Source organism: Haliotis cracherodii, unplaced genomic scaffold (assembly GCF_022045235.1).
Source record: "Haliotis cracherodii isolate W230 unplaced genomic scaffold, xgHalCrac1.p SCAF_5, whole genome shotgun sequence".
Lineage (NCBI taxonomy): Eukaryota > Metazoa > Mollusca > Gastropoda > Lepetellida > Haliotidae > Haliotis > Haliotis cracherodii.
In genome coordinates this window covers 24,292,046-24,359,601 of record NW_027266308.1, presented here as the reverse complement: position 1 = coordinate 24,359,601, position 67,556 = coordinate 24,292,046, and the positions used below count along the sequence as shown (strand labels likewise).

At 41.0% G+C, this 67,556-nt stretch overlaps 2 protein-coding genes and 1 pseudogene across 2 annotated transcripts in view; all 3 read left to right on the top strand.

The window, feature by feature from the left end:
- LOC139442914 (uncharacterized) overlaps positions 1-24,822 on the top strand; it is a 25,764-nt gene extending 942 nt beyond the window's left edge. The window contains exons 2-13 of the mRNA XM_071223836.1: positions 7,023-7,166; positions 8,254-8,559; positions 9,326-9,510; positions 11,059-11,232; positions 11,781-11,870; positions 13,829-14,014; positions 14,923-15,017; positions 15,437-15,524; positions 16,751-17,075; positions 17,480-17,697; positions 19,486-19,751; positions 22,360-24,822. Of these exons, the coding sequence (XP_071079937.1) occupies positions 7,023-7,166; positions 8,254-8,559; positions 9,326-9,510; positions 11,059-11,232; positions 11,781-11,870; positions 13,829-14,014; positions 14,923-15,017; positions 15,437-15,524; positions 16,751-17,075; positions 17,480-17,697; positions 19,486-19,751; positions 22,360-22,684 (2,402 nt within the window). The 3' untranslated portion in view covers positions 22,685-24,822. The remainder of the gene's footprint in view (positions 1-7,022; positions 7,167-8,253; positions 8,560-9,325; positions 9,511-11,058; positions 11,233-11,780; positions 11,871-13,828; positions 14,015-14,922; positions 15,018-15,436; positions 15,525-16,750; positions 17,076-17,479; positions 17,698-19,485; positions 19,752-22,359) is intronic.
- Positions 24,823-37,400: 12,578 nt separating this feature from the next.
- Positions 37,401-55,112, top strand: LOC139443617 (glutamate receptor 2-like). Its single transcript, XM_071224574.1, has 13 exons — positions 37,401-37,494; positions 43,328-43,468; positions 45,903-46,193; positions 46,986-47,176; positions 48,269-48,442; positions 49,274-49,354; positions 49,520-49,621; positions 50,727-50,827; positions 51,069-51,156; positions 53,025-53,346; positions 53,559-53,782; positions 54,370-54,635; positions 54,863-55,112. The coding sequence occupies exons 1-13, from the start codon at positions 37,401-37,403 to the stop codon at positions 55,110-55,112; spliced, it is 2,325 nt and encodes a 774-aa protein (XP_071080675.1).
- A 6,264-nt stretch (positions 55,113-61,376) lies between these two features.
- On the top strand, positions 61,377-63,370 carry LOC139443616 (uncharacterized; annotated as a pseudogene).
- The last annotated feature ends 4,186 nt before the right edge of the window (positions 63,371-67,556 follow it).

Below are 67,556 nucleotides of genomic sequence, written 5' to 3'. Positions count from 1 at the left end.
AGTATGAGTCATAAATATATTTCATAAATTCGAAATCCTCGACACTGTATAATCAGTTTTGTTATATTGTAACGTGCTTAGTATTGAAACGTGTCAGGAAAGTTACCGTAGTATACTGCAGTGTCACCATCGTTACGTGTCAGGTCAACAATGGCTTCTGTATTACGTCAACAATGGTTTATGTATAACGTTAACAGTGATATTGGACGTTACAACAGAATACTCGCGTGCATCGAATGAAGTTATTGACACACTAACTGAAACCGTGGAGATAATGAAAACTATAATTATGTCGAACAGAAAGTAAATATTTCGTTGTATTGATCAAACGGAAAGAACCTTAACGAATCGTATTTGATATTTGCATATATAAGACATAAATAAATTCAAAGTAATGTGCTGTTTGGTCGGTAATAGTATGATTTGTATAGCCGATCATACAATAAGCGACAAGGTCTAATGGTGGAGCGTCCGGTCGGAGAGCAGGAGGTCTGGAGTTCGATTTCCGTCGACGTCATACCATAAGACGTTAAAAAATGGTACTTGTTGCTATCCTGTCCGGCGCTCGGCATTAAGGGGCTTTAACAAGGACTGATCGGTTCGGAGTAAGTGTAATGTGTCTGAGTGGGGTATTCATGTTAAACTGCGGTATTGTATCTCAGAGGACTAGTACTATAAATTCGCCATTAGTCCCTACAAGTTAAAGCACACGGACACACACAGACGCGCGCAAACACACACACACACGCACACACACGCGCGCGCACACACACACACACACACACACACACACACACACACACACACACACACACACACACACACACACACACACACACACACACACACACACACACACACACACACACACACACACACACACACACACACACACACACACACACACTGCACGTCGTTATATGAGTGCAATAATCAGAACGCGACGTTAAACCCCATTTCACCTCACCATCCTTTACTTTTACAACAGAATCTCTGCTTGTGCAGCGTGGAAGGTGTTCAAAATTAACATCTCGGTTTTAGCTTCAACAAAATCAGTAAAAGCGCTAGTGTCGCTGGAGATTTTCTGGTCCATCACTTGATTGTCTGGTTTGTTTGTAGGCTGCTGTCGCATGCTTATCCTTTTCGCAAACACATAACCTCATCACTGACTTTCATTGATCCATTCATATAATTTTCATTGCTGTTTTGCCTTTAACGCCTTATGGAATCTGTTTCGTGTGATAATCTAGACTGGTAATTCTCTGGCGTTGACGTTTCATATCTATAAGTATCTGATATCAATAAACCAGTATTGCCGGATCTAATTGTTAATGTAAACATGCATCATAGTTCCATTGTCGATATAATTAAATACAATTATCTGCATACAAGAACGGTATGCCACGTGCGTGAGCATGCGCTGAAGGAAATAACAGTACAATGCTTCAAAGACCAGAACCTGAGTCTACTACGATTACTGAGTGAATATTATGACTGATCTTAAGTATTTCCTTCTCCAGTGGGATACTAAAGTGGAATTCAAACCATGATTAATATTGTCTTTTGCACAGATGATTTTGGAAAGGTATTGATTGATTATTTTACATGTTGGCAATAGTGTTCGCCGGGGTGCCCCAACAATCACAATGTCCATCCCTGGAGGAATTACCCATACAGAACCATTGATTATATCCGCCAGGTCTCTATAAGTGCAAACAAAAAGGATTCCCTTACTTCTCCAGAAGGGTTTGCGGTCGTGGATATGATGCGTATCTACACGTTCTCTGGTCATGGTATATTGGAAGACCGGTCATGGATCTGACGATAGACGGAGAAATTATATTGAAACAATAGTATTGGAGTCGACAATACCGCAATGGGTACGGCTGATTACCTGTAAGCTATCACTAGGCACTCCCTAATGACTAGAATAAAAGTTTAGTTCAATGCACACACTTTTCTATTCTGTGCACGCATAGAAATACTGTGAGGTGAAGTGTGAGATGAGTTTATCCTACAATACATAAAGCTGGATATGTCATTTTCAACTCCAGCAAAACACATACATGAAATAATAGCATTCCAATGCCAAGTCATTATCAATAATTAAAAACAAATATAACATCTATCAAAGAAGCGTAGTATAACACTAACATAATACAACATATCAGGGGAAACAATGAATATGAGAAATTGCCGGCAAAAATGTCACTTAAAGTTTAATTAACCGCAGTGATCAGGGTGGAGATTAGCCTCGGTGTCTTCAGTCCGACACTGCCTGTACTTTAGTGCTTGTCTTCAGTCCGACACTGCCTGTACTTTAGTTCTTGTCTACAGTCCGACTCTGCAAGTACTTTAGTGCTTGTCTTCAGTCCGACACTGCATGTACTTTAGTGTTTGTCTTCAGTCCGACACTGCCTGTACTTTAGTGCTTGTCTTCAGTCCGACACTGCCTGTACTTTAGTTCTTGTCTACAGTCCGACTCTGCAAGTACTTTAGTGCTTGTCTTCAGTCCGACACTGCATGTACTTTAGTGTTTGTCTTCAGTCCGACACTGCCTGTACTTTAGTGCTTGTCTACAGTCCGACTCTGCATGTACTTTAGTGCTTGTCTTCAGTCCGACACTGCGTGTACTTCAGTGCTTGTCTACAGTCCGACACTGCGTGTACCTTTACTGTTTGTCTACAGTCCGACACTGCGTGTACTTTAGTGCTTGTCTACGGTCCGACACTGCGTGTACCTTTACTGTTTGTCTACAGTCCGACACTGCCTGTACTTTAGTGCTTGTCTACAGTCCGACACTGCGTGTACTTTTACTGCTTGTCTACAGTCCGAACCTGTTTGCACCTCAGTGCTTGTCTACAGTCCGACACTGCATGTACTTTAGTGCTTGTCTACAGTCCGACACTGCATGTACTTCAATGCTTGTCTACAGTCCGACACTGCATAGTACTTTAGTGTTTGTCTTCAGACTGACACTGCATGCATGTACTTCAGTGCTTGTCTACAGTCCGACACTGCATGTACGTTTAGTGCTTGTATACAGTCCGACACTGCATGCACTTAAGTGCTTGTCTACAGTCCAAAACTGCGTGTACTTTAGCGCTTGTCTACAGTCCGACACTGTATGAACGTACTTCAGAGCCTGTCTACAGTCCGGCAGTGCATGTAATTGGTGCATGTCTACAGTCGGGCAGTGCATGTAATTGGTGAATGTCTACAGTCCGACTCTGCAGTTAATTTGGTGCATGTCTATACACATGTTGCATGATGAGTGGGCTTATTAGCAGGTTATGACAAAGGTATGAAAGCTTGAATGGGCGTATTACCACGTTATAACAGTCATGCCGCAGCATGCGTGGGTTTATTACAGGGTCATAACGGGTATATGGCACAATGACTTGGTCTTTTACCCGGGTAATTAACAGATGTTTAAGAGTATGTCCATACATAAATTCACCTTATGTTCCCACCAAGTGGAGGTTAATGTCCATCACACAATGAGGGGATTTAAAACAGGTTCATACTTTAAGTCCAATACTGACAGGTGTATTTTTCACAACGTCATCGCCCATGGGGGGTTTACGACTTTTCTCTGAGCATTCATACATACTAAGTTTCAACTTCGGTGAAGGGAATGTTCCTGCAACATGGTGTGATTCACCCAGTTATGCCTAACCCTCCGAAACTGGTTCAAAACTGGCTTACACAACGCAGTGAAGAAACGCATATTTTAACTCCACGACGCAGTCAGCCTCCCCCTGGTATACAAACCAACCTAACTGGAGATGCCAGAGATGCCAGGCGCCTTTGTGTGAATCCTTAGTTACAACAATAGCAGACCCGAAATTGCAAAAGGAAGTTCGCATTGTTTTCCCTAAAATACCCGATACCCACTCATGGGCTCACAAAATGAAAGCACTGATGTCGACATCGAAGATTTTGCGTTTCCCCCTATTCCGAGCCCTCTTGTGTCGATAATCTTTCCGATGACACCGTGGATATTTTGTCATTTTATAAACTAATCTGTGATGTACCGATTGAAAAACTTGCTAAATTAAATGACATTATTTCTGTTACTCTCAATGCGGACCGTTCTTTGCATGACATTAACTGTTGTGTGTATGTTGCTGCTCGAACCCTGGAGGAACTCCATACAGTTTCCATGACAATGAACCACGAAAGGGTAATAAACAAAATCATCAAAAGGCAACCCTGTTCCAAATAAAACTAAATGAAACAAGGAAATATATCCTGGATAGAACTTTGCTTGACATTACATTCCTCAGGGCAATCAATGTCAAAACACCCAAAAGTAGTAGGGCGGAAGTTTAGAAAAGACCCACCATGGTAATGCAGAAGGCTGCAGAGTCACAGTCTTTGAAAAGTTCAGAGTGATTTCGACTAGGCAGGGCTTCTTGGGAGAAGTCCCATTCGCTGTCTGGGCTGCGTGTAGAGGGGGCAGGGGCCCTTAGCTGATGATGAGCCTCTTTGCTCCATTTTGCCTCCAGTACTTTCATATGTATATAATAATAATAATAATAATAATAATAATAATCCAGTAAAGCGCATAACTCCACATGCAATGTATGCTCGAAGCGCTACAGTATTAATTAATCAGTTAATTAAATTACGCATTTATATGGCGCTACTTATCCAGACAACTGCCTGCTCAAGAGCGCTCAGTCGTATGCTCTTTTGAAGAGGATGGTCTTGAGTTTTGATCTGAAGGTGTTGACATCTTCAGATCCCCTGACATCAATTGGCAGTGCATTCCATAGAGTTGCGCCTGCTTTTCGGAAGGTTCTGTCGCCATATGTTGTTCTGCTGGTATTATTACCTCGGTTAATGGATCAGTGTGCACTCGATTTTCATTCTCACCTTCCTCTGGAGTATAAAAACCAAGCTGCCTGTGAGGCACTGGAAGGTTAACAGTCACATTACCATCTGATCCTAACGGGTACCCATTCACTGCTGGGTGCTATTCGTACAAAGTCACTTGTTCAAGGAGACACCACATGCTACACGTGCTTCGGTGTGGGGCAGGACCGAAGACCCAGGGACTCTCGGGCCCAAGCTGCCGAACACGGTCACCTGTCAAAGGACTCTCCGCGATCAACGTTGCGTGATGTGTGACCTGTGCGCCGTACACAGGATCACGTGCCACCACACGTCTCTGATGCTGACGTTAGCCATAACATAGTTTTCCTCTATTCAACACTGTTCAATATTGCATGTAAGCCCCCAGTCACCAACCGCTGCTTAAGAAGTTTTATACCTTGTTATTAGATTGAATTCTCTTCTTCAAAATGCAACTATGTAATTCTCTACGCGGCGAGGTCTCAGCAAACATATGCAAAACACTTCCATTCACTTGTTTCTGAAGTTTACACTTCTTAAGACGTGCTTACGCACGACATCTGAATATTAATGTAATGTAGACGATGGCTACACTTCGGCACACGTCATTTTCAACCAACTACCATCAGAAGTTCATTCGTACCGTATGACATACTTCATAGTCTGTCGACATTGAGTGTACACGATTAATTGTCTCTTAGTTGATCTTTAAACATTTATTACGGACAACAATGATAAGCCAAATGTTTTTTCCTGCACCATCCCACTGCAACAGGGGTAGTTAAACGTACATTTCTCAATGCCGCTCAGTACAAACGCTTCCACACGATAATGGCTATTACAACACTCTGTATACCTGAGAGAACTCCTTGCATATGAACATTTAATGATACCTGAAAAGAAATACATTTTATTGTATTGTAGACATTGACTGAGGGGATGCATTATCTGTGTAAAGTGCATTAAGTCACTTGTCGATTCGAATTACTTTGTGTATGGATGTACAGACGTGGCGCTCACATGCGCAATTGTTTGATGGTGTTTGACGTAAACTCTTTATGCTTGTTTCAGTGAGTCAGTTCGAGTTTAACACCGATTAAAACATGTCTCATAATAATGTTAAAATACAGCCCAAAAGAAACGCAGATCAAAGACATTTTGTTATGATAAAAAATTATTATGACAAGAGAATAATTTTGTATCATGTTATTTTAGGAGCATTAATGAATACTAAACAATTATAAATCGCGAATATAGCAATCCTTCCCCTAAGAAAAGTGTATGTTTTTTCGGAACCGTTAGCACTTATTGTGCGTGAAGATCGAGGTCACTAAGTAAGTGCACCTGAATGAGTGGGTTTGGTTTTACAACGTTGGAAAGCACATATTTGATGTAAAAGGAGGGAATGAATCAGTTTAGTTTAACGTAATCTGAACGATATTTCAGCTGTATCACGGCATGTCAGTTTCAAGTGGAGGAAAGCTCGATATAATGCAGGCTTTGACGTTTACACCCATTGGTGAAACGACGAGCTCGGGTGTGGTGCTGACACACCTAGAAACACAATGGCGAATATATCATTCAGGCACCTGATTATAGGTTTCAGGCACGTCTCAGGCCGAAGTCAGTGCCTATTACAATTATATAATCACGTTATCAGCTTGACTAATGCCTGCTAGGTCTCCCAACAACCGTGTGGATGATGTGGGCGTCATTAGAGTAGTTCCTACTCCAGTTCTTGTTTCCAGATATAAAATTTGCAAACACTGCAAATTTCCTGATGATTTGGTTAAAACTAAACATATTCCAACAAGAAGACCTTCTTCTGAAATAAACTTTTAGTCGCCTAAAGAATTGATGAGTGCCTGGCTACATACACTATCTTGTCAAACATGACGATAAACTTTAAACAGCTATTGAAAGAAATGATGTTGTGTCCTTTATCCCCGAGGTAGTCCTGTTAATGTCATGATTTTCAGTCGATGAAGTAAAATTTGTTTAATTTGGTTTTTTAGTCCTTCAAGAAAGCCATGTCTCTTTAGTATAGGTCAAAGGGCAGGTAGCCAGATTGCAGTTTTGCATGATGCACGTTTACGGATTATGGATGTCGACATATGACACATGCTAAATCACAGCATTAAGACAAATTCTTATGCTTGTAGACATATTAATACAGAATGGAGCGCCGCACTGCCCGGAAGAGCTCCATTGCCAACAAAACATCCCTTTGGGTGATGATAAAACGTTTCTGAACATTTCTTGGACCAGGTTACCAGCAGGTAATCTTTTCGCCAGAGCTAAAGCAGGTATTTGAACTTTCATTATTCATGGTGTATATTTAATATCGTGTATGTAAACTGAGAAGCAAACGAAAGCATACCGAGTTTGTTTTTATGTAACTGAAAATTTAAGAACTGTTGTTTAAATTTGATTATGTATATTCAACCATCAACGTAGATATTATTTTCTCTTCTTCAGTTTGATGCGTCTTGTACTGTGTTGATTATAGCGCTAATGAATTCCCACTTTGTACATATGTAGAGAATGGAATCTTCCGAGCAACTGCCAAAGTTGCCTCAGTCCCCTTGTTATATCAAGGTAAAATCATGATCATGGTTGTAGTAGCGTGGCGTGAAGGCCCACTGGTCACAAGAACTGTTGTATGAAATGGCATTCAAGACAACCCATTAACCTACACTGCAACTGCATGTTTTTTATATTACCTCTCAATGTCCCAATTGGCGATTTAATCTGGCAATCTACAGGTGTAGAGGTACTTGGTGAACCTATCTAAAATAACTTACCGACATGTTAGCATCCAGCTATAGTACATGCAATGTAGAAACAAGCACATTAAAAAAACATCACTTCATCACAACTGAATGAAATTAGTTCCCCAAGCTGTTGACCCAAATGAAATATAAGCACTTGAACTGCTACTCGATTCCTTTGCTGACTATATCGATGTGACAACAATAACCATCATTTCCCATGAGAGCTTGGATGATAAAAATAGTTGAAACCTCCAATGGACAGAAATGACATCAGCAAAAATTTCAAACTCACGAAGAAGCCTGACAAGCATTTTAACACTGGACTGCCCCACCGCTCCGGGCAACCAATATAAAGATAGATGTAAAAATGAGTACGTTAATACTATGCGATAGCAAAAGTCACCAATTACCGTTTACCGTTACACAAATGGGCGGCCATATTGATTATTGATTAAAATAGTGGCCATCTTGGAATTTTGCTGGATAACCCTTTTCGTCTCAATTTTCACAAGGCGTCCCACCTTCCCGTCCCACCGTTTAAATGTGTATTTTTGAAAAATATGAGCCTGTTATCTGCTCTGCTTATAAGTAAAATCTGCATTATATACCCTGTCTTCAGTTCGATCTCTCAAGGGCGACGTTTTGATTGAGACGACTCCGGAGGCCTGTCGAGCTACCTACCTGGACCGCCATTCTTCAATAGTCCCTCAATGTGGTATCATCTTCTATAACTGCACTTACCTGTTGAAGACACGGTGTCCTGTCTATATAAGGGACATGCAGATGTACTCTGATGCTATCACTCAATATTTTCCCCAACTGAGTGTATCATTTAGTCTCGATGATGGTTTCCTAACCACCTTGCACTACATACTGAGTAGAGAAAAAGCCAAGTCTTACATCGTGATCACAACCTCAAGTGAAGGTAAGATGTTTTGGTTACATTATTCTATGATATCTTGTCATGATAATATTAGTATAAGGCCTGGCCGAGTGAGCAACATCTCTTTTGGATTCAATTAATGGGCAGTATTATGGCTCCTGAACCAATGTTGATGCTATATTACAGCAATGGGATGGAGACATGGTCACAGCAAGTGAACTAAAACGCTGGCCTAGTCGATTAAAGTGGAACAAATTCGAGTCACGATATATTTTATCAAGACATGTACTTGTAAAAATTATCACCAGTGTATCACCGATGCAACATTCAATTACATGAAACACCATATTTAAACATTTATCAAGACTGAGTCTTATTAAGAAATACCACCAGTGTAGCGTGTGAGGGACATTTCATTGCATGTAACATCATAATTGAAAAGTGATCTCAAGTTGTAGCGTAGCTACATGTATATTATGATGACACTTAGCCAAAGTGTTGTGACGCTTATTTCAAAGATAAACTTACGTAAGACATAGAAGAAAATAGAATCTCTGGAACGTTAATACATCAAGCCAATGCTTTCATTGACCAATTCGTCATTCGGAAAGCAACTCGAAAAATAATCAAATTTTATATATAGAATATAAACTTCCAAATACAGATATGCAAAAATATACCACTGTGTATTGAAAAATTAAAATATAGATTGCGTTATAAAGTTGAGAATCACCATAATTTAAAAAAAAATCTGATATTAGTGTGTGCTGTAAACAGTCATTTATGAGTAATAACTTTTTTTTCACAGATATTGCGAAAATATCCAACAGGTTTCCATCGTGTATTATAAAGACCGTTTCTTTCACTGTGGACAGACATGGGAACTTTTCTACCAAGGAGAGCCTGAAGGATATATTCAATACAATAGAGGAAGAGGATCTTAATTTCATCGTTGTTTGTTCTTCTGATTGTCTTTATAATATCATGGTTCAGGTAAGATTTGTTAATACAACTATGATTGTGTTATGATTTCCAATTTTACCATAAGATTGAATACATAGATTTACCACTCATATAATTTATCTAGCCTAGTATATATAATTTAATAGCAAACATATAATACAATCAGAATCATGAGAGTCAGTAAAATGATAGTCGCCAGGATCATGAAATCAAACTACTGACAATCATTTCAATACTTGACAATCATATCATTTCTTGTGCTTCAGAAACATATCACTTCATCAGTCACAATCATACTGTTACGGACCTCCGTGGTCTAGTGGAAGAGCGTCCTCTGCGGAAAGTCCGGGGCTCAATGCCGCGTCATACCAAAAGACGTTAAAAGATGGTACTTGTTACCCTGCCTGGCGCTCGGCATTAAGGGGACAAGGACTGGTCGACTGGGAGTCAGTATACTGTGTCTGAGTGGAGGTATTCATGTTAAACTTCGGCATGGTATCCCAGTGGGTTGGCACTATGAAATCGGCATTAATCCGAACTAGTGCAAGCAGCCACACACCCACCCACACACACAGGTACATCTACGTCGCTATATCAGTGCAATAATTTTGGATGCGACGTTTAACTCCATTTCACTTCATAATGTTACGTCTATCACAAGCATTTCATCACAAGCGTCATAGTAATTTAATTACGTTAGTTACAATCATTGCATTACATACATCAAAATCATTTCATTACATGCGTCATAGTAATTTAATTACATTAGTTATAATTATTGCATTACATGCGTCACAGTCATTTCATTACATGCGTCATAGTAATTTAATTACATTAGTTATAATCATTGCATTACATGCGTCACAGTCATTTCATTAAGTGCGTCATAATCACTTTATTACAAGCGTCATAACTAGTGCAGCACATGCATCATAATCGTTTGTTTATATGCGTTAAAGGCATTTCGTTACATGCGTCACAAGCTGTCATGACATGTGTCATAGACATTCTAAGTTCATTACATGTGTCTCATTTTTTTACTTGCACAATCATTGCATTAGATTTGCCAACTCATTTCATTAAATGCCCCATACTAATTTACTTACATGCATCTAAATAATTTCATTACATTCGTCACAATCATTTCATTACATTCGTCACAATACGTTCATTACATGCGTCACACTCATGTCTTTACGTGCGTCACAATCATTTCATTACATTCGTCACAATACGTTCATTACATGCGTCACACTCATGTCTTTACGTGCGTCACAATCATTTCATTACATGCGCCACAAGGTGTCATAACGTCAGATTACAGCGTCATTCGCGACAAATATCACTCGCTACATGTAACAGGAAAACAAAAGCATTCGTCCCAGTGATGACAACCAATTGGTTTCTGTGTGGCTTAACATTTGCATGTGTTATTGAGGGCATCCTAATTCTATCGGAGTCCCTCCATTAATTATGAAAAATATTAAATAACTATCCAACATGTCCTGACGTCTAGAATATAGTACTGTAAACTAGGGCCCCTCTCTTAACAACCATTTTTAATCATTCAAAGTACAGGTCGTGTCGCTGAAGACTGAAATCAGCAAGAGCACGGTAATGAAGCGGTCTCGTTGGCTTTTGATATCGACTGAAGGAGGCGGCACCGAGCAGACCCTGCCGCCGAGTCTAGACCATTCTGCCGATGTGTCCATCCTTCACTTTCACTCATGCCAGCAACAGTATCCCACATTTGTAAGTACAATATCACCAAGATGGAGCAGCCATAAGAAAAAGCCCAATCTCAGTCTCCTCATCCGAATTGAAATCATTTCCGGAATACTGACACAAACAAGCAGGTATGAACAATCAACCGTAGAATTAAAAAAGCCGGTTTTTTAAAAGGGTTATAGTTTGATCCAAGTTTTCTTTTTTCCCATTACTTTGTCCTCACGGTAATAACGAACTCGAGACTATATATTTTCTTTCTATGTATAATTCAAGTACAAACGTTCTTTAAAAAGTCAAGTTGAGGTCCATCTATATCTTGTGTTTTCAAGACAAAGAAATATATTTTATATGTAATTTGTTGGTCCAATCCAGTTTTCAAGTGTAAACTTTCTTTTGCCCGGCACTTTATCTCAGTGTATCTCTGCCTTATACTCCTCTTCATATAATGAATCGTTTATAGTTTAAAGCCTCATGAGAAAATAAATGATAAGACAAATCTGAATCAAGTTCATTGTTTATAGTTCCTGTAAGAACTTTCATATACATGGGACATTTCCCCTCAATCATTTCAGAATGTTTGGAAGGTTACAGAACAGTTTTCGAAGAACGGTTCTCAACTTTCAAAGCCTGAGGCTGTGGAGCTGACGAAACGGGCTGTTCGGGTAGGATGAATAATAAATCAATCTCATTAAAATCTGATCTTAGTTCTCGCTATCGCTAAACAAAGATCTGAGGACATCCCATTAAGGGTCACGCCAGAACGACCTTTCATCCAACCAATCAGAGCTTCGCTTACCAGATCATGAAAGTGACAGTCGGAATGTGTTTTCTAATCATGCAGCCACGAAATATTTAACACGGGGTATTCCGAACGATAGTTTCGGGTTTTATGATTATATCCATACAATCTAGGCCATCTATAAGCCATTCCAGAATGCTCTTCTTATCAGTTTTAATTTTCTTAATCGAGAATACGTCAAAATATGTTTCGAAGCGTAGACACCAGTTTGAAACTAGTGTCGTAAAGCTCGAGAAAGCTGCCTTCTGACTGGCTAATGTCGATTTCTTGTCAGTCATTTCATTGGTTGGTCAAAATTCGCGAAAGGTCGTTCTGACGTGATCCGTAATGGTATGTCCTCAGATCTTTGTTTAGCGGTAGCGAGAACTAAGATCTGATTTTAATGAGATTGAATAATAAATATAATTACAAATTGTTCAAAACAATGCCCATCTTCAAATATACCAGTTAAACGAAAAGTGATTTGAGAGAAGTGCAGCGTTCTGTTGTTTTTTTGACTGTACACCTTATGGTATTTGGTATCAATCGTGCACATTAAAATAGTATAACCAAGACGAAAGTGAACCTATTCAAATTTCGAATATATTATTGAAGTTGTTGTTTTCGAAGCAGTGAAATGACAACAAAACGTTTCATGATTTGTATTATATAACTTAGGTGAGGATGTGGATATTGGGAGCGGGAAAGCCAATACCATTTTCAGTGTCACCATAACGTCATAATATATGACGTCATTGAACAATCAGTTACGTTGTTCGGGAGAGTCGGGGGAGTTTTCATTTTTCAACCTTTTATTGTGTTTCACCTGGAAGACATAAAGTGATGTTTCCTGCATTTAAAATTGACATAACAATATCATAGTCACCAAAACAGATTTACATAGTTTCGGCAGAAAATCTAGGCTGAATATTCTCTTGCATTGACATTTCATATTTACTTGAACTGGGTCGATGTTTCTACAGGTGGACTAAAACAACCCGTGTTTCATCATAAGCCCAGTAGCATTTATCTATGCTGAGTGAACTACAAAATAAATGTTTAGGCCGAGACTTTAAAACTGCTCCCATTTGTGTTCCAAAAGAAGCGTATTTCTGAAACGTTTTTCTTTACTACATTATAAGGAGGAAACTCTCTGCACTTGTACACAGCAAACAATTTACATAGCATTTTTATTAGTTTCAACAAAATCAGTAATGGTACTATCGCGTCACTTGATTTTCTTGTTCATCGATAACTTGATTGTCTGGTTTGTTTACAGGCTGACTACTGCTGTGCTGCGTAAGGCAGTAAATGCTTACTTTTTTATGCAAATTGTATGATTGGTTTTGGTTTGTTTTTTAACGCTGCACTCAGCAATATTCCAGCTATATGACGGCGGTCTGTAAATAATCGAGTCTGGACCAGACAATCCAGTGATCGATATCATGAGCATCGATCAACACAATTGGGATCGATGACATGCATCAACCAAGTCAGCGAGCCTAACCACCCGATCCCGTTAGTCGTCTCTTACGACATGCATAGTCGCCTTTTACGGCAAACATGGGTTGCTGAAGACATATTCTATCCCGGCTCTTTACGGGTCACAAATTGTATGCACGGCGGATGGTACCGGTAGGGCAGGACATGCTCACCCTTTTCGCGAACACCTTGCGTCATCACTGATTTTCAGTGATCGATTAATAACATTTTCACAGCTATTTTGCCCTTTACGCCAAATGGAATCAGTTTCGGCAGTAAATCTAGGCTGGTTATTCTCTTGCATTGACAATTTATATTTATATGTCCTGTATACTGAAGGTTAAATCCTCTTTGTTACAGAGACAGATAACAAGCCCTGCGCCGGCCGTGGCTGACATCTACACCGTGCACGACAACCACAATGGGCAACGTCTGCGTCTGAATGGTCGTGTACTTCGGAATAAAAGTGTAGGACTGTCGAATGAAATATTCGAAAATGACAAAAACGGTTTCAATAACCGAACCTTCAGAGTTGGGATATTGCCGGTATGTCATTCTCCCACTATGTGACAATTAAACAAACTTTCGATGCAAACTTTGGCCCGATGTAAGTAAGAATATTATAACAGAGAGACGTTATTGATGTCAACTTCTTTATTATGAGGAACACAACGTCACCGGAGAAAGGAGCAAGCATTTACTCCTTGTATTCTTCATAACAAAGAAGTTGACATCCAAAGATTCTCTCTCTTATGTGTATCACTTATATATACTATTCAGAGACCTAAAGTATGTTGGACATGGAGACGACGACATACTGTCATATCAAAATCTGTTGACCAACATCTCCGCATATTTATATTACTCTTGCTTGACGCTTCATGCGAGTGAGTGAGTCAAATGGGTTTACGCCGCTTCTATCACATAACACACACCAACTAAATGTGGAGAGCTCGGAGTGATGCAGGTCCACGCGCATGGGTAGTGTGCTTAATCATCATTAGGACGAGTCTGTGATGCAATTCGGCAAAGAGAATTGTGACGTCTTTGAACTGCCCCTGTTTCATCAGTCGTAATATAAAAATAATTTGCAACACCTAACTGTAAATATGAAACATTCGTCTTCCATTCTGGGGTGGAAACTTAAGGTAGCCAGGAGAGTAGAGCGCCTTTGTGTCAACTGCCGTCATATGGCCGAACCATTTCTTGAGCAATAATGAGCAATAATGAGCAATAATGCTAAAAGCGGCGTAAAACCATATTCACTCACTATTTCTTGGACCGGAGGAAAACCATTGACTCACTTACTCGCTCGTGTTATCGAACTGAAGAACCAATACTAACATCTACAAGTTACGACACCTGAAATAATATATATATATTGGTCTAACATGTAGGCATATTAGAATTGTTCATAAATGCAGCATACCTCCATTTCCACTCTGTTTCTTCAGTGGCCTCCATTCATATACAAGTCCAAAGACAATCGTACATTCACCGGCCTCAACGTGGACTTGCTGAATGAACTATCTCTTAAACTTAACTTCAGGTACGTAGTGGACAGTGCTGAAGTGTACATATTAACTCATCCAGTTGATGATAATAGGTTAAGGTTCAGCTCGATAAGCAGAGTTGCGGCCCTTAACTTTTAGGATCTGGTCTGATTTGAATCCAAATTTGTCCTGATTATGTACCCTGGTCTTCGAGCACCATACTTGTATTTTTGATGTTCAACGCAGCTGTCGCTGCCTGCGATTGACTTTCAGTGTTAGTAATGCCGTGATGTCTGAACTATTGTCCACAGCGACGATAAAGTCGATCATTGAACCGCCTGCGATATCTACTGGATAGATCGGAGAACGGAAGTGGGCTAGAACCGGTACTATCCTGGACTTGTACAACCACCATCGTCGCTATAGAAAAGCAATAATCAGTTTCTTAGCTGATGACACACGTATTTTATTCCAGTTATGTTTTCGTTGAGCCCCTCGACCAGGAGTGGGGCAGGATAATCGATGGCAACTGGACAGGACTAATCGCCGATATTGCCAACGGGGTAGGAGACCTTCACATCTTTGTAAACTTAGATAGTCAGTATTTTAGAATAATCAAACGCAAATGTGTTACATTTCGATTCTATCCCATCATGTGGAAATGTCCATTGTACGATTCCGACTATATCTGGTACCAGGTGTTCGCAAAATGGGCACGTGAGCTTATCTTCTCCACTAGTGAGTGAGCGAATGAGTTCGGTTTAACGCCGCTTCTAACAGTATTCCAGTTACATCACGGCGTGTCAGCCTAATGTGGGAGGAAAGTCCGGAGTGATGCAGGTCTCAGACGTTTACCACTTCGGTGAAACCCACGAGCACCCACATCATAGGTTTCTGGCGTGCCCAAGGGACGCAACCCAGCACAGCGAATCACGGCGCCTAAGACGACTTGGCCACACGTGTCCTCCTTCCCCACTAGTGACATTCGTTACAAGTTGCGAATCATGGGAATTCTTAATTACCGTGGCGACTCCGGATTTTTACAAATCACAGACACTGTAACGGCTGATGAGGGAGAGGATTGTAAAAGCTACAGCCGACGATGTTACAGCATATTAAAGCTGTAACACAGGTACGCGACTGAGGGAGGAAGTTAAAGCACTGATAATATAGTTTGTCAGAGTGAGTAAGTGAGTTGGGTTTAACGCTACTTTTAACAGTATTCCAGTCACATCATGGGGTGTCAGCTTAATGTGGGAGGAAAGCCCGTAGTGATGCAGGTCTCAGACGTTTACCACTTCGGTGAAACCCACGAGCACCCACAACCACAGGTTTCTGGCATATTAAAGCTGTAACACAGGTACTCAAGTGTGGGAGGAAGTTGCAGCACTAATAATATAGTTTGTCGGAGTGAGTGAGTGAGTTGGGTTTAACGCCGATTTCAACAGTATCCAGTTATATTTCAGCGTGTATGCTTAAAGTTGGAGGAAAGCACCAAAGTGGTTCAGGTCTCAGACGTTTACCACTCCTGTGAAATTATCTGCCGAAACTGATTCCATTTGGCATAAAAGGCAAATTAGCGGTTACGATTTTATGAGTTGATCATCGACCTTTCGTTATATCGACAGGTAGACATGTTTCTAGTTTATGAAAACCCACGTGCACACAACTAAGCAACTAGTGGCGTCTTCGACGACAAAACATCAGTGATTTGAACTCTGTGTAACTGTTGGCACGTCGTTCTTCGAGAAGAAATGACCTACATTTACCTTGACACGTTTACTTCCAGAGAACCGACATGGTTATTGCACCCATAACAATAAGCGATGTCCGCGAGACAGTGATGGACTTCACGCAAGCCTATTTCTATGTCCACTCCATGATCATCCTGGCCAAACAGGACCCGGAGGGAAACCAGTGGTTGACCCTCGTGGCGCCCTTCCGGTACGAGGTCCACATCTGTATCCTCTTCTCCCTCATCTTTTCCTCGGTGTTTCTGTTCGTGGTGGAGGAAGTGCACCCGGTCAATGTATGGCTGGACAGGCGTCTGTCCGAACTCCGCATACGTTTTGGGGACATTCTATGGTATCATTTCGGTGCTCTTATGGCAAATGGTAAGTTGTGTTGTTGTTCAATGGAACCAAGCCTTTCGGTTTGGATACGATTTGACATTTAACATCATACTATCAAGCCATTCTCTTTGTCTTCTTTATTGCTTGAAGGTTATTTAGCGCATCGACATTCATGAACACAGATGTAAATTCTTCTTCGTGTCTCTTAATATTCGAAAGTCCAATTTAGATTTGTAAAAAAATTACCAATATTTCGTGTGATTTAGTTCTCTTTCTCTTTCTTTCTTCATTAGGGTATTGGTTTTAAGTAGGGAGGATAAGTTTTTTCTGCTGCTTCTGATGTTTTGTTTGTTTTTATGGGTTTGGGAATGGATTTCAACGTACAGTTATGTCAGTACAGCACGTATCACCTTTCAACAACTAAGACTATTCCTGTCGTTCCCTAGGTGGCGCATACCTCCCAAGAACCCAGTCTGGGCGGTCGGTGTTGGCGTGTTGGTGGTTGCTGACGGTCATCCTGGCGGCAACCTACAGTGGAAACCTCATAGCGTTCCTTACCGTAACTACGGAGAAACCCCCCTTCGACACTCTCGGAGAGATGGTGGCCCAGAATGAGTACAAATGGGGACTGCTAGGGGGATCGGCGGCTATAACACTGTTTCAGGTAAGTTGTCATATATTCTGTGTGTACCCACGTCGTGTATGTGTGTTTGTTGTTTAACGCTACACTTAGCAATATTCCAGCTATACGACGGCGATGTGTAACTTACCGATTCTTGGACCGGACAATCCAGTGATTAATATCGTGAGCATAGATTTACCCAACTGGGATACTAGCTAGAATTCCAGTAAGGCTGGGACGGGTAACTCGGGTACTCTCGGCGGGTGGGTTCTGAGTAGGACCCGGGTACCCAGAGGATTTATGTATAATGACAAAACTTATCTTAAAATTCTATGGGATACACTATAAGTCACTAATGTCCCCATTTCTTTCTGACAATGCACCAATCCCTTCTGACATTTATATGTTTGAATAAGATAAAACTTCATGCAGTAAACTTCAGTGTATGCATGACCAGATCGTTTTACACGTGTATCTAAATACATTTTGCCAGGGCAAAGGTCAAACTTTTCCAAATCGGACAGTTTGTACCTATCTCTAAATATCTACAGCGGGTACCAGGGTCGGGTGATAAAGTGGTGGGTACCCGGGTAGTAAATTTGGACTCGTCCAAGCCCTAATATAAAGTTACCTTGACGCGTTGGGATCCAAGGCAGGAATAGTTAACCATGCAGCCTTTGCTTGTTGTAAGAGGTGATTAAATGGATGTCGTTTAGATCCGCACAGCTTCAAATATCGTCATACTCTCAGTTCACACCTGGTTGTGTGGCTATGCTGACACCATCCAAGCCATGTTACTCTGGTAAAGAATAGATAACTTTGTAGGCAGCTCTCGAGAGAGCGCAAGGTCAGTGATTCGATCCCCGCCCGCGTCATGCGAAAGACGTTACAAGATGGTGCCTCTTGCTACCCGGGGGCTCGGCATTACCGTCGTTAGTATTTGCATACACGCGCTCATGCACTCACTCACGCACGCCCTTGAGCACACGCTCACGTTGATTTATAAGTGCAATAACGTAAAAAGGCGACAAACCCTTCCATAGTCATAGGAAATCTGTACCAAAACAGAGTCGATTGTACGATTCCGACTATATCATGAGCATGTTTTTCAGATGTTTCTCACTATCAAATAGTAACCGCCTCTGTGACCTTGTGGTAGAGCGTCCGCCGGAAGAGCGGAAGGTTCGGGGTTCGATCCCCGGTCGTGTCATACCAAAAGACGTTAAACGATGGTACTTGTTGTTACCCTGCCGGGCACTCAACATTACCGGGCTAAAACAAAGTCAGGTCAGCTCGGAGTCAGTATATCTGGTGGATAGAGCGTCCACCCGGAGAACGGAAGGTCGGTGGTTCGATTCCCGACTGCGCTTATAGATGGGACTTGTTTTCCTGCTTGGCGCTAGGCATTAAAGGGATAAAATAAGTGCTGGCCCGCTCGGAGTCTGTAGGGTATCCATGTTAAACTTCGTTAATACTTAATCTCAGTGGGCGAGCACTATAAAATCGGCATTAGTCCGGACTGGCGCACACGCACACACCAACACACACCAACACCCACACCCAGGTGTTCGCGAAACGTTGATCGTATCCTGCCCAACCTGTGGTACCCGTCACAAACACATGTCAAAATAGGGAATTGGATCGGATATATGTTTGTCACTGTAGCGTCAAAATATGGAAATGTCCCCCACATGTCAACCATAAAACTTGTAAATTGTAAGTTGTAAGTTGTAGATTGTAAGTTGTAAATTGTAAGTTGTAGATTGTAAGTTGTAAATTGTAAGTTGAACCTCACCTCACCCTTTATGACCGTACGGTTTCTATGTACAGACGTCAAACAGAAGTGATTTCAGAAGGATATGGCAAGGTGTCGAGGGAGACACGAAAAGTGATCCGGACGTTCAGAGCCTTAATTTAGATGTGCACTTTCGCAAGGTGTTGACGGAGAAATACGCCTACATCGGAGACACTACGACGTGGGACTTGTGGCTGTCCAAATCATGTGACATAGATGGACTAAATGATCGATTCTACCCCATGTCGTATGGTATTGGTTTTCCTAACAACAGTGTCGATACCAAAGTCTTCACTGAACAGTAAGTGTCCCTAACAACAGCGTCGATACCAAAGTCTTCACTGAACAGTAAGTCTCCCTAACAACAGAGTCGATACCAAAGTCTTCACTGAACAGTAAGTCTCCCTAACAACAGTGTCGATACCAAAGTCTTCACTGAACAGTAAGTCTCCCTAACAACAGTGCCGATACCAAAGTCTTCACTAAACAGTAAGTCTCCCTTACAACAGTGTCGCTACCAAAGTCTTCACTGAACAGTAAGTCTCCCTGACAACAGTATCGATACCAAAGTCTTCACTGAACAGTAAGTCTCCTTAACAACAGTATCGATACCAAAGTCTTCACTGAACAGTAAGTCTCCCTAACAACAGTGTCGATACCAAAGTCTTCACTGAACAGTAAGTCTCCCTAACAACAGTTTCGATACCAAAGTCTTCAATGAACAGTAAGTCTCCCTAACAACAGTGTCGATACCAAAGTCTTCACTAAACAGTAAGTCTCCCTAACAACAGTGCCGATACCAAAGTCTTCACTAAACAGTAAGTCTCCCTAACAACAGTATCGATACCAAAGTCTTCACTGAACAGTAAGTCTCCCTAACAACATTGTCGATACCAAAGTCTTCACTGAACAGTAAGTCTCCCTAACAACAGTATCGATACCAAAGTCTTCACTGAACAGTAAGTCTCCCTAACAACAGTATCGATACCAAAGTCTTCACTAAACAGTAAGTCTCCCTAACAACAGTGCCGATACCAAAGTCTTCACTGAACAGTAAGTCTCCCTGACAACAGTGTCGATACTAAACTCTTCACTGAGAGGAAGTCTCCCTGACAACAGTGTCGATACCAAAGTCTTCACTGAACAGTAAGTCTCCCTAACAACAGTATCGATACCAAAGTCTTCACTGAACAGTAAGTCTCCCTAACAACAGTATCGATACCAAAGTCTTCACTAAACAGTAAGTCTCCCTAACAACAGTGCCGATACCAAAGTCTTCACTGAACAGTAAGTCTCCCTGACAACAGTGTCGATACTAAACTCTTCACTGAGAGGAAGTCTCCCTGACAACAGTGTCGATACCAAAGTCTTCACTGAACAGTAAGTCTCCCTAACAACAGTATCGATACCAAAGTCTTCACTGAACAGTAAGTGTCCCTAACAACAGTGTCGATACTAAACTCTTCACTGAACAGTAAGTCTCCCTAACAACAGTATCGATACAAAAGTCTTCACTGAACAGTAAGTCTCCCTAACAACAGTGTCGATACCAAAGTCTTCACTGAACAGTAAGTCTCCCTAACAACAGTGTCGATACTAAATTCTTCACTGAGAGGAAGTCTCCATAACAACAGTGTCGCTACCAAAGTCTTCACTGAACAGTAGGTCTCCCTAACAACAGTGTCAAAACTAAACTCTTCACTGAGAGGAAGTCTCCATAACAACAGTGTCGCTACCAAAGTCTTCACTGAACAGTATGTCTCCCTAACAACAGTGTCGATACTAAACTCTTCACTGAGAGGAAGTCTCCATAACAACAGTGTCGCTACCAAAGTCTTCACTGAACAGTAGGTCTCCCTAACAACAGTGTCGATACTAAACTCTTCACTGAGAGGAAGTCTCCCTAACAACAGTGTCGATACCAAAGTCTTCACTGAACAGTAGGTCTCCATAACAACAGTGTCGCTACCAAAGTGTTCACTGAACAGTAGGTCTCCCTAACAACAGTGTCGATACTAAACTCTTCACTGAGAGGAAGTCTCCATAACAACAGTGTCGATACCAAAGTCTTCACTGAACAGTAAGTCTCCCTGACAATAGTGTCGATACTAAACTCTTCGCTGCACAGTAAGTCTCCCTCACAACAGTTTCAATACTAAACTCTTCACTGAGAGGAAGTCTCCATAACAACAGTGTCGCTACCAAAGTCTTCACTGAACAGTAAATCGTTCTCCCCAACAACATTATTAATACCGAACTCTTCCCTGAACAGTATTTCGTTCTCCTAAACAGCATCCTGAACAGAGAGTCTCCCCGACAACAGTATCAATACCAAACTAGTTAGTCTCCCTAACAAGATTAGGGAGGTCCAAGGTCAAGACTATTTCCCTCAAGTTATTTCCACTTATTTTTAGGGCCGTTTTAGTTATACATTTTTGCTGGTATATGTTAGAGAAGTAAATGAGTCAAATTACTCTGAGTCAAATAAATAAGTGCTATATTAAATATGCAGGACACTCTTTTACTCTTTTTTGAGTGAGTGTTTTTTTGGAAACACCGTTGTGAATAGAATCTATGTTATAACACGGAGTGTCGCCATCGTTTGAGGGAAGAACAACGTTTGTGACGAGAATGGGATTCATCGGATTTTGGAAGTGAAGCTTTAGATCTATTGGTGGCACAGTGGTCTAAGGTACCACAGTTCTCTGTGTAGACTTGTGTCATTATGCGAGGTGGGTTCTAATCTCAACCTGATGATGCATCAAGGTTTGCCGGCACCATACTAGTACCATCGTAGTGACCCGAATCACTTCGGGTTTTTCCCATTTCAAGCCGACATGGCGCGATAAATTGAAATAATGCTTCAAAATGGCGTTAGACCAAACTCACACTCTAACCCCCTGTTTCAGACTCCTGCGGATTCAAGAGAGTGGTCTTATTCAGGTATGGCATCGGAAATGGAAGCCCACTCATAGTTGTGCAAAAACCTCGACTGAGGCCAAGAGGGTCGGCCTGCTTGCGTTACAGAGTGCTTTCTATGCTGCAGGGGTGGGCTTATTTCTTGCCATGGGAATTCTCTGCAGTGAAGTTATCATCAAGAAGGCGTGTAAGGGAGGCTCCTGCTCCTGTCCAAACTGTCGAGTGCCTCGTCCCAGTTGCTTGTGCAAGGATTCGTGTTCCAACTGTTGCTCACGGGATGTGTTACGGTACTGTTGTCAAAAAACAGCAGAATAAGATCACAGGTGGGTAGGGTGTTTGCTGATTGAAAAGCGAGGGACGTTACTGTCAGTGATCCAGTAAACTACATTCACGGTGGTGTGCTATCTTTGGTGACAACAGACATATTTGAAGGCAGCCGAGAGACTAATATCGTCCAAACGCCTTTTTATGGCAGCTAAGTGGCGCATCAAGCATGTGTAGATGTGCGATGAAAATGATGTTGTATGAAGTAAAATGGATAAAAGACTCTCCGAATTCATTTTGCATTCTGTGGCAAATGTGTATCGAGGTGTGACGGATTTGCGTATGCGAAAAAGGTCACGTGAACCTGGACACAAAAAAATATTTTCTACAAATGCCACTCTGTGGTTTACAGACTCGAACTCGAATATTTTAAATGAGGATCAAATCTTCGTGGTCTGCTCTGAGTTCACTCTACACACAGGAGAGACAGCTGACACCGCAGATACATCAATCAGTTCCGAGGTAACAGACACAGAAAAGTCAGCAGACCTTTCAAGACAACAATCACTGCAGACAGAGCAGAGACGGACAGAGCAGACATTGTAATCAATGCTGATACAACAATAACAGAGACACTGCACACATAGCAGACACAAAGTATGTATAGCATATCCAGCAAAGGAAGGGGCACTGCAGACAGCAGACAAAGGAAGCACAACAGAGACGACAGACACAAAAGACCGCCGTTTCCTCTGTGTCGTATTAACATCGTGACACGGAACAAGATGCAACTCATTTCCGACAGTCCTGGGACAACTGTGTTGGCAGTGAATGATTCATTCATCACACATCATGAGGTTTTTGTGATGATAAGGTAATATCGATCCTCGCTGGCAGGTGAACGCTTGTGTATAGTACTGTTTGCCGGTATTGTTCGTCAACATTCACAATACATGATATAAATACAGCCCTCGCATGACAACCGAAGGACATCAATTAATTATGCATGATTGGTGAATGTTTTTTACTGTTATTGTTGTACTGTTGTCTTTTTTCAGTTAAGGTTTCAGATGGGATTATACGCATGGTTGGTTAAATCAATCATTGTCACATTCAGTCCTGTTCGGTTCTGATAAAACGATGCCTACATTCCACCTGGGCCTGTTTGTTTACGCGTGACTGTAGTTAATCTGTCATGTCTGATAGGTATTGCAACACACAGATTCCAATTGTGGGTGTTTTTATTTGTTTGTTTGTTTATTTGTTGTTAAACGCCGCACTCAACAATATTCCAGCTATATGACGGTGGTCTGTAAGTAATCGAGTCTGGACCAGACAATCCAGTGATTGACATGAACATCGATCCACGTGTGTTGTATATGAATAATTACCAGGAATGAACGAGCAATTACAGTCGACTGACATACAGTCTATAATGTATTTTATTACACAAGACAGTTCTCTCATCTCAATATTTTTCCTGATGCTGATTTGAAAAAAAGCTGGTTGGACTTGCTCTTTTATTATGAAGATTTTTGGTTTGGGTTTTATAAAATATCTATATTCCACAGCCATGGTGCAGGACTCTACGAGTGAGTGTAGCCACTGATGTTTTGTTAATTCAACGGAAACACCTCTGACAAGGATTATTTTTCCAACCTACAATGACTATGCTTGTCGTAAAAGGCGACTAACGGGATCGGGTGGTCAGGCTCGCTGACTTGGTATATGCATGTCATCGATCCCAATTGCGTGGATCGAGGCTCATGATATCAATCACTGGATTGTCTGGTCCAGACTCGATTATTTACAGACCGCCGTCATATAGCTGGAATATTGCTGAGTGCGGCGTTAAACAACCAACCAACCACTCAACCAATCCTAAAGAAAACAAACTGTTTTGAAATAACTTCCAAACATTGAAATTCCAACAGAATTCCAGTGCTACCGACCATGTGAGACGTGTGACTTGCCAGCTGTTGCAGATGAGTTTCATTACGTATTCAAATGCAATACAGTCTGTCAAGGTTGGCATGTGTGTCAGAAAAGTATATCCTATGGCCGAATAACTATAGATATAGACGCCTGCTATATTCTAACAGCTTAAAGGAATTGAATCACCTGGTATATTTCATATTATACTATTTGACTTATTGAAAATAACCGGAAAGAATAATTATCTTGATATACTTTGTATGTTTTACACTTACTTTTTACTTTTCATAATGAACACACTTGTATGAAGTAGTGAACTGACATCCTCATCATGTTTGTATACATTATCTGTTATATTTGATGCTCTTTTACCAACGTTGGTGGTTTATGGAGTATAAACGAATCCGAATCTGAAACTATCTATGTTTGGTACTGCACTGCATTTCATGAATTACTTCCCATAGTTTCGGTACATTTTCTCGCCACTAATGCTACTCAACCGATAATATTCCTTTCTTACTAGGCACTATCGCGCTAGTCCAGCGCATTTTCGTGCCACATTCGAGCCACATTCCGCCAACGGAGAGCACGGGTGGCCCAGTCGTCTAAGGCGCCGCGATTCGCTGTGCAGAGTTGCGTCCCAAGGGCACGCCAGAAACCTATGAGTGTGGGTTCGAATCCCGGTTCGCCCCGATTATGTTTCTCGGTTTGTCAGCACCATAACCGTGGTCGTGGGTTTCACCTTAGTGGTAAACGTCTGAAACCTTTCGGGCTTTCCTCCCACATAAAGCTGACACGCCGTGTTATAACTGGAATACTGTTAAAAGCGGCGTTAAACCCAACTCACTCACCTTCTCGCGGCCACAATTGAAGGCGAGAAAGCGATGTCCCCACTCGGCCACCATACATTTACGACACGACATACTGTATTACTTTCATTGCCCGTTGATTTGGGATTCTTGAGTAATCTGCATTGTTTGGGCTGCAAAGTCATATTATTATGAAATGCTAGGTGATCATTAGGAAAACCTAACTTCACAGCTACTTAGCTGAGGCGATTGTGAACGCAATCACAATCTTTTATAGGCAAAGATGACATGTAAGCTCATAAGCAGCGAATGTTTGGTACATGTCCAGTATTCCTAATATTCCGTACTCAGATTCATTCTGAACACAACGTGAAATAGTCTGGACAGTCTAGTTTTGTTTTTGAGGTTTTCCTGTGATAAACTAGCATGACGTATTTGTATGATATGGTGACTGGTGCTTGATGTGTATACAGCGATCCAGAAGAGATTGTCCCTTCCGACGTCTGCGCGTGCTGTACATATAAAGTCTTTCTAAATGTTGTTTCTTCACCACCAGGATCCGTAAATCGTTCACGGTTGTCTGACTACTGAAGTGGTCATGGTCGAAACTCGGGTTTATATTATGTATGTGTTTAACTTGCATATGTACTGATGCATAGGTTCTATTTGATAATTATCTCCTTATCATAATGCTAGTATGGGCACTTTCCCGACACTCAGAGCTGCATCAAGCAAAATGTCCTATTTCAAACAGACCCGCGAAGATCGGGGGTAGAAAAGATCTTCAGCAACCCATACTTGCCGTAAAAGGCGACTATGCTTATCGTAAGAGGCGACTAACGGGATCGGGTGGTCAGGCTCTCTGGCTTGTTTGATGCATGTCATCGTATCCCAATTGCGTAAACCGATATCAATTGCTGAGCGCAGCGTTAAACAAACAAACAAACAAACAAATATTTCAAACAAATATTGTTCACAAACCGGCCGAAACGGACGTAAAATCTTCAGTTCTGCCATGTTTGAAAACTAGATATTCGTAAAAAGCGAAGTGGTAGTGTCTTCTGTTATCACTGGACTGACAACATGCTTATGCCAAGGTTGTTGTAAGTATGATTTAACATCATTCTGCACATTGCCTGAAGTTGGCGATGCATGTTAACTAGATTATGACAGCACTCCAGGTGATAGTTTTACATATGAGTACAGTACTGGTCATTATCAGAACTGGCGAGTACCAAATATATTTTGTCAAACCATAAGTAGCGCACTGATCGTTTGAAGAATTGACGGGTACTGGTATGATATTGCGCCGCTATCAGTCAAAGACCTTGTGTTGTGCATTCGGATTTTGGTGCCAAACTATCATATGAGAGAATTCGGGAGGGTCGTTATTAGCCAATGACAATGCAGGATGAAGGGAAAAATCCATTTGCTGCTGACACGAAATGACGTATTCCAGAAGTGGAAGGTAATGTCCAATACGGTAAACATAAGTTTAACGATGTTTTGAAGAATGTTTTTGACAATAAATAGTCTGGGACAATTATTCATGAGAGAATAGTATTGTTTCCCCGCGAATTTGATAGGTAGTAATTTGCAATCAGACCGTATTTGACTAGTTTTCATCCGTAGATTATTTGTTTGTTGTTTAACGCCGTATTCCATCTAAGTGATGGCAGTCTGTAAATAGGTCTTCAGCAACCCACGCTTGCCGTAAAAGGCGACTATGCTTGTCGTTACGGGCGACTAACGGGATCGGGTGGTCAGGCTCGCGGACTTGGTTGATGCATGTCATCGTATCCCAAATGCGTGGATCGACACTCATGATGTCAATCACTGGATTGCCTGGTCCAGACAGACCGCCGTGATATAGTTGGAATATTGCTGAGTGCGGCATTAAACAAACAAATACACAAACAAAACCAGCTTCACGTTTATTTCATAACATTTTGATAACATTTTCATTTAAACACGAAAAGTGAATATTTTCTAACGCACACGATTTCAACACACAAAGCATGTATTAGCAAGAAAATATGAAAATAAGATATCTGTAGTTACACAGTTAACTAACTGTATATCTAACCAACGGTGTATTAGGTTGAAGAAACGATGAGTACACAATATCGCCGCGTTAACTATCATGTGTGGGTGTGGTAACCAGTCGCCTGTCTGCAACGACCTTCATCCTAGACACATTGATCCTGGTTGTATATCGCATGTCGGTATGTTCTCGGGATATTTTCAAGGTGTACACATTGTAAAAGCACTCTTACGCAATGCCATATGTGTTTCACGGGCAGTTTACTTTGTCTGAAAATGAATACCGTGATAGATTTGAGTAAATGTCACAGGGATTAAATAACTAAACTATTACATAACAACCCATGTACATGAAAGCATAAAGTATGCATGGTTATTTTGCATAACATTTTAATTTTTAAAACTGTTTGTTTATGTAAGGTTTGTTTGATTTCCAAAACTAAATTTATTTGTATAAAAAAGTTCTATTAATGAATACATTTCTGCAGTTTCTAGCAGCAATAGGCTACGCATTTGGACAGAAAGGAAATCTGTTTGGTTAGCTCAATATCATTAAAAAAAACCTAAGGATGACATGTTCGTGTTATTTTCTTAACAGAACAGTCAATTGGGAGATAAACCCACTGTTTTGAAATTTGATGAAGTCCTAATGTGGATTCCAGCCGAACCCTTTAGCGCGAGGTTTCAAATAAATAAATAAATAAATAAGGGGTCTAGTAGTCTACTCTGCAGTGGGACTACATCAAATTTAAAAAAGTAGGTTGATCTCCATTCCGCCATGTCGACAAGACCGCCATGAAAATGGTACTTTTTGAACGCGTACTTACACATGAGGTACCAAGATCCGCTATCTTAGAACAATCCGAAATGTGGTCACAGGTAGTAACAAATACTACTAAAGTTCAAAATTCAATTATTCATTGTATTTACTAGTTCAAAATGTGGTTTGAAACACATAGTATTTCGAAAAAAAATTGACAAATAATCAACCAAACTGAGTAAAAAAATATAGGTTTTAATAAAATCGCAACTTGTTGCATATTTGCACTGTTTGGTCTGGTCATTTCTTGTAATTCAGTGGGACAAGTCATTTCTTGGAAATCAACAATGAAATCTCCCATTGTCGGGTTGGCAGGTTCTAGAAATAAAACGAATTTATTTCTCCTACAAAATGTATGACTTAACATTCTGTTACTTACTTTAAATGTGTAAGTCTTATTAGTCAGCTCGCATTTACCCCCGGCAAATAATACAAATTCAACAAACATGACTCTCCAACTTGAACTGGGATGTGGTGGGACAAGTCACCACTGTCAATGGCTGCCAATGTTGTTGTTGACAGTCTCCGTGCCTCTGACAAGTTTCATGACGCAAGATGACAACCCCTATCTATGATGTCGTTAAACATTTACATGTAGATTTACTGGGAATGAGACTGCTGGTGCAACGTGATTGGCAATGGAACTGGAACATGACTGAACTGCCGCTTTGAAGGCATTTGCTGGCATTGTAGCCTATGACACGAGCTGACCACGAGCTGGCATTGTAGCCTATGACACGAGCTGACCACGAGCTGCCATTGTAGCCTATGACACGAGCTGACCAAGAGCTGGTATTGTAGCCTATGACACGAGCTGACGACGAGCTGGCATTGTAGCCTATGACACGAGCTGGCATTGTAGCTAAGACACGAGCTGACCACAAGCTAGCATTGTAGCCTATGACACGAGCTGACCACAAGCTGGCATTGTAGCCTATGACACGAGCTGGCCACGAGCTGGTATTGTAGCCTATGACACGAGCTGACCACAAGCTGGCATTGTAGCCTATGATACGAGCTGACCACGAGCTGGTATTGTAGCCTATGATATGAGCTGGCATTGTAGCCTATGACACAAGCTGACCACGAGCTGGTATTGTAGCCTATGACACGAGCTGACCACGAGCTGGCATTGTAGCCTATGACACGAGCTGACCAAGAGCTGGTATTGTAGCCTATGACACGAGCTGACCACGAGCTGTCATTGTAGCCTATGCCACGAGCTGACCACGAGCTGGCATTGTAGCCTATGACACGAGCTGACCACGAGCTGTCATTGTAGCCTATGACACGAGCTGAACCCAAGCTGTCATTGTAGCCTATGACACGAGCTGACCACGAGCTGGTATTGCAGCCTATGACACGAGCTGGCATTTTAGCCTATGACACGAGCTGACGACAAGCTAGCATTGTAGCCTATGACACGAGCTGACCACAAGCTGGCATTGTAGCCTATGACACGAGCTGACCACAAGCTGGCATTGTAGCCTATGACACGAGCTGGCCACGAGCTGGTATTGTAGCCTATGACACGACCTGACGACAAGCTGGCATTGTAGCCTATGACACGAGCTGACCACAAGCTAGCATTGTAGCCTATGACACGAGCTGACCACAAGCTAGCATTGTAGCCTATGACACGAGCTGACCACGAGCTGGCATTGTAGCCTATGACACAAGCTGTCCACGAGCTGGTACTTCCGGTGACGTAATCCGCCTCGGAGTAGAGAACGTTCCAAACACAGGAGCACTCGGTATCTATTTCAAACACTGTGATGATGGCACAGTACATCTTGTAATCTCATCATCGAAGCAGTCAGGGTTTCGACGTCAAAATCGTCTCCAAAATATCAGATATCAAACGTACCGTTTAAAGAGGTTTAAAGGAAAAAAGATACTTCTTGTTAACCAAACAGAACCAAGCATTCTTCAGTGTCATGGTAGAGTCTCTCTTACAGACACCGGAGCATATACACTCTTCAAAAAAAAGAAATGCACAAGTAGTATGTAGTTCATTGAACCTGACTACACAAAAAATCCGGAATATAAATAGGATATATGTTATTGGAAAATGTAGGTGGCCTGATATTCGACAAAAGGTGCGTCAAAACGCAGCCATTGTCGATTTGCAATGTCTTAAACGGCATTGTTTTCACACTTGTTCAAAAATGGCATGGAGGAAAACAGTAAAGCAAAATGCACGTGCATGTAATGGCATTCGTAACTCGTGGTAGTGGCTATAACAAGGCAAGCATAAGCCAATAATTTGTCATTCAATTGTCAATATTTTATTAAAGTTCGAAAATGCCGAGACTCAGCGCTGCCGATCGGAATATCGCCATTGGACGTATCCAAAGAGGGGAATCGAAGTCTTCTGCTGCACGCCATTTCAACGTCCACAGCAGCACCATTTGCCGCCTTTGGAACCGATACACACAGTTCGATTCCACTGCAGACCGTCCGACCAAGAGTTACCACCCCTGCACAGGATCGCTACATACGACTTTTCCACCTACGTCATCGCAATGCCACAGCTACGGAGACTACAGGACTTATCTCTGGTTTGAGGAGGATATCGGACCAGACTGTTGGAACCATCTTCGCGAGGTTGGAATCCGACCCAGGAGACCAGTTATCGCCCCTTTTTTGCAACAGATCCATCGACAGGGACGCTTGCGTTGGTGCCATACCTTACAGCCTTGGAATTTGAGAAATGGAGACGAGTGTAGTTTAGCGATGAATCACAATTTCTTCTTCACCGGCGAGTTGGAAGACAACGTATTTATCGTCGTCGAAATAAACGTTTTCCCCCATATTGTGTACGTGAATTCGACAATGGCCGGGGGAGGGGCATATCCTACACCACGAGATCTGATTTGGTTGTGGTTCAGGGAAGTTTGACAGCAAATCGCTACATGAATCAAATTCTTCAACCTCACCTTCTTCCAATCATTGACCGCCAGAGGGAGCTGTTTCAATAGGACAACGCTCAACCGCACACAGCTCGTGTCACGGTAGACCACCTTCATAATGCCAACATCAACGCCTTGCCCTGGCCGTCGAGATCTCCAGATCTCAACCCAATCAAACACCTCTGAGATGAACTCGATCGACGTGTACGTCAACGTCAGAACACACCGCAGACACTCCCATACCTGGCCAACGCGTTACAAGCAGAATGGCGCAGAATTTCACAGGACACAGTGTGTGAGTTGGGTTTAACGCCGCTTTTAACATTATTCCAGTTATATCACGGCGTGTCAGCCTAATGTGGGAGGAAAGCCCGAAGTAATGCAGGCCTCAGACGTTTACCACTTTGGTGATACCCACGAGCACGGGTATGGTGCTGACAAACCTAGAAACATAATCGGGGCGAACCGGGATCAGAACCCACAATCATAGGTTTCTGTCGTGCCCAAGGGACGCAACTCTGCACAGCGAATCGCGGTGCGTTAGACGACTGGGCCACCCGTGCCCCCCGCAGGACAGAATTCGTACAGCCCCTTCTCTATCAGCTTATACTCATCCACTTTTCTATCAGCCTATACCCATCGTCTCCTCGATCAGACTTTTCTTACCCCTTCTCTATGAGCCTATACTCATCCACTTCTCTATCAACCTTTATTCATCCATTCTCAATCAGCATTATACTGAACCCATTCTCTATCAGTCAATACTCATTCCGTTCCAGCTCTGGGAAATATAGATGTGAAGGTTCCTGTGAAGAATTCTTTTTATTTTACCCTCATACATAACCGTATTTCAGGGACTAGTCAAGATAACAGCCTCCAAGGCACGGTCTAACCTCTCATGGCGATTTGTGGGAGCCCCAGTTTCGATTCGACAAGGGACAACTCTGCACCTGAACAGTAAATATCTGAAGGTAATGTAAATGACAACATAAATAAGCCTGGATAACTAAGAAGGATGTATAGTAAACTCTCGACAGCTTGCATGTATTAAGTACAACAGAACCAAATACAAAACATTGCAGCATTTTTCTGCAGGCATCAAAGTGACTAGATATTCAGTGTTGATGACAAAAGACAAAATATTCGTCAATTATCTCTAATAGCCATCTGCAGACAAAGTGATGCCCTTTCCTTTGTCACTGTTTTCAGGTGGGAGCGGAGTTCAAGAGGGAAAGAACCTCCTCGAAGACGATCCAAGGTCATGAAAACCTTCAACTGTCACAACTAAGGAACATGTTGATAACATACATGATATGATTTTTGATGATCGACGTCACTCAGTCAGTACAATAGGCATCTCTCGCGAGAGAACATTCTGATATTCTGACTGCACATGACATGTTTCAGCACATTGGGTACATTTTGAAGCAGACCCTAAGGATTAAGTCAAGTGATTTCAGCACCTTATCTATGAGAAATAAAAGAGAAATTGTTTTTATTAATAAGTCGTGATAGAAATATATAGCGATGTCATCATGTTGTGTTTGTAACACAAGATATTAGAGATTAAATTTTACTTCTATTTTCTGATATTATAATGTTTTCATACTCTGTTAATGGTCTACAGAAACAATTGAATGGATTACATTCTTGTTGTAGTAGATGTGGATTGGAAGTTAATTTGTCAAAGAAAAATGTAATTGTTTTTAGAAATGGAGGTATCATTGCCAAAAATGAAAAATGGACATTTATCATTCAACTAAAGCATTTATCCATGATATAAGCATATGAAATATAAACAAGTATGTCATTCCCCAATGAAATAAGTATGCAAATTAGATATGCAAATCAGATAACCGGAAGTCTGACTTTTTTCGCACACATACTTTAGACATTCCTAAACCTGTCAATCAGTGGTCTATCCGCTATCGTATTTGGAAAAACAAACTTTCCTCTCTCATGAAAAACATCGAAACGACTCACAAATCACTCTGCGCGCAAACACCATGTGCAAAAGTTGAATGACAATAATGTTCCGCCAAATCATATAATGCAGATAAGAGGCCACAAAAACATCCATTCTGTGAACAATTACTGCCATATTAATCGTGACGAGCACACGAAACACTCCATCCCACGCTGTGACATCCCAGCTTGTTGATGAAACTCCCGTCATGCAGAGCGGCCCCTCGCGTTAATGTGCAAATCGACAGTTAACAACACAGTCAGCGGTCTCAAATAATATATGTTTCTGGTGGTGTCAACACTATGGTTGCTGGCAACATTTCTGGTGGAAACATAACGATTAATCTCGTTAAACCTCTAAGCCCGGTCCCAGTCAAAAGACGCCGGATTGTCATTGACAGTGATAGTGACACCGACTAATGCATTATCTACCTTGACCTCTCCTCCGCGAGACATTCTTTAAGTGATATATTATCAGATTACACAGAATCGTTGTTGTTACCGTTAATAAAGTTTCAATTATCCTGCAAAAGTCTGTTCAAGTATATAATCCGAGAAACTGTTTTTTCTCAGAGAATGAATATGCCTTAAAGGAGTTAAGAGGTTGTTTATTTTGGTTCACAGTAACTTCACACGGCAGTGGAAAACATGTATCACTACGCACGATCACTACGTAAGATTTCGACAAGTTGCTGATGTTAATGTTAATGCATTTATTCCTTAAAAGGGAAGCAAAAATGTGAAAATGATGAATAGAATTCATCAAAGGTGTTTTTTAATATGGGAAATATCAACCTCGTCCGGTTAATCGGTATTTGCCTCACCAAAGGCTCGGCAAATACCGATTAACTAAGACTCGGTTGATAGGTCCGATTAAAAAAACAACTCGTGATGAACCTCTATAAATTAATATCGCCTTAAAAATTGTTACTTATTATTAATATTTAGGTTTGACGTTATAATCTAAACTATCATGGTCACTAGCATCGCAGGCATCAAAAACAATTATACCTATCTATATTTTTTTCAAGCAAAATATACATGTATCCTTTTCTACAGCTTGTACTATATTTGACGGCAAAATCGCGCCAAGCTTGCTACATGGAGCGGAATATGGGGCGTAAAATATAATGACGCTATTGAAAAAGTACATTCATCCTACTTTAAGCGCTTTTAATGGTTGGAAATTATGCTTTCAACAAAGCTATTATAGGTGAAACAGGACGTTATCCCATTCATGTATTAAGTTCACTTCGAATGACAAAATATTGGTTAAAATCACTGAGGATGGAGCCGCAAAGATATCCTCACCAATGTTATAAACTACCGAAAGCTCCCGATGACAAAGGCAAAACGATTTGGGTGTCCAATGTCAGATATTTATTATTTTCATGTGGCTATTCATGATCATTTGTGTGGATAACCCCAAATATAGGGGATACAAATTTGTTGTCATACTCTTTTAAACAAAGGTTACAGGTTATGTATTAGTCAAAACTGGCATGATAGTATATCTTCTTCTCGTTTCTTCAGCCTATACAAGGATATCAAGTCTGCTATAGAACCAGAGCAGTATATAAGTATGTAAGATGATAAATCGCTTGTTAGGGCATTATGTAAATTCAGAGTGTCATTACACAATTTCAGTGTAAATTTTAGACGTAGATGTGAAAAAGGGACGTTGAAATGGGTTTCTGTAAAAACTGCCAATTAGGAGGAACTGAGGATTGGACAAAATATGATAAAGTGACCTATCTCGTTCATACGATTTTCTAGATTTCAGATTTGGAACACCCTTTCGGTAATTGTAAGAAATCCCTGATAAAAATGGAATGTCTGAATCCGGATATATCATAAGCATTTGTTTATGAATCAAATGTGTATAGCAGGTATATAGAAATAGACACATTGCGTACAGATAACATATGGGATGTAAATTATGCCGGTTTTATAAGACTAGCGCACTGAGATACCAGGCCGCAGTTTAACATTGATTCCCCAGACACACCATACTGTTGTGTCCCTACCCGTGCAGATCCGGGTGAGAACAGGTCTCCAGCAACCCATGCCTGTCGTAAGAGGCGACTATGATTGCCATAAGAGGCGACTAACAGGATCTCAATCTCATGAAATCTTAGTGCTCTCTACCGCTACGATGGGTTAGAATGCTTGCCGTAAATGGCGACTATGCTTGTCGTAAGAGGCGGCTAAGGGGATCGAGTGGTCAGGCTCGATGACTTGGTTGATGCATGTCGTATCCCAAAGGCGTGGATCGATGCCCATGATGTCAATCACTGGATTGTCTGGTCCAGACTAGATTATTTACAGACCGCCGTCATGTAGCTGGAATATTGCTGAGTGCGGCGTTAAACAACAGACAAACAAACAAACAAACAAACAAATAAACAAACAAACAAACGTTGTTGTATCCCATACACCATTGTGACATCCCAGCTTGTTGATGAAACTCCCGTCATGCAGAGCGGCCCCTCGCGTAATGTCCAACAACGGAGAGGGTGTCTGCACATGCATGCTGGGGATGTACATATACTCATTGTATATAATTCAGAAGTTATTGGACAAGCCAAACATGGTGCCAGCATATTTGAACATCAAATTCCTTCCAGTTATAAAGTGTCTTGATGTCTCTAAGTCAAATAAAAGCGACAATACCCTTTCAGAATTCCGATATCATGAGCACTTGTTTATGAACCTCTGTCAAATAGTGATAAGCATGAAAAGGTACATCCTACCCCACCGGTGATAAATAAAATCTCACCCTCGTGTCTTTTGACATTAAATATATTAACACGAGTTGATAAAAGTGAAATAACTCCTAGGCTTGCCGAGGAGTTTTTTCCACTTTTATCAACGAGTGTTAACATCTTTCTTCCAATCTTTTTAGTTTGTGGACAGTGATATGCAATGTCTTAAGTGTAAAAAGTGCTGCTAACAGCTTCAGTAGTAGCAGTAGTGTCATTTGATTGAATCGGTGGAAGAAAAAGCAACTGTAGACACTGTATTTTAACATCTTTTAAAGAACCCACAGTAAAGTGGAAAAATAGACATAGAATGGAAACAGTAAGAAATAAATGGCAAGTTGTGCATTTACATATGAAGACGGACAAATCCAAATGTTCAAATTGTATTTGTCAGAGGTACCGTTTTCATATTATCCTAGTAACGAACGTTCACCAGCTAGAATTTCAGCAACCATTCCAATAGAGAAACCGTGGGGAGTAGAATAGAATTCGTCTTCAGGAACATCTGTATATCATAAGATATGAATATTTGGATCAGGTGTTTTTTGTTCGAATTTGAGTAATCGTACTCCATTAACTATCTTACCAGTAAAGTTGCATCTTCCCGAGGCAAGAGAGTTAACTGCCTTTAAAAGTCCAGTTTCCACCCTTGCCGAGCTAGGCTGGTATTATGGAGTAACATTTTGGCTGGGCTAACGAGTCTATGTATAGTCCAATCAAAGTCGCGCACCGAAATCGAAATCCGGTTCGTAAACTGTCGTGCAGATTTCGGTCGATTGCAGGATTTGCAAAGCATGTGCACCGCCAAATCTGTTCATGTTTTTAATCAAGGTGCTCACGTGATTTGATGCATTTCGCGATGTAAGACCCGTTTTATCACAATATAGATCTTTATTATCGATCAGATCGTCCTGACTGGGCGCCACCATTTTGTGTAAAGCAAACACAAGTGATACGAGAAGTGGAATCTGATTGGTCCATAGGAGAGGCTTAGAAGGGACATAAACTGGTAATAGCCACTGGTGGCGCAACGATCGAGCCCAGTAATTCCAGCCTAGTTCGGCAAGGGTGGAAACTGGACTTTTAAAGTAAGTTAACTCTCTTGCCTCGGGAAGATGGTAAAGTTGTGACGTAGTTGGTAAGTTAAAACTCACAATTGGATTAATCATAACACGTAGTACGTCCAACTTTGATATTTCAATTAGTTTATGTGTTCCCCCTCACCACACTTCAGCTTACTAATACCCTTCCATACAAGACACATCACGGAGGCCAAGGGGATCGATTCCTATGTCAACATACTCTCGCCTTATAAATGAGAAATGATTGTAATGATTTAATGTATTCTCGTCCATGATTTGCACTGAATGTGATGAAGGTTCAATTATGCATACATTCTCCTCATTGCATTATTAAACCAGTGTGTACATCGTCAGTGTCACCAGCTGCCCTTGTCGTGGTCGAAGTACGTCATATTGATTGATGCTGTTGCCAGTCTCCAGCCTGGGTACAGGACAAAGCATGATGGAATCACATCACCCCAACGGACTTTTATTCTTGTCTTCTATTCTTGTAGCACTCATCACACCACTGAATACATGGAATGTATCTATCGGTATGTAAATATTTGTTTTAAGATTTCTTCATTTCTGTTAACAAACAATATTTTGCTCTTCGAGGTTTGGACGGGCAAGATATGATAAAGCGACATATCTGGTTCATTGGAGCTTCTAGATTTCAGACTTGGAATACCCTTGCGACAACTGTAAGAAATCTCTGATACAAATGTACAATACCGACATAAGCGTGTGTTTATGAATCATATTTGTATAGTAGGGATATAGACATGGACAAATTGCGTATACAAATATTGTAATCAGATGGCTTGAGGGATGTAAATTATGCAGGTTTTATAATGCTAGCCCACTGAAATACCATGCCGCAGTTTAACATGGATACCCCACAGACACACCTGGCCACGGAGACGGTGTCCGATGGGTATGTGAATATATTCATTGTATATATTTAAGCAGGGATTGAGACATGCATAAAGGCGTCATGGTGTCACCATAGTTCAGGATCAAATTCCTTCCAACTATTGTTTACAAGTCCCTATTCGTGAGGAGCGGTCGGGTAGCCTAGTGGTTAAAGCGTTCGCTCGTCACGTCAAAGACCCGGGTTCGGCTCCCGACATGGGTACAATGCGTGAAGCCCATTTCTGGTGTCCCTCGCCGTGATATTGCTGGAATATTGCTAAAAGCGTCGTAGTACTATACTCACTCAATAAATCACTCGATTCATGAGATAAATAAAAGCAACCAAACCCTTTTAATATACATTAGATTCATAAGAAATCTACGCTAAAAGCACAGACGATTGGACGATATCATGAGCATGTGTTTATGAATCACAATCAAATAGTGTCCAACGTGGGGCTGAGCACGTTCATATTAAATTTGAGCAAAATAAGCCTCAGTACCCTACTATGCGGCCCGGGACGTGCCTTCTGTTGACGGAGGAGTATGTGGCAGGGCGTGGAGTCGTCCAACAGATGACATCTTACCTTGTCAGCTTGCTGACGGGGTTAACCTCTTTGGTCATGTGGACAAGGCGTCCGACCTCGGTCAGAAGGTCCGTGGTTCGAATCCCATCACGGGACTCGGAAATATTATGGTCGCAACAATGATACCAGCTGTTTACCGAAGAAGTACAAAATCCTGCCCCACCGGTGATAAATATAAGTAACAAAAACTCTTTCTACATTCCATTGTACGATTTCGACAATAGCGCATAGTAATGAATACTAGGTGTTCAAACTGCAATTCGATTCGATTCTCTTGGCCTAACTTTAACAGAAACGTGTTATGTAGCACAAATAATATAATGCCTTATGTCAAGATATGCTGAGTGAAGAATGTTATCATGTTCTTTTTTGCCTGCAAAAGACATTCCTGTATGAGAACCTTAGGGTTGAGTAAATTCAATACCATCGTGTTTCGACAGGTTAGTATTATCAATTGCCTTGGTAACAAAAAAGTATACGCTTGAAAACTGGATTTGACCATAAAAAAATATAAACGTTATGAAAACGTTACAAGGCTGAAAAAAGTCGCCAATTCACTGCAAAGGTAAGGTAGAACCACAGCTACGATACCGTATCAAATACATCACCATAGATTTTTGGCCACCATCAAACATTGGTGTATACTTTAATTTGCTGTCAGTCTATATGATGATTGACAAAACTTAGCAATCTGTTATCACTGCAATACGTCTCATTAATCGGTTCAACCTTCCATCGAGTTAAACATCACAAACGACAATATTGACTCAACTGACTTGTTGGGATGTTTCTTTGCTGGTCTGTTGGCCCCAAGTCCAAACCAATGCTATAATTGATCTGTCTGGGGGTAAATGCATATTTTGAGGCCAAGAACACACAGAGATTATTACATTAGGTTGTACGCATTTTACCAAACGAATGGAACATGCTTTTTCACGAACGAGAGCTAAGCATATACGTACAATCGGTTGCATAAAAACGCCAATGTAGTACTCGGCTCAGTGTACAGATGAGAAGTCTATACACATGACATGAATCACATCCATTGCCATGGTCTTATTACCACATTCAAACGGATTCTCTGTAAATTGTCAGATATCCTATATGCATGTGTACAGTGTATTTTGCACTTCGTGAATAGCCTCGAAATAGTCAGACCAACTAGCGAACAATGACACATGTATCGCAGTTATTCCTTCAGAGTTAATTAGTACGCATCTGTCAGCAGTCAACTGACAATGCTTTCTGGTGATGCATCACCGCTACTTCAAGCCCTGTGATTGAACCTGTGGACTAATGTTATCAATGTCAAATATTTAATACAATGCTGCTGTTTTGGGAAAAGGGTCACACACGTTAAATGACACACATGATGGAACGATACTTTTCAACCTGGCATGAGTTGTGGAAAAAACCACCATATTCAAAAACATGAAGCGTTTGTACGGAAGCGTAGTAGGGCCACGGTGAAAATTATTTTTGTCTAAGTATCTCCTACGTAGGACTTAGTATCTCCTATACAGGACTTACTATCTCATACGTAGGAGATACTAAGTCCTTCCGTAGGAGATAGTGATTCTAAGCCATACTAAGTCCTACGTAAGAGATAGTAAGTCCTACGTAGGAGATACTAAGTCCTACGTAGGAGATAGTTATTCTAGTCCATGCTAAGTCCTACGTAGGAAATAGTAAGTCCTACGTAAGAGATAGTAATTCTAGGCCATACTAAGTCCTACGGCCCCTCTACGCTTCCGTACGTATGAGACCAGCTAGCGCCACTTCGTGACAAATATCACAAACCGGTATGAATTATTCCTTTTAAACCTCTTATGGCATTAAAGCAAAGTGATAGGAATGAAGGAGTTGATATGTAACAATCGTACAATGGACATAGATTTCATATGATTGAGGAAAGGGTTTTATGGATTTTTTTTATGTCCTTGCTACCATAAAAGACAAAATTAAATATTAAAATATTGGGAAAAACGTGTCACATCTGGAACCAGTAAACAAATACACATAACATGAAAAACGTATAATGATTAGTATGAACGTAATATAGCGATAACTTGGGGAAAAACGGTCCATAACATATGATGTATCTTCTTACTAACATGAACTTCAATTTATGCATGATTTAAACGACATAAATGTATAAATCGCCAGTGTTATATATCAAAAGTTCTGGTTACATGAAGATGTGATTGCAATGACATTTCTGAATGTGTAGCTAAATAGTATCGTATATTATTTACAGATTAAAACAAATAAATGCAGCATAGAGGGTTTGGGTGATCCCGGATACACAAAATCAAAATATTTACAGGGTGTCTTACAGATCTTGTCTCATCATTCTGCGCTTTCAATCATGAATGACATTATTTAAATGGAGCAGAAAGGAGCCAGAAAGGGATCATGGGATTATTATTTCGAATGCGAGGTCTGCATATATTGCCATGTTTTTCATGAATCTTGTCAACTACATTACTGTCAAATGGGACACAAAATGCAACAATATATATGATTTCATTTGATTTATTAAAAAGGACAAGATCAGGTGTGTTGGCCTGGACAGGTCAGAGGCTGTATGCGGGCCTATTCCAAAGAATTTTGTAGTTATCATTATCCATGACAGCATATTCTAGGTCGTAACATGGACGGGCCGACCTCTGTGTTAAAACAACAAGCATTGCGAAGACGGTAATAAAATGACCGAGCCACTCCATCATGTCGCTTAAGATACTGTGTTTGTGCCAAAGCTGGGCATTCACTGACAATGTGACAGCAATCAGTAAATTCATTGCATGATATACATTTCATATTTACATTTTGATGAAAAATCATACATTGGCGGTTTGGAGTGGGAAGTGACTAGTCCTGAGCAGCAAAAATGAAAGCCTTCTGTTTTCAGGCCAACTGACCTCATCCAAACGAATGACTCCGTAAGGTTGCTGAACTTCTCAACACACTGTACATAAACTCGATGCAGTGGTCGTTCAGATAGCCTTCCCCTTGATAAACTGAGTCTGGGCCGATTTCATATGGCACTTCACTTGGTTGACACCCATTTCTGTCCAGCAGAACAGAACCATCAATAAAATCAACACTGACATTGAGATTATGCCCCACATCCTTGGCTCGTTATTATTATTATTATTATTATTATTATCATCATCATTATTATCATTATTATTATTATTATTATAAAATGAAAAAGGGTTTGAGTGAACCGGGAACAGTCTGAGGTCTGATGGTTAAAGTGTCTGACTACTGACCAAGATCAAGACACTTTGTTTTGCCAGGGGCCTTTTGGTAATAATCGCGGAGGCAGTACCCTCTCTATTTCTAACACTGTCACACAAGGCTTTGGGTTTAAGAACAATCAGGTAATATATCAATATACAGAACATTCAGAGGGTTTACGTCCAACAATTCTCATGTAACAAATGTTATATTTTGGATAACACTTCTTAGTTAAAGTCTGGCACTTGTGTACTTTTTTTTAGATGAGTACCATCACGAACCACACTCTAAGCGTGAGGTACTAATCGCCAGCACACAAAGTCAGTGATCTAACCCACTCAACCACCACAGAATTATGGTCGCACAGGTGGAAGTCAAGATCAGGTTCTATGTATCCCGCTGACAAGTGTAAATTGTGTAAAAAGCCTTTTTGTACAGGCGGAGTATGCTCCAAACTGAATGAGTTTCAATCGATCTGGAAAGATAACACACATATCTACTGTTACGGCTGCGGAAGTATGAATCAGTTGCTCACTGTCGCATGCACTCAGTTGAAAAGAACAGCCCTTTATCAAACTAACGCAACTATCTAGTGATGTTTGCAATGTCAGCAATTTTACTTTTGTTCTGTTTACAAATCCTTTATTCAATGTATCCTGTATGTCTGTGTGCCTAGTTGGTTAGGATCCCCTTCTCTACAAACAAAAACAAAACATCTAAAATCATTAACATTCCAAGCAAAATATCTGGAGTCCCTTTAGATTCTTCCTCTTATAGGCCTGCGGTAAATCGAAAACCCAGCTCTCTAAATTTCCACAGACTCTGAACACTTCCTTCGTAATAAATATAAACTAAAAAAAACTTTCAGGACGCCGCTTTCAAATCCCCTGTTTCAGAATCAACAGGACTTCAAAAACATTCATTCCATGCAGCTTTGCTATTTTAAACAAATAACTGTTAACAAAATATTATTTATACTTTCATTATTTTTTATCACGTTTCTAATATTACTTGTATGCCGTTTTTACTGTGAGTGTTTCTATTTATGTCACATCTCTCACTTATGTAAATCTTATCTTCTTTTTTCTCTCTTTGTGTTTGTTTCATGTACATATGTTATCTGTTAGCTTTTGCCATCACAGTAATTGATGTATAACGATTTCCCTTTCAGGCAAATAAAGTATTATCATTATAGATTTTAGATACAATTATAAACTCTTTCCCCAGGTAAACTGACTGATCCCATCTCTTCTTCTTAATGCTTAATTCGTGCACATATTTTCACCCCTTCATATGAGCATCATTACCAGTCCAGTCAGACACGATTTCTGTTAATTGACTTCCTTTGCTTTTGATGTAAAAGATGATGGGGATCCTAGTTTGAACAGACAGTTCGTGTGTATATGAAACGCCAAATCTCGAGAATCACCAGTCTCGTTAATCAGTCGAAACGGATTCCATTGGGCGTAATCGTCAAAATATCGGCGAAAAGGATGTGAGTGGATCACATGTGAATGGATCATTTATGACACCAGGTGTTCGCGAAAAAGGTAACCATGTCCTGCTGTAGAGGTTGCATCCTATCGGGCAAAATACTTGGTGGGGCACCTGGCATTAACCTTATTTTTGTTTCAATTTGTAGATGTGTTTCTCTACCAACCCAGCTTTGATATTGTGCAACAGAACCCATTGTGTGGCCGTGACTTTATTCATGAAGACACAGACAACGTTATCACCTGGAACATGGTTCCCGTCACTTCTCTGTTTGATATGCTGAAAACAGGTAAATTCGATACAGTAAGACTCTTGTAAGTTCCCAGTGTAATGTTAGGGGTTATCTATTTCCGGAACAATGAATAAATGTAATTAAACACTTTCATTTGAATATACACCTATTTGAAAAATCATTAAGCATCATTTATATCGTTTTATGTAATTTTTCAAAATATAATAATAATAATTCTTTATTACTTTTCGGACAAGTACATTTGGTTTGGTTTTCAAAGTAGAACGCTCATATCAAATACGTAAACAGAAATCAAGTTTCGTAACTGCTCCACGGAAATAGATATTTGATTAGCCTTTCAACAGCTTCCTCTGCGTGTGTGTAGTGTAGGATATGACTGCTGAAAATATATCAGTGGTGTCTTGGCCATTTATGAAAATGAGACCAATATAAAACATAGAGATTACTACACGAGTGTCTGTCAGACAAACTGTTTTTACAACGACAGGTACGAATGCAATAATATGTTTCTCACATACACCCAAATCGCACTACTTTAGCATCAAATCCATGCATATTTTGTCTATTCTATTGTTGTCATGATCGCAATGACGCATTAATACATTACACAACAGTCATAAGTGTCGTCATCCCATCTTACAGCTTCAATTAAGACTAGTGTGACCCTCCACAAAAACAATTTCTGCCATATTTGTAAATTGTCAATACGGTTGAGATAACACAAACTAGATAAGATCAAAGAACATGTCTTAACACACTAAAACCATCACGTTTCAACATAGACTTAGGTAAATTCAACTGAAGCACGAGAAACCTATCGTTGAATGACAATCAGAAACGTAGTCCGTCATAATCTGACCTTAGGACATCACCATGGAGTAGCCAATCACGGACACATCTCAGGCCTGTTAGACGAGGCAGTTCGGGACATATGAAAATAAAGAAGGGGTGACGCTTAACTTTTTTCCAGGTGTATACATAGACGTTAATGAGAGTGGCCTCTAAAGCGTCAAAGGTTGCTGTTCACTGATGTGTCCCTTTGTCGTGTGAGACAAGGATCGTGATTTAAAATCCTAAATTCGCTCTAATTATGGTTCTTGGCCTGACATGTTATGCTTGGTTTGTTGTTTATCGCCGCACTCAGCAATATTCCAGCTATATAGCGGCGGTCACAATGCCATTTTAGAAAGTGGTCAAATGTAACTAATGTTATATTTGGGATAACCCTTTCTTAGTAAAGTACAGATTCTAGTACTTTTTTGGAGTGAGTCCCGACCGGGTTTCGAACCCACACCTGGCAGGGACGGGACTCGACGGGACTCACTCCAAAAAGTACTAGAATCTGTACTTTACTAAGAAAGGGTTATCCCAAATATAACATTAGTTAGGTCTGTAAACAATCGAGTCTGGATCAGACAATTCAATGATTAATATCAACCAAGTCAGCGCGCCTGACCATGCGAACTCGTCAATCACCTCTTACGACTAGCATAGTCACCTTTTACGGCAAGCATGGGTTGCCCAAGATCTATTCTACCCCGGATCTTTACGTGTTTCTTGGCTTGTCAACACTCAAGGTTTTGACTAAAGCGGTAAATGTCAAAGACGTGCATCACTTCGGGCTTTCCTTCCACATCAAGCTGACACGCCCTGATATTATATAGAATAATATTCAAAGAAGCGTTCAATCACACACAATATAAGTGTCTTTATTATATATTTGACTAAATCAACGTGAAGTATTACAATGTATCTCATATCAGTGGACATCATACTTGACTCGAATGTTAATCAATGGCTGAAGGCATGTGTTGCCGCGTGGTGGTACTGTTTCACGTTATGCGATTAATACAGATTATCATACGAGCGTGAGTTTCACACTGATTTTTGGAAACGAGTGTCAGATTTCTTGAATGTCCCGAGCGAGAGCGTGGTGCCACATAAATTGTTACCGTATGACACACATGTGAGTGTAATAATTTCTTTATTGCCCGTTATTTCTTGATTCTTTTGAGCTCCACTTAAGACAAATGAACAGATCACCACAGCTTTCCTAGAAAACCAAAACTTGTCGAATGACGTAAACAATATTCAGGTATGACGTCATTTCTAGAATGACGTTTTTCCGACCTTACGTCACAATAAGATTTACATGGCGCGAACAATGCCCTCCGGATGACAGAAACAATACACTGGTGCACAAGAAGTGATATTTGCAAGTGCTCATACGATTTTTATGATCGATGCTCATGATGTCAATCACTGGATTGTCCGGTCCAGACTCGATTATTTACAGACCGCCGTCATATAGCTGGAATATTGCTGAGTGCGGCGTTACACAGCAAACAAAAGAAAAGGATTTTTATGAACTCGCTTATTTCTACCCCTATTGGTAATAAATATGGATGTCCTCTTTGTCTTCATTCACTCAACATACCGTAACACTACGTTCCGTTATCTACTTCATCAGTCAAACGACACAATGTGGACCTCACACTGGCGGTCCACCATCCCTACTCTGAAGCGGACGCTGGGATGCCTGACCCACGCCGAGTGCAGCACGTTCCAGACGACGACTGTGCGGGGAGGATTCACGTACATGGAAACTGTTTCGTACATTCAATACAGAACATGTCGGAAACATTGTCTGCACCAAGCATGCTGGACAGTTATATCCATAGCCGATTTCTACAAGCTGTGAGTCACGCGATAAAGACACAACATCGCAGAACAAGATTCATCTTGATGTCTTCAAATCATGGTAGGTTGGTCGTGGGACAAGGGCACAGGTGATCCATCAATTGGTGAGGTGAAATGGGGTTTAACGTCGCGTCCAAGATTATTGCACTTATATAGCGACGTGCATGTACGTGTTTGTGTTTGTGTGGCTGCTTGTACTAGTCCGGGCTGAGGCCGATTTATAGTGCTAGCTCACTGAGATACCATGCCGCAGTTTAACATGAATACCCCACTCAGACACAGTATACTGACTCCGAGCCGACCAGTCCTTGTTTTAGTCCCTTAATGCCGAGCGCCAGACAGGGTAACAACAAGTACATTTTTTAACGTCTTTTGGTATGACGCGGTCGGGGATCGAACCACGGACCTTCCGCTCTCCGGGCGGACGCTCTACCACTAGACCACGGAGTCTATTAACTGCCGACAACATATTGTACGGGGTTGCGTCTTTTGCAGCAAATATCCACTAAACGTGGGAGTGAGTCCGAGATATCGTTATTATAAGTAGATTTGCAGCCCGTAGGTTTGCCCACATGGTAGATGCCTGAGACCTGCATCACCGTGGGAATTCCTCCCACAAATCGGCTGACACGCCCTAATGGGTTGGGTTGTATACTCCCCAGGGAGCTGAGAATGAAAAGCGAGTGCTCACTGAATCACCCACCGGGGTAATAATAGTGTAGCGCTATGAGCATCCACTTGGTGAATGGAATCTGGCGCATTATAAATGTACTTTTACATAATGATTTGTATTTACAGCGACCCTAGAAAGAATACAAAATGTCTGTATTAAAGTATGTTTACTCTATCGTAGAACTGTTGGAACTCTCAACATTACTGATGACAGCGAGTCCTATGACAACAATAATGGCCCTTGAGATAACGGACACAGGGCTCCTAACCCAAGAACAAAATCTGAGCACAATTTACAGAACATCAACAGAACATGCCGCCACTTTCATCGTTGTCTGTTCTGGTTCCTGCATCCAGAACGTCATCAAACAGGTCAGTGAAAGTGTGCATGTGCCACAATGGATACTGCTTCTGTTATGATGTTGGTAAATATGTTATGGCTTCCGGTTACAACAAACTGTTCCCAAGAACAGTACATATTGGCGGATCGGCTACGACATTAGCCTCCTACCTATTTTATCATTGGCATTTACAACAGGAACAGGAACAGCCTGACATTGAAAGATTTTACCGAAATACCAGAAATAGATTGATCATCCTTAAATGCACAAAACGATTTTAGTCGAGTACCTGTAGGTCAAATCAGAATGAATCAACATACGATGTTCATATGAGAAGTTATACTGAGACGAAATATGATAATTGGTTACCAATCGGTTCTCTTTACTTCTTTTTATGCAAATCGTATGAATGGTGGGTGCTACAGGTAGGACAGGACATGCTTTGCTTACCGGTAACTCTACCCTTTTTGCGAACATTGTGATCAAAGTTCACCTACAAACAATAATATACCAATTCCAACAGTGAATGCTTCCGGAATGACAGCTTTACAATAGTTAGATTTCCTTTAATGTCAAAACATCGTCCAGCTGGACCTGATTTTGGTGTCGACATTCCTCAATTTTTTAGGTACAATTGAGTTCGCTCTTTCAACGAAGTATTCAAAGAGCGTCATCAGCTCTTGCTATAAATGTTAAATGAGGGTTACAACAGCCAAGGCCTTAGTGAAGCTTTCAAAATGTATTTTGTTGGACATTTTCAAATTTGACATCTCTAAAAATAATGTCCGATGCATTTCCATATTTTGACTTCCATCATTAAAGCTTTCCAAACGTTTTGTCGTAGACATGTGGAAGACATTTCCAAATTTGGCGCCTGCAATTTCATAGTTTGACGTGTACCAGATGTTCCCGTGTTTTATTTTTCATTGGCTAACCTTTGCTTGTATTTGTGATGGATGTCACCGTTGGGGGAGGGTACGCTCACTTTTTCGCCTGGTATTATTACTATTCAAAGTGATTCAATTCATAAACATATGCTCATGATATCATACAATGGACTCAGATTTTCGTAGAGATTTCTTTTAGTATGGAAAGGGCTTTGTTGCTTTCATTTTAATTACAGGTATATGATCTTCATCAAAATCAAAATCACGACCCAACAAGAAAAACACAGTGGCTACTGGCGTCCACAGATCAAACAGATGATGTAGACATCATGATCGACACAGAAAACGTCACCAACTTCGACGTAGCTGCAATCAATCTGAAACCCTGCGTCGTTCAATACACGGCCCAGGTAGAGTATTTCACTCCGTTCACCACGTTTACATTCTCACCAGACCCTGATTGTTTTTCTTCTGTTCGTTTCTGAATGAAACTCTACAGTGTATAACAACACGCAGTGGACGCTAATATGAAGAGCACACCTGTGACCTTTCGTTGAAAGAGGGTCGATTTTGTGCGATAAAATGGCATTCATTTATACATGTTGGTTTGATTCTGATCTTCGTGGTAGTAGCATACACATGTATATTCAAACGTAATTCCCGCTGGCAGGATTTACTGTGCAGAGTTGGGCCCATTAAATATACCAGTATCACTTGTTCGAATCCCAGATTCGTACAGATTAGGGTAGTTGGATTGTCAACACCCCAACCGTGCTCGTTAATAAAGTCTACGAACAGTGTAAGGAAGGGCTTTCCTGCTGAAATACTGGCACTCATGAGTTTTGGACACGTGAAGATCCGGGGTAGAATAGGTCTTCAGCAACCAATTCTTGCCATAACAGGCGACTGTGCTTGTCGTGAGTGGCGACTAACGGGATTAGGTGGTCAGGCTCGCTGACGCTCTACAGGGGTTGATGCATGTCATCGATCCCAATTGCGTGGATTGATGCTCATGATGCTCATAATATTAATCACTGGATTGTCTGGTCCAGACTCGATTATTTACAGACCGCCGTCATATAGCTGGAATATTGCTGAGTGCGATGATATATACATCAAACAAACAATGACACTCATGAGTTTTTGACGTTACCTTTCATATGCCAGTAGAAGAGAGCTGTAACGTCAGTATTCGGAGTGTAAATATATTTGCCATGTGTTTAAAAATTTATCATATTCAGGATTTGGGTGAAATTAGTCGAGGAATTGCATCTGCAACTTCAAAGGAGAATGGGATTAAAACTGCGTATGCAGCACTGAGGGTAAGTCACGAAAACTCTCGTTAGTTAAATCTCTTTGTAAATTCACTTTGGAATCTTTGAAATAGTTCAACATGATTCATTTCAACAAATAGTTTCAGTATGATGCCATCATTTCCTTCATTATTAAGTTATTGAATTAAAAACAATATTGTTCATCTCCTCCAGGACAGAAGCAGACTGAAATGCAGAATTAATTCCAAGTTCTGGGGACATATGTGTGACTCCTGTGGTCTGAACAACAGAACGCTAAGATTGGGGATAAAACAGGTATAACAAATTGTTTGAACGCCAGATCAAGATAGCACTGGCTCAGCCCCTCCGTGGTTCACAAAACGAAAAGAAAATAACAACAAGCTAGCGATGCAACGTATAAGACTTGATATCTGAAGAGAAAAAAGTCCTGTGTTATGCGACCGACATGTGTATTAAATTGTATTGTAAAATCTGATTTGTTGAAAAACGATGTTAAGTAGATTTGGATAATTGGAATCTTACGACCTCTTCACGAAGCCGTGATAAGTCTCTTTTTTTCTCAAACCAAATTTAGAAAGACTTTGTCTATTCTACATTCACTTAATTTAATAGTATGTGTCTGATGTGTGAGACCCGTGAAGATTCCGGGATAGAATAGGTCCTCAGCATCCCATGCTTTCCGTAAAAGGCGATTATGCTTGTGGTTAAAGGCGACTAACGGGATCGGGTAGTCAGGCTCGCTGACTTGGTTGATGCATGTCATCGATCCCAATTGCTCGGATCGATGCTCATGATATTAATCACTGGATTGTCTGGTCCAGACTCGATTATTTACAGACCACCGTCATATAGCTGGAATATTGCGGCGTTCAACAACCAACCAACCAACCAACTGATGTGTTATGTTTCTGATAATGTTTCAACAGATCATAGCAAGAGATAATATATTATGCTTTTTCAAAATGCATGATCTGCATACACTCACCTAATATAGCGCCCTGTCTGGCGCTCGGTATTAAGGGGTTAAAGCAAGGACTGGTCGGCTCGGAGTCAGTATACTGTGTCTGAGTGGGGTATTCATGTTAAACTGCGGCATGGTATCTCAGTGGGCTAGCACTATAAATCGGCATCAGTCCGGCCTAGTACAAGCAGCCACACACACACACACACACGTGCATCCACGTCGCTATATAAGTGCAATAATCTTGGACGCGACGTTAAACCCCATTTCACCTCACCTCACCTCACCTAATATAGCGTCAGTATTCTAGACGTGTGGTATTTATTTATTCAATCGGCTTTAGTGGCGTCGGACCTATAATTACTGGATATCAGTAATGACGTGTGATCAACCAAATCAATAACCCTTCTATGTTCCTTTGTTCTACTTCCCATCTAGTCCCCCGGCTTCATAGTGAAGACGATAATCAACGGAACAGTTCACTACTCCGGGGTGACCATTAACCTCATCAAACAGATGGCTAAAACACTGAATTTCAGGTAGAGAGTTTCTTAAACATATATTGTGAATAAATCACTGGGTAAGAAGTGAAAAGCTAGATGGGATATGGTAGACAGTTAAGTTTTAACCCAAATAACATAGTTTACGACTAAAGGTTAAGATTCTGAATCTATTTTTTTCTCCATTACCGGATCTTGGTGTCGATTAATAGAAGACAAACTTAATTTTGAAATACATTTTTTAAATTTACTTTGACATCAAACATATTCTTTGTTTAAGCTACGTGTTGCTGGAACCTGTTGACAACGAGTGGGGCCGGGACGTCAACGGGTCATGGACAGGGGTTATAGGAGATCTACTGTCAGGGGTAAGAACCCTCTGCTTCCCTCACGATCGCCTAATCGCTCTACAGGGGTAACGCGTGGCACACAGAAAGGTATAGTGTCGGGCCGTCCTGATCCGTCACTGTTTCAGTTTTGTGTTTGATGTGAGATGCCAGTAATTTTTATGGGTGCTCGTTGATATGGTTGATTGCTTGTTATCGTACCGCGGGAACCCCTCCGTGGTTTTGTGGTAGAACCTCCGTTTGGAGAGCGCAAGGTCCAGGGTCGATCCCCGGCCGCGTCATACTACAAGACGTAAAAATGTGTACTTGTTGTTACCCTGCCTTTGGCATAAAGGGGATAAAACAAGGTTGGGACGGCTCAGAGTCTGCATACTGTGTCTGAGTGGGGTATTCATGTTAAACTGCGGCATGGTATGCCAGTGAATTAGCACTACAAAATTAGCCCGGACTAGTACAATCAGCCACACACACAAACGGCCATGCACGTCGCTATATAAGTTCAATAATCATGGATGCGACGTTAAACCCCATTTCGCCTCATCTCATCGTGCCCCGACGTCTTCTGACGTTACATAATATCAGTCGAACTCTGGCCCATACCGGATTATTTAGTTGCCGCCGTGATTTATCTTGAATATAAGTGACAGCCGCGTTAAAGAACAAACAAATAAACGATTCTCTAAAACCAAAATTCGCATTTTTGAAATAATTCAAATTATACGTCTTTGTGTAGCTGTGATTCCCCTCGATAGAGTGAGTGAGTTGTATTTAACGCGCGTCAGCTTCATGTGGGAGGAAGGATCGAAGTGATGCAAGTCTCAGACGTTTACCACTTTGGCGAAACCCACGAGCAGAGATATGGTGCTGTCAAACCAAGAAACATTATCTGGGCGAACCGGGGTTGGAACCCAGAGTTTGTATAGAGCTTCTCTAGGATGAAATCCACCAGGGGAATCTATTGATAAACGAACCTCAGTATCACCTAGCACTTCACAAAACTGTCATGCTATTATTAATAACATACCAACGGGTCAGTTTTATATCAATAAACAGAGCTAAGCTATTGTACAACCTAACAAATAATGTCCATGGCATCGTTTTGTCTTCCCGGGTTAGTTGACAGCCTTTAACGTCATTGAAATTGATGAACTTGCAAAGAATCGATGCTTACATGTCGGTGCTAATTGAGGTTCGATTCAGGTGTAGGTTTCAGCAGAAAATCACCCACCCACATGTTGAAAGTTGTGGGCAGAACAAATCCTCAGTGTCTCCCACCTTTTGTAAGAGCAGTTGAATAAGGATTAATTTTGACCTGGCTGATTGTGTCTTCGACACATGATGTATGGGTATTAATTATTCACCTGTTGAAGGAAAAACAATAGTCCTGAAAGGCACAGATGTTTGTAACTGTCAACAACGATTGTTATTTCCGGTCGGGGCATAACAAGTTTGGAAAATCAATATAACGTCGCGTCACCAGGAAATTAGCATTATCCATTGCCGGACTACTTACGACCCTGGAATAACGCTTCATAATGCAAATTAGAGTAGCCTCCCTTTGACCAAATTAACCTTCCTTGGAAATGAAGTTCTTGTCTTGGGAATTATTACTGCTTGTTGTTTGGCGTCTGAGGTGTCCTTTCACCAATATTTCATAACACTCAACTTTATGGCACTCTTTAAAGGCTTTCAGACTGGCAGATTGACGCTAAACAATTCGAAGCATGTTTATATTTCTTTGGATGCTATGGCTTTTCTTGTTTGTTTTTTTTTTGGGGGGGGGGGGGGGGGTGTAGCATCATCCAATCACTGATATCGTCTAAAGAACTGCGCACTAAGAGGAGAATAATAACTTTACTTGATTAAATAGATATATTTTCTGTCCACAGAGGACAGATGTAATTGCATCGCCACTGGCGGTTACTGAAGATCGTGCCGCCATCATGGACTTCACAGCGCCGTACTTCTATGACGTCAGCTGCGTTGTCATTCAGACGCCGGACAACTACGACACGAAATGGCTGATTCTTGCCAACAAGTTTCAGAACGTTGTTCTCATCTGTATATTCATCTCTTTCCTATGCTCAACCATCTTCCTCTGTGTGCTGGAGGAAGTTCATCCCATCCTCTGGTCTGCCAGGGAATTGACGGGGGTGTGGAACCGATGTGCAGACAGCCTTCTCGTGCACTTTGCTGCTCTCATGGCAAACGGTAGGATATTCGGACGGTGCTTGCTGACTTGTGTTTGACTAAGTGCGTTGTATTTTAAATCGCATTATCACGGCGTGTCAGCTTAATGTGGGAGGGAAACTCAAAGTAATCCACGAGCATTGGTATGGGGCTGAAAAACAAAGGATTATATTTAGACCGAATCTAGCATATCGATCTTACGATCAGTCAAGTGTTTGTATATCTTTAATCAGGTGTAAATGAATTCCTGCTCCCGGCAAGTCTCCCTGGGCGCTGTGTCATGGGTGCCTGGTGGATATTCTCTATGCTGACAGCGGCAGTCTACCGTGCCGACATCATAGCCTTCCTCACTGCCCCCAGAACCACACTGCCTTTTAACACTCTGGCTGAGATGGTGGCGCAGGACACATACACTTGGGGGACCCTCGGAGGGTCGGCGTATGAAACACTTTTCAAGGTCATTTTTTTTCGATAACCGATTTCTGGAGTGAGTATGGTTATACGCCGCAGTTAGCTATACTTGAGCAGTGTCACGGCAAGGGGACCTGAAATTGTCTTCACACATTCTAGTTCGACATCGATTCTTGTCTACTCTTGATGAACAACTAGGCAGCCCCATCTACCATCTTTGTCCTTGAGAGGATTGAGAGTAAACGTGGCATCGGTTTGTTATGGCCATGTAGCAGACAGATCACATGATTGAATTACAGTGACACACCGTTAGTCTGGACACCCGTTAATCCAGAAACTCTCCTTCCGAAAGATCTTGTTGGGAACCTCAACTGAGCCAAAGGATCGCCACCATCATTCGTTTATCCGGACTTTTGTTAAGTCGGACGATTTAATTAAGTACAGTACCAGATTGATTGGATTTCCCTGTTCCTAATTGGTTCTACATGTGTTCCTAATGGCGAAACCTTGCTATAAATTGGGATTATCAAATCTGTTACCATTGACAACAAATACATGCAGACAAATAAAAAAAAATGTACAAAAAATACGTTATTCTTTTCTTTTCTTAACCCAATTGCCCTTCTGTTTCAGAATGCAAATATATCGCAATACCAACAGGTTTGGGAAGGTATCGAAGCAAGGCTGGTATCTGATCCTAGTGTTCTCAGTGTGGACCTGAACGTGCATCTTCACAAGGTGAATACTGGACGCTACGCTTTCATCACCAACACCTTGACGCTGAGGAACTGGAGGGTCAAGAACTGCGATCTGCACATGATCAGTGACACCTTCTACCCACTGATATTTGCTATGGTGCTGCCCCCAAATAGCAGCCTCACCAGCATGCTATCAAAAGAGTAGGTCACCCAGATGCATCGTTACCTATATCTATGACATGTTTATTTTTTTACATGATTAAGCATGAAGTCAAGGAAATTCATTTGTATGAGTAATAATTTTCAGGATGAAAAACATAATCGTGCAAAATTATAAAACTTGTATTACTATTTAATGAATGAAATACAAAATACTAAAATGTGAATTCAATATTTATGAAAATGGTGTAATTTCATCTTGTTTTCAGAATACTTCGCCTTCGTGAGAATGGCGTTATTGAACATTGGTACAATCGGGAGACGTCTAACGTTAGTTGTGTAGCCAGTAATTATGACGTGAAGAAGATTGACATCATCGGACTGCTGAGTGTCGTTTATGCGGCAGTCATAGGTATTAGCCTAGCTCTGGTGGCGCTGATTGGGGAGATACTCTACAAGAAACACTCGCGTCTTGTTAATTCTCACAGACAACAAACAACCGGCGACACATGCATATGATGGAAATTCTACGTATATTTTGTAATTTACAATTTTGTGATCTTCAAATGGTATATTTCCATGCGCTATCCCATTTACGTGGGTCGATGCTCATGATGTCAATCACTGAATTGTCTGGTCCAGATTCAATTCGTTACAGACCGGCGTCAGGTCGGCGTTAAACAACAAACAACACAATCTTTGGTATAAAGATTTACAAGAGATATTGACAGCTGTTTCTGTTATTTATAAAATATGTACATTCTTATTGCTTTCATTGTCGTCCAAATAGGAATCTGCAACCCCTTCCATGCAGAGTTAAGATGACAAAGCCTGGCCTTTAAAGTCATTGTTGTAGGAGTGTAGATTTTAAAAAGTTATGTAGTTTTTAAACTGAATATGTTGAATGTTTCTGATGTGCTATTGATCTCTTGGAGGATGTTTCAAAGTTCAGAATGACGAAGATACTAGCAATGGGAACTGAAGGAAGTTTGTTTACGTATGTAATGTGATAGAAAGCCACAAAACCCTTTCCATATTCATAAGAAGTCGCGAAAGTTCGCGAAAAGCTGAGTGTATCCTGCCCAACCGGTGATGCCAGTCACAAACACTTGCAAAGGCAAGTCAATTGTTCACATAGAAGAAATTCATTACTGGTCCTGGTATCAACACTGATATTCAGTGATCCATTCATATAATTTTCAACACTATTTTGCCTTTTACCCAATGTTATCAGTTTCGTCAGAAAACCGAGACTGGTTATTCTCTGGCCTTGACGTTACATATTACTTGAAATAGGTCGATGTTTCTGTTGGTGGACTGAAGTCTCCGAGTTTCATCATAACCTCAGTATCAAATATGCTGATTCAACTATAAAAGAAATATTTGGGTCGAGACATTAAAACTGCTCCACTCTATTGAAAAACGAACATATTTCTTAAAAGTGTTTTTTTTTTTACTTTTAAGCTGCAGAATCACAGCACTCGTAAAACGTATTTCAAAATGTGTATGTCCTTTTTGGCTTCAACTGGATCGATAAATGCGATGTCGTGTGATTTTGTTTCTGGACCATCAGTAACTTGGTAGGGGGCTGCTGTGCGGTGTCAGGCAAACCAAAAATGTTTGGGGCACATTGTGCGAGGGACGGGTGCTACTGGTAGGGGAGGACATGCTTCACCTTTACGCGAATATAGCTATTTTGCCTTTCCTGTCCAGTGGTATCTGTTTCGTCGGGTAATCGAGACTGATTATTCTCTGCATTTTATTTACGTAACAGAAAAATCCGGAGATTTGTGCGAAGAAAATCGAAATCTAGCTAGAGCTATTCAAAATGCTTTTCCATTTAAAAGAGATAAATGTCTTTCAGTCTATGTTTCCAAAAAACATTTTTTATAATACATGCACTTGTTTGAAACTTTTAAGGATTGAACCCAGTTTTGTAAATAAATATCCTCCAATCGAAATTTTAGTGGCATGATAAATACAGAGAGGGATTCTACATACCTATCATTCCAAACAGCCACAAAATAAATAAACGTAATGTCATTTCTTGGGAAATCTATATGAGTGAGTGAGTGAGTTGGGTTTAACGCCGCTTTTAACATTATTCCAGTTATATCGTGGCGTGTCAGCTTAATGTGGGAGGGAAGCCCGAAGTGATGCAGGTCCCAGGCGTTTATCACTTCGGTGAATCCCACGAGCACGAGTGCTGACAAACCTAGAAACATTATCGGGGCGAACCGGAATTCGAAACCACAATCATAGGTTTCTGGCGTGGCCAAGGGACGCAACTCCGCACAGCGAATCGCGGCGCCGACGAGTGGGCCATCCGTGCTCCCGGAAATCTATATGAAGGTATGTAATGTACGAGCATAGATATTCTTCCAAAAAATGTCGAGGATACTAGGAAATAAATTAAAATTTCTAAAATTGTAAGAGATATTAGTTTCTATGAAGTAATTGTTTGAAAATAATGAAAGAATTAGGAACACTTTACAACCGGTAGTGTAGTATGACAATAGATGTTATGATCGCCAACAATCTTGAAGAACGACAATAACCGATCCACTGCCAAATCTGTCACTAGGTCTCAGGTTGACATTGGTTTGACGTTCATTTCGACACAACCACGCCTATCAAGGAAGTGCAATGTGAATCAGGACTCATCTGAAAACACGGCATTGCCTAAAAGTCGGGCCGGGCCGGGCCAAGACGGGCCAAAGTGTTATTGGCTAATTACTTCATTATCGGCGATCATCCCTACATATAATTGATGAAACATACATACATGACATTAATGCACAATCACCAAACAAAAAAGTGCACCATAATTAGGTAATTCGGAGTAAATCGCTTGAAAACCAGAAAGTGGAGCTGTGTGTAAGCGTCGCTGATCTAGGTAACATGTAAAAGAGCAATCGTTAAACGAAATAAGATTTGACACGTATCAAATACTTCTAGCTCTCGTGATACAAATTTCCATCTGCGGGCATGGCGTTTATATGTATAGCATAGTACTATATCTCAGTAAATACCACTTTATAATGTGACTGTTTATCGTATTTAAAGCGTACACGTTGGTTATAGTAGACCTCTTCTCCCTATACTCTCGACAGTCACACAAGTGTTCGGTCCGACTTGGCCCGGGCTGTCAAAATCAACTTTAAACTTACATATGTATCTTCAAATGGATTCACATGTATAAACTAGGATAATATCTACCAAAACACCACTTTATAGTGTCTCAGATCGTGGTATTTAATGAAAACAAGGGGCTCAAAGTGAAGCCCTTTTCCCTCTACATTCTCAACATTGTCTCTATCAGAAGTGCTTGGCTTGTGTTGGGTCCAACTTGGTCCGGGCGATCAAAATCGACTTTAAACACACAGATGTATCTTCAAATGTGTTTACATCTATAGATTAGTATCAAATCTACCTCTATACTACTTTATAATGTCACGGTACATCGTATTTAAAGAAAACAAGGGGCTCAAAGTGAAGCATTTTTACTGTATTTTCTTAAGAAAATCCATGTCAGAAGTGTTCGGTCCGATTTGGCCCGGGCTGTCAAAATCAACTTAAACCTCACAGATGTATCATCAAATGGATTCACATCTATAGATTATAATTATATCCACCTAAATACCACTTTATAGTGTCTCAGATCGCTGTACTTAAAGAAAACAAGGGGCTCAAAGTGAAGACCTTTTCCCTCTATATTCTCAACATAGTCTCTATCAGAAGTGTTTGGCTTGTGTTGTGTCCGACTTGGCCCGGGCGGTCAAAATCAACTTAAACCGCACAGATGTATCATAAATGGATTTACATCTATAGATTAGCATTATATCTACTTAAATACCACTTTATAGTGTCTCAGATGGCGGTATATAAAGAAAACAAGATGCTCAAAGTGAAGCTCTTTTCCCTCTACATTCTCAACATAGTCTCTATCAGAAGTGTTTGGCTTGTGTTAGGTCCGACTTGGCCTGGGCGGTCAAAATCAACAGATGTATCATCAAATGTATTTACATGTATACAAAGTGAAACACTTTTTCGCATACTCTCAACATCCACTCTCAAAGTAGTGGTTGTTTTGCCTTAGCCAAAATTCACCATAACCTTATAGACATAAACGTTGTATTTGTCATTTTAACTGTAACCTTTTGATCGAAATCCTATTCTTTTGTAAAAGAAAATAACTTACACGTTTAGAGGCCTCCTAATCTTAAATCCTTGGTAGAAAACGAGTGACAAGGTAGACACATTTGTACGTTATCCATAAAATTGTGTCTACCTTGTCATCCGTCAACTTCTAAGTAATGCCTCTCAAACAAAGAGAAAACGAATGCGTTGATGTACAAATGTTTCAACTGTTAGATGAATAGTAGACGTCACACATCGTTCGATCATTGTAGTGGTCAGTTTACTGACCCGGTGTATTGACATTTGTCATCAGCAGGTTGTCAGTTACTGACCAGACCAGACCACACCACGTGTGTTTGTGTCTACGTAAACATACTAATTGTTTTTTAAGATCACAGACCCCCTCGTATGAAATTAGTCCTTTTTAATTGAAAGAAACGCGGGAAAGGATTATTCCAAATGATCAGATACTGACAGGTTGCGTAGACTGGGAGGAAACATAAAAGTTGTTGGCTTCTAATTGTGACACTGTTAGTACGATGTATTTACTACATGCCATTCCACTTCCCGTTATTAGTATTACTATATTTATAATCACCAAATAAGTGAGTAAATGCTTTTGACTTCCCCATTCACGAGATTAATATAAGCTTGAATACCTTGTTTGATCTCATTGTAGTGAAAGTTTTGTCAGCTATGTTGCTGAATAAATTGTAACTTAAACTGTTTATTCCAACAACAGATATGGTGTGTTTATATGATGTTTATATGATGTCATAAGCAATGATCTTTAATCAAACGTGTTTAGAATTTGTAAGAAATGTAAAAAAACACTATTTCAAGACTCACACATATATGTTCCTTTATTATGTTGATTCAGAAAACGCAGCATTCATATTCATATTTATTGTAATGTGAATTTTAAACATGTGTTTTTAACTTTCTCAATTATGTTTTGCCTTTTTACGCAATATTTGTTCCAACATCAGGTGTAGACACTTGTCTGTCGGAAAGACAACCTTGCGGTGTCTTTGCCAAACGCAAATTATAATCTCAGAAGATAACTAAACTGTAATTATTAATATACCGATTCGGGTTGAGAATGCACTTACAAAACTGATTCACATGTACTCATAGAACAAACGCATAATGTTTCCAATTGAGAATTATTCATAACGTACTACTGGTTAACACGTCATGTGAACACATCTCAATGTTGAACATTAGATCAATCGTGAACTGTTACTCAAATAGTATATGTACTTACATCTGAGGTACCACTTAGGTACCAGGTTTTCGTACTTTAACATATGCACATGTACATTTATTTTGCAAGAAAAATACCTTCCTGCACCAGGCCATTAAATGTGTTTCCGAAAAGGGGAAATGTGAGTTTGTGCAATCCAGGAGGGGGGCTTTAGGGGTTGCTTATATAGTTATTTTGAAATTTTGAGATTTGGAATGAATGCCAAGAGTGGTTGGAGGACGAACCAAGGGAGCTGTGTGTGTTGGGTGGTTGTTAGATAAGGTAGTTTTGGTTTTAATATTTTATTTGGGGTTTAAAAGCGACTAATCAGTCCTGTTTTAATTAGGTGGATGCCTAAGGCTTTGAATTTTTCTAATTTATTTTGTGGATTTAGGATTGATTCTAGAGTAAGTGCGGTGTCTGTTGTGTTGTTCGGTGTGTTTGGTAGTGTGTTTAGTGAATGAGTACCTGTTCTGGTGTTTCTTGTCGTTTGCAATGTTGGCGTGGCCTGTTTGCAGTTTGGTAATTATTCGGTCGATTTTTTTGGATGGGTGTAGTGATTTTGGTTTAGTTAAGGGCTTTTTGAGTACTTTCCTGATTTGGCTATTTGAGTTTCGGTATATATTCTGCCATTTTTTGTTGATTTTTTGTTTAGTGACACTTTTGATTTCTGATTTTGAGCTGGGTAAGTTCAAGCTTATTTCTGGGAGTTAAAGGGATAATTTTGCTGCTTTATCTGCGTTTTCATTTCCAAAGATTCCTACGTGGGCGGGGATCCAAATGAACTCTATTTTTTACCTGGCTTAGTTAAGTTGTTTGAGCTTTTGAGTATTTGATTTATTAGTATATATGCACGTTAAGTGTGGAATTCATCCAAATTACACCTGTACTCAGCTTGATTAATTGACCCTTGTGTAATTGTAATCATGTAGGTGTTGCGTAATCAGTCAACCATTTGCCCTTAATCATATTAATCATATGATTAGCTGTCCTGAGCTTTTGGTGGTAGTTAATAGCATACCGTTTCTTTGATAACAGGTGAACATAAGGTTATGTAATGAGAAAATTACACGTCGATTGAAACGTGACGCTTTAATCACCGAAGTCCTATCTGCAGACTAATATGCTAATCATAGCATATGTCCAGTTCGGTCTTTGTCCAGTTAAGGATATCTACACAATGAGCAATGAGATGAGCAATCTCGATGACAATGCAAAGAATAACACAGTTCCAAGTAGTAATTACTGCGATGTAATGAGGAGCCATCTGGTGTAGGACTGGAAGTGTATAAAAGTTGTGCTGTGTCGAGACATGAGCATCACTCTCAATATGAAGACTTTCCTGGTACTAGTGGCGCTCTCCTATGTTGCCACATGTTGGTGCTATCCTCTTCAGGATGGTACTGAACGTCCCTCGGAAGGACAAGAAAGAGAAGGTACCTGAGGTCCCGGAGGTCAAGAAAATGAAGGCCCTGGAGGTCCCGGAGGTCCAGAAGATCAGGGAAGAGGAGGTCCCGGAGGTCAAGAAAAAGAAGGCCCTGGAGGTCCCGGAGGTCCAGAAGGTCAGGGAAGAGAAGGTACCGGAGGTCCCGGAGGTCAAGAAAATGAAGGCCCTGGAGGTCCCGGAGGTCCAGAAGGTCAAGAACCATCACGACCACGCAGACAAGCACCACCAACAGAAGGCCCTGGAGGCCCCGGAGGTCCTGGAGGTAAAGAGAATGAAGGCCCTGGAGGTCCCGGAGGTCCAGAAGGTCAGGGAAGAGAAGGTTCCGGAGGTCAAGAAAATGAAGGCCCTGGAGGTCCCGGAGGTCCAGAAGGTCAGGAAAAAGAAAGTCCCGGAGGTCCTGGAGGTAAAGAGAATGAAGGCCCTGGAGGTCCCGGAGGTCCCGAAGGTCAGGGAAGAGAAGGTTCCGGAGGTCAAGAAAATGAAGACCATGGAGGTCCCGGAGGTCCAGAAGGTCAGGACAGAGAAGGTCCCGGAGGTCTAGGAAATGAAGGCCCTGGAGGTCCTGGAGGTCCAGAAGGTCAGGAAAAAGAAAGTCCCGGAGGTCCCGGAGGTCAAGAAAATGAAGGCCCTGGAGGTCCCGGAGGTCCAGAGGGTCAGGAACCATCACGACCAAGCAGACAAGCACCACCAACAGAAGGCCTTGGAGGCCCTGGAGGTCCTGGAGGTAAAGAGAATGAAGGCCCTGGAGGTCCCCGAGGTCCAGAAGGTCAGGGAAGAGAAGGTCCCGGTGGTCCCGGAGGTCAAGAAAATGAAGGCCCTGGAGGTCCCGGAGGTCCAGAAGGTCAGGAACCATCACGACCACGCAGACAAGCACCACCAACAGAAGGCCCTGGAGGCCCCGGAGGTCCTGGAGGTAAAGAGAATGAAGGCCCTGGAGGTCCCGGAAGTCCAGAAGGTCAGGGAAGAGAAGGTCCCGGAGGTCCTGGAGGTCAAGAAAATGAAGGCCCTGGAGGTCCCGGAAGTCCAGAAGGTCAGGGAAGAGAAGGTCCCGGAGGTCCCGGAGGTCAAGAAAATGAAGGCACTGGAGGTCCCGGAAGTCCAGAAGGTCAGGAAAAAGAAGGTCCCGGACGTCCCGGAGGTCAAGAAAATGAAGGCCCTGGAGGTCCCGGAGGTCCAGAAGGTCAAGAACCATCTTGACCACGCAGACAAGCACCACCAACAGAAGGCCCTGGAGGCCCCGGAGGTCCAGGAGGTAAAGAGAATAAAGGCCCTGTAGGTCCCGTAGGTCAAGAAGGTCAGGAAAGAGAAGGTACCGGAGGTCCCGGAGGTCAAGAAAATGAAGGCCCTTGAGGTCCCGGAGGTCCAGAAGGTCAGGAAAGAGAAGGTCCCGGATGTCCTGGAGGTCAGGGAAGAGAAGGCCCTGGAGGCCCCGGAGGTCCCGGAGGTCAAGAAATAGAAGGTCCCGGAGGTCCCGGAGGTCAAGAAAATGAAGGCCCTGGAGGTCCCGGAGGTCCAGAAGGTCAGGAACCATCACGACCACGCAGACAAGCACCACCAACAGAAGGCCCTGGAGGCCCCGGAGGTCCCGGAGGTCAAGAAAATGAAGGCCCTGGAAGTCCCGGAGGTCCACAAGGTCAAGAAAAAGAAGGCACCGGAGAACAAAAGGATGAAGCATCCACAGGTCCCGAAGATAGGCCACCACCTCCTCAACAAAAGAACTGACAAGGTTAGCGTGTTTCTCACTGCTTCGATTTCTAATGTACGTTTCTTGTACATAACTTAACGCAATGTAACACTAACTTTAATATTCATGGGATATATAACAAGATGAAAACGTTCAAACTAGACCCAATATATGCTCTTGTTTCATTATAAAGCTGTGCATACATTATTGTTGTTACTGTTTTACGGAAGCTTTGCTTTCCTTTTCAGATGGCACCATAAAACCATTGAACACTGAAAGATTTTGTTGTACATATGTGTTGCATACCTGGATTTGTTATGGAAATGCATGTATAATTTGGTATATGAGAAACAAACACGTCATCGAATTAGTATTTTCCACAGCAAAATAAACCTAAGACGTGGGTGGGCCAGTGGTCTAATCAGCTAATTAGAAAGCTGCTGTCGTTGGTTTGAATCCCAGGGTCGCCTTGACTGGTTTTCTTGTTTTGTCAGCGCCGTAACAGTAACTGTCGGGCTTTCTTCACACATCAAGCTAACTCGCCATGATATATCTGATATAGTGTTCAAAGCTGCGTTAAACCAAACGTACTCACTTACTCACTAAGAAATAGGTTGACATTGTACAGCAAGACAATGAATTTTATCGCAGTTAGTTATAAAGCAATGGTTATAACTAAACCATTTACTTTTCACTAATAAACCACTGTAACAGCTGATTTGGTTATTGTGAATGCCGAGCGCCAGACAGGGTAACAACAAGTACCATCTTTTAATGTCTTTTGGTATGGCGCGGCCGGGGCCCGCTCTCCAGGCGGACGCTCTACCACGAGACCACGGACGCGGTCCTGTTTGACCCGTAACTCGTACGCCAATACCCTGACGAAAGTTTGCAGTTATTTGATTAGCTGTTCGAGCTCGATTTCGTAGAGCTTAGTTTCGAATCAATCGATCCTGTACTCTTGTTGTTGACCTGGACACAGCGGGGTCAATCGTCAACATTTTTGGTTTGTTGGAACTGCTCCAAAGTCTGCTGATCACAAACTGCGAAACACTAAACGTATTGGCCACTGTACGGTGACCTCTTCCAGCGCCCAACATACCACTATCCCGAAGATGCAGCATGCGCGTTGCAGACGCCACATCGCTATCCCATAAACAAACAATGAATGAAATCAAGTAAATCATCACTATGAGAAGTAGAATTAATAATATTGACAGAAATCATGGCCCACAGAGATCAATCGACCTGGTTTACACATATTTGTATTCATTGAAATGAGTTGGGATTGGTGAACAAGCTTTACAGCTTATGTTAACAACGCTCCCATACAACATATATTACATATTGAAATGAAGGATGTGACGTCATCAATATAGACATTATTTAAATAATATGTTTGTACATATTACATCAAATACAAATACAAAGTGAACATAAATAGAAAGTTACAGCTTGTGTGTGTCTAACAAGTCGTTTGTAATAAAAGTTATAGTCAATCATGAGGTTATTGTCCAGTTAATTTAAATATTAATTTGTGAAGAGCTGAAACGTTTTGTCTTGATGATGAAATCGTGGACGGATTCAACTGATTTCTGGTTTTCAGAGTGAGCAAGTTCATTGTTTCCGTTCATAAAAATATCCAGGTTATAACCGGTAGTGTAGAAGTGCATATTAAGTCTTATCTGAGTAAAGGTAGAGCAAGTAAAAAAATAATGTAGGGCGTTTTCACTCTGATATCCACAGGAGCAACACGGACTGTCAATTAAATGTCTGTTATAATACTTATCGGCGTTTACGTCGCTACAACCGAGTCTGAGGCGGCAGTGAACGATTTGGCAGAATCGAGTGCCATAGCTAAGGTCAAAACAAGTCTTATTTTCGGTTTTCGTAATTAGGTTTTTAAATTCTGACAGACTACTTGACTCTTTGGAATTTGGTAGAGCATTCCATAAGTGTATTGTGTCTGGTAAAACGGATTTGGCGTAAGAAGAAGTACGGCTATGAATTCCTTGTATTTTAGAACTGTTACTTAAATTATAGTTTGTAGTTTCGGAGACAAAGTTTGGGCTCAGATCACAAAGATAGCTTGGGAATTGGTTATTATACATTTTAAAGAAAAAAGTTAATTTTTGGCAGTATCCTCTATGTTGCAAGGATTGAGATTTAGTTTCATTACAAAGTTTCTTATGAGTTTCTTATCGACCTTCTTTAAAAAGGTGAAAATCTGGAATGACACCCTACACACGTGCTTGGCGCTACTGTTTGAGGCACCTGCAAACTGTTATGGTGGCCGAGAGGGAACATCACTTTCTCGCTTTTTCGCTTTACCGTGGTATAGCAATATTCCCTCTTGGCCACTATAGGGGTCGCATATGTTATGTGTTTCTCTACGATAAAAAGTATATACGTAAAACAACATTAATAAATTGTTAAACCTGACCTCAGTGGGCGGAGGCGGAGGTGGGTTTTAATCATGAAAGGGAGCTGAGATTTGTCCAGTCACATTTCAAACTACACACATGGTGGGAATGATGAAGTTTTCTCACTATCTACTTAAAGATGATTTTAACAGTACAGACGTAGGTGCTTTTATAACAATACTCGGATTTCTGGTTAAAAAGTATTTGATTGATTTATGGCCATAGTTTAAGAGTTATATTGGATCCCCCGCCCTCAGGCCTACATATCCAAACAAAAGGCAAACAACACCGCTCATTAGTGCTTCCTAAAAACAATAGTGTTTTCCTAAAAACAACCCTCAGATTATATCAATGTTTATTCTGTTTGCGGAGCAGATGTCATCAAACTGGAAGTCCTCAGCCCAGCAATGGTAATACTACCGGATGTCCATTATGTAATTTCTTGTGTTTGAATGACGTATTGTTCTCAGTAAACCGTACTGTGGAATTAGATAACTTCTTTGATAGGCATTTAGAAGTTGGAGTACTAAGTACGGATAAGAATTTATGGATGAACAACTATTTATTACAATAACGAGCGACATTTCGGTGTAAAATAAAAAGAAAAAAGATCACCACTTGCTTCTGGGGGGCCTCCAAAGACACCCTCCTCTCACTCTATATATCACTAATTAGATCTAAAATAGACTATAGGTGCGCCATATACGACACCCTAAACCAATCCCTAAGCAAAAAACTAGACTCAATCCAATATCAGGCTCTAAAACTAATAACAGGCACTCAACATGGCACCTCCTACACTTCACTCCAGGCCTTAACAGGAGAAATGCCACTAAATCTACGTAGGGAACAATTAACTCTAAATTTCTGGGCCGCGTCTCAATCCAACCCCCTAATTCAAAACCTAATAAACAAAAATATCAGCCCCAAAACCAAGCCCTAGCTCGAAAACACCCTCTACTTACTCCAATATCCCAAAGAATAACCAATTACTTAAATGAACACCAAATAAACAATCTTAAACAAAACTGTAAAAAATCAAATATCTTCATACCAAAACTTAAAACACCCAAAATAGACATAACACTAGCTAGCACAATAAATAAACAAACCGACCAAAACATAGCCAAAACCACCACAATAGCATACATACATGAAAATTGGCCAAATTGGTGTCACATTTACACAGACGGATCCTCAGATCCGATCTCCAAACACACAGGTTTCGGAGTCCACATCACACAACCGACTAAAGCCACACAATCCTACCGACTCCCAAACAATCAATCAATATTCACGGCCGAACTAATGGGCATGGCCTCAGCCCTTCATAATCAACAATCTAAAAAACAACAAAAAATCCTTATACTTACCGACTCGCTCAGTGGACTACAAGTCCTCCAAAATAAAACACCAAAAACCGCCCTGAACTAATAAATCAAATACTAAAAAGCTCAAACGATTTAACTTAGGCAGGCAAACAAATAGTATTCATTTGGAACCCCGCCCACGTAGGAATATACGGCAATGAAAACGATGATAAAGCAGCTAAACTATCCCTTAAAATCCCAGAAATAAGCTTAAACCTACCCATCTCCAAATCAGAAATTAAAAGTGTCAACAAACAAAAAATCACCAAAAAATGGCATAATCTATATCAAAACTCAAATAGCCAAATCAAAAAGGTTCTAAAAAAACCCTAACCAAACCAAAAATCCTACATCCGTCCAAAAAAATCGACAGAGTAATTACTAAACTCCAAACAGGACATACCAACCTAAATAACAACCTCAAAATAATAAGAAAACACGCAACAGGAACCTGCCCACATTGCAAACAACAAGAAACCCCAGAACACCCACTCATACACTGCACCCACTACCTAACACACCGAACTACACTACAAACCACCCTAAATCTAAATAAGGCTCTTACTCTAGAAGCAATCCTAAACCCACAAAATAAAATAGAAAATTTCAAAGCCTTAGGCGTATACTTAATCAAAACAGGACTAATAAATAGC

Bases quoted from the DNA above. Each gene is read 5' to 3' on its own strand.
- LOC139443617 (XM_071224574.1), top strand. From the start codon at position 37,401: ATGATGGAATCACATCACCCCAACGGACTTTTATTCTTGTCTTCTATT. The intron at 48,443-49,273 runs GTAGAGTATTTC...TATCATATTCAG, and splicing joins TCGTTCAATACACGGCCCAG to GATTTGGGTGAAATTAGTCG. The intron at 54,636-54,862 runs GTAGGTCACCCA...TCTTGTTTTCAG, and splicing joins ACCAGCATGCTATCAAAAGA to AATACTTCGCCTTCGTGAGA.